Source organism: Temnothorax nylanderi, unplaced genomic scaffold (genome assembly GCF_030848795.1).
Source record: "Temnothorax nylanderi isolate EJ_2023f unplaced genomic scaffold, tnyl_v1.0 TNYL_tig0499_pilon, whole genome shotgun sequence".
Classification (NCBI taxonomy): Eukaryota; Metazoa; Arthropoda; class Insecta; order Hymenoptera; family Formicidae; genus Temnothorax; species Temnothorax nylanderi.
The window spans coordinates 14482-84741 of NW_027249561.1; the positions used below are offsets into that span (position 1 = coordinate 14482).

The 70260-nt window shown below is 36.4% G+C and overlaps 7 protein-coding genes and 3 long non-coding RNA genes across 20 annotated transcripts in view; 4 read left to right on the plus strand and 6 right to left on the minus strand.

The window, feature by feature from the left end:
• LOC139783420 (uncharacterized) overlaps nucleotides 1-1045 on the minus strand; it is a 6949-nt gene extending 5904 nt beyond the window's left edge. Inside the window, exon 1 of the long non-coding RNA XR_011721261.1 lies at nucleotides 520-1045. This is a non-coding gene — a long non-coding RNA (uncharacterized lncRNA). The remainder of the gene's footprint in view (nucleotides 1-519) is intronic.
• Nucleotides 1046-2432: 1387 nt separating this feature from the next.
• LOC139783422 (uncharacterized) lies at nucleotides 2433-9149 on the minus strand. Of its 5 annotated transcripts, none has more exons than XM_071722576.1 (7): nucleotides 8829-9149; nucleotides 8263-8426; nucleotides 7837-7972; nucleotides 6126-6350; nucleotides 5882-5986; nucleotides 5612-5743; nucleotides 2433-5129 (listed from the first exon to the last, which is right to left on the minus strand). In XM_071722576.1, exons 2-7 carry the CDS (start codon nucleotides 8405-8407, stop codon nucleotides 2600-2602), a joined length of 3273 nt encoding a protein of 1090 aa, XP_071578677.1. In that variant the 5' UTR covers nucleotides 8408-8426; nucleotides 8829-9149; the 3' UTR covers nucleotides 2433-2599. The 5 variants fall into 5 exon arrangements, with proteins under 5 accessions (XP_071578677.1, XP_071578678.1, XP_071578676.1 ...); XM_071722577.1 differs by having other exon boundaries at nucleotides 8766-9149; XM_071722575.1 differs by having other exon boundaries at nucleotides 8761-9149.
• Nucleotides 9150-9426: 277 nt separating this feature from the next.
• Nucleotides 9427-9976, plus strand: LOC139783414 (uncharacterized). Its single transcript, XR_011721258.1, has 3 exons — nucleotides 9427-9574; nucleotides 9659-9758; nucleotides 9848-9976. It is a non-coding gene; the product is annotated as an uncharacterized lncRNA (long non-coding RNA).
• Nucleotides 9977-17998: 8022 nt separating this feature from the next.
• LOC139783419 (uncharacterized protein F21D5.5-like) lies at nucleotides 17999-22152 on the plus strand. Of its 4 annotated transcripts, none has more exons than XM_071722571.1 (6): nucleotides 17999-18824; nucleotides 18944-19102; nucleotides 19949-20244; nucleotides 20338-20399; nucleotides 20488-20621; nucleotides 20702-22152. In XM_071722571.1, exons 3-5 carry the CDS (start codon nucleotides 19972-19974, stop codon nucleotides 20489-20491), a joined length of 339 nt encoding a protein of 112 aa, XP_071578672.1. In that variant the 5' UTR covers nucleotides 17999-18824; nucleotides 18944-19102; nucleotides 19949-19971; the 3' UTR covers nucleotides 20492-20621; nucleotides 20702-22152. The 4 variants fall into 4 exon arrangements, with proteins under 4 accessions (XP_071578672.1, XP_071578671.1, XP_071578669.1 ...); XM_071722570.1 differs by having other exon boundaries at nucleotides 19963-20244; XM_071722568.1 differs by having other exon boundaries at nucleotides 19960-20244; nucleotides 20488-22152.
• Nucleotides 22153-25945: 3793 nt separating this feature from the next.
• Nucleotides 25946-26873, plus strand: LOC139783417 (uncharacterized). The gene is made up of 3 exons (XR_011721260.1): nucleotides 25946-26368; nucleotides 26448-26532; nucleotides 26631-26873. It is a non-coding gene; the product is annotated as an uncharacterized lncRNA (long non-coding RNA).
• Nucleotides 26874-26938: 65 nt separating this feature from the next.
• On the minus strand, nucleotides 26939-32776 carry LOC139783415 (uncharacterized). 3 transcript variants are annotated; one of them, XR_011721259.1, is made up of 9 exons: nucleotides 31126-32776; nucleotides 30676-30897; nucleotides 30469-30558; nucleotides 29949-30173; nucleotides 29735-29824; nucleotides 29408-29628; nucleotides 29097-29274; nucleotides 28382-28837; nucleotides 26939-28257 (listed from the first exon to the last, which is right to left on the minus strand). XR_011721259.1 is itself a non-coding variant. In XM_071722566.1 (9 exons), exons 3-9 carry the CDS (start codon nucleotides 30830-30832, stop codon nucleotides 28650-28652), a joined length of 1149 nt encoding a protein of 382 aa, XP_071578667.1. In that variant the 5' UTR covers nucleotides 30833-30897; nucleotides 31126-31215; nucleotides 32663-32776; the 3' UTR covers nucleotides 28355-28649. The 3 variants fall into 3 exon arrangements, 2 of the variants coding, with proteins under 2 accessions (XP_071578667.1, XP_071578666.1); XM_071722566.1 differs by lacking the exon at nucleotides 26939-28257 and having other exon boundaries at nucleotides 28355-28837; nucleotides 31126-31215; nucleotides 32663-32776; XM_071722565.1 differs by lacking the exon at nucleotides 26939-28257 and having other exon boundaries at nucleotides 28355-28837.
• A 2824-nt stretch (nucleotides 32777-35600) lies between these two features.
• Nucleotides 35601-37803, minus strand: LOC139783416 (uncharacterized). Its single transcript, XM_071722567.1, has 3 exons — nucleotides 36916-37803; nucleotides 36583-36850; nucleotides 35601-36051 (listed from the first exon to the last, which is right to left on the minus strand). Exons 1-3 carry the CDS (start codon nucleotides 36955-36957, stop codon nucleotides 35795-35797), a joined length of 567 nt encoding a protein of 188 aa, XP_071578668.1. The 5' UTR covers nucleotides 36958-37803; the 3' UTR covers nucleotides 35601-35794.
• Nucleotides 37804-38010: 207 nt separating this feature from the next.
• On the minus strand, nucleotides 38011-43749 carry LOC139783425 (uncharacterized). Its single transcript, XM_071722580.1, has 3 exons — nucleotides 40920-43749; nucleotides 40425-40730; nucleotides 38011-39578 (listed from the first exon to the last, which is right to left on the minus strand). The coding sequence occupies exons 1-3, from the start codon at nucleotides 40972-40974 to the stop codon at nucleotides 39394-39396; spliced, it is 546 nt and encodes a 181-aa protein (XP_071578681.1). The 5' UTR covers nucleotides 40975-43749; the 3' UTR covers nucleotides 38011-39393.
• A 1291-nt stretch (nucleotides 43750-45040) lies between these two features.
• Nucleotides 45041-48898, plus strand: LOC139783423 (uncharacterized). Of its 2 annotated transcripts, none has more exons than XM_071722578.1 (5): nucleotides 45041-45107; nucleotides 45254-45370; nucleotides 45762-45978; nucleotides 46298-47189; nucleotides 47620-48898. In XM_071722578.1, exons 2-5 carry the CDS (start codon nucleotides 45356-45358, stop codon nucleotides 48824-48826), a joined length of 2331 nt encoding a protein of 776 aa, XP_071578679.1. In that variant the 5' UTR covers nucleotides 45041-45107; nucleotides 45254-45355; the 3' UTR covers nucleotides 48827-48898. The 2 variants fall into 2 exon arrangements, with proteins under 2 accessions (XP_071578679.1, XP_071578680.1); XM_071722579.1 differs by having other exon boundaries at nucleotides 45090-45180.
• A 364-nt stretch (nucleotides 48899-49262) lies between these two features.
• LOC139783426 (uncharacterized) lies at nucleotides 49263-50238 on the minus strand. Its single transcript, XM_071722581.1, has 2 exons — nucleotides 49962-50238; nucleotides 49263-49878 (listed from the first exon to the last, which is right to left on the minus strand). The coding sequence occupies exons 1-2, from the start codon at nucleotides 50179-50181 to the stop codon at nucleotides 49268-49270; spliced, it is 831 nt and encodes a 276-aa protein (XP_071578682.1). The 5' UTR covers nucleotides 50182-50238; the 3' UTR covers nucleotides 49263-49267.
• Between the last annotated feature and the right edge of the window lie 20022 nt (nucleotides 50239-70260).

A 70260-nucleotide genomic window follows, 5' to 3' on the forward strand; every position in this document is an offset into this window, starting at 1 on the left:
TATAAGTGGCATATGTACTATTTTCGTCATTAAGCTGTATACACGAGTTGATTTCGATTCCGTATTTAGTTTTTAGTTCGTTAGAGACCGTTAGGTTCTGAATGTTTGGAAGGCCTTTCAAGGTTACGGTAAGAGTCTTCTCTTCTGGGAGAGAATAAGTGTGAAACGCGTATTTTTTGTCGATTGCATATTTCTTAAACCCAATAAAATCGCTCAGCTTAAAAAACTGTATTTTAATTTGATTGCCAAGGTATTTCAAATGAAAATTTTCACCAACACTTTGCTTCAGTAAATTCGCGAATTCAGCATAGTCATGAATTCTAGTTGCAAGATATATCGGGGGGGGGGGGGGGTTAGTTACTTTATGTTCATCCGAATTTTCAGATAATTCTTCGTCACGATTAGCTATTCTACTCACATGCTCACTTTTTGCCTGATCTACACATTCCTCATCGTCTCTCTCAAGCAAATCTATCGTCTCTGCCAGGCATTGGAAGCGATTAGTTGTGTTGAATTTACCTTGTAATGTAGAGTCGGTTTCTATGCGGGGTAATTTTTCCAAGCCAGAATGGCTGGAAGAGTCGCCTTCAGCCTGTCGCTTAAGCGGCAGCCCTGTAGTCTTCTTACCCTCCGATTTGGAGGGGTGTCCAGACGCCCTCTTCTCCGGAGACACTGTGCCGGCTCCGCCGTCCAGCTTTCAGCCTCTCCAGCCGCACTAAGGTAGCCCTCGTCGGCTCAGCTCTCACAAGACTCAGAACACGCAGAGTCGAAGACAAACTTGGGTAATGCGATAACCGAGTATGCTCCACCCATGGTGGAAGTATTACATGGTGTGTGCAGTTCGCGTAGTGTCTCTTTCTAAATCAGTGGTTCTCTCTGTCTCCTGCGTACAATAATTCCTCAAGTTGACCAACTACGAAAAGTAAAATATTTAAGCATAAAGTTGGCAACCCTTGTGGCCCGAGTGCACTGATACTCCGCGCTGATTGGTCAGCCAAATCGCCGCGACGCTACTGCATTTCGAACGGCACGTCGATACACATTTCACGAAATACATTTCTAACAATATAAAATAATATAATGTAATGAAATATTTACAAATAAGTAATCCACTTATAAGATATAATCATTCGTATACTAATAATACTAATTTCGACAATAACATTGATGCTACTATATAAATATTAATTTTGACATTACTACTTAAAATGTATATGTACACTAAAAATTGTATTCAAAACAATTTTTAAGCTACCTATATGTAGTAATCGAAAGTTTCAGACCTTTAAAGTAGAAACCGTACTTTGCACTGTTATTAAAATTGTTGTCATTGAACGTTTTAGACTATGAATGAAGTATGCGTAATGTAAATTCTAAGTAAATTGTGAATTTGTTGAAAATCTTATTATGAATAACACATTTAAAGCCTGAACTTTCAACGACATGAGAATCTACTCACCACATTAAATCACAATAATGAAACTATCATCGAAACAGTATTTATTATCGAACCCACTACTCGATCATGGTAAGTGTTGTTGAAACTGGAGAACAGTACAGTAATAATTTTTTTTTTTTTTGAAATATTTACAACTCATAGTTGCAAAGCTTTTAAGCCATACAAAAGTCCTATTAAACGAACATTCATTTGCGACTTCATTTTCAATTAAAATTCAATTAAATTTATTCAAATTTATTTGGTTTATATGTAAGTTCTGAATCGGTTTTCTGTAATGAATTTCAATCAAACAATAAAATTCCGAGGAATTTCCCTTTTTTGGGGATATATAGCTATCTTTTTATAAGTAATAAACACAATAAGAAAGAACTTTGTTCTAAAACAGAGATATTCTTGAAATTCTGAGACATTAAATGATCAAAATGTCGATTCATTTTCATTTTACTGTAACACAAATTCAATCATTAGCAATTTCAATCTATCTAAAGAGCAATCCATTTAAGAATCAAAGTAAATTTTCATTTAATTACAGTTAATCTCTATTTTAATCCTATTTACATTTTAATGTACTGAAGATTCAATTATTAATGCAAAAATGTAATAAATCCAAATTTGAGTGGGTACAAATTCATTGTTTTGCAATTTGTTATGTAAATTTGTTTATCATCTCTTGTCCTTTTTTTTTAAAGTGTACTTTTGTAAGGTACAAGCAAGTTGCCTTCAATGCTTTGGCGACATTTGAATTTGTTGTGATTAATTATTTCTTTGTTTTGCTGCTTTTTTAGTCCTGTAATTTTTCTCCAGCAGAAGTTTTGATTTTTTTCTATTCAGAAGTTTCTTTTATAATGATAATTTTTCGTTTGCATGTCCATGATGACAATTGCACTCCCCCCCCCCCTCCCCGTAAAAAATTGTCCACGTGGTTTATGGACGACCCCAGTAGTATTTAAGAAAAGAATTAAACGTATACATATATGGACATACAGGAAAACAAGTTTATTAACTAATTCCATTTCAGTTCGTAGTTGCACTTTACAAAAATTATAATTTCGCAATAATTATTATATACAAATTAATTTACATATCTTACAATTTACGAAATGTACATCGTGGCATGCAGTCACTTTCGCTCGTTGACGTTTAATTTTTCGAAGCTGCAATCAGTTTCTTCATCTTTTTCTTTCTTTTGCGCTGCTCATTGTTTTCATACGCTCGCCTATTTTTTTCTCTTACTCTGATGTATGTGCGAGTGTGAACAGCGTACTTCAACACTTCATCTGGTAATTTGTGTACGTACTCCGTACTACTATTTACCAGAGCAATAACTTTCGTCACAACTTTAGACTCCTTCGAGAAACTGTTACTTTCAGCACCATGAAAGTGTTTGAAATATTTTTCTATTACTTTGCAAGTGCTTAACAGTTCATTAGAAGGATATGTCAAACCGCCTCTCGAAATTTCCGTTATCCAGTCTGAAGTGTCTTTTGCAGTCGAGATTAAAAATGGATATTTATTATGAAATTTGTTATGAGCGACAAATCCAGCAACGTACTGTAAACCTGCCTCTTCAACTGCAGTCATTTGAAGGGAATGGTCCACGACTTGGCAAGAATAGTTGTTGAAACCATCTTGTACGGCCTGAAATAACTCGTCTTCGTCCATATGAAGCGAATTGTCTTGTTCGATTCCGTCTTCCTCAGCATTGTTTGGAACGTCATTCTCAGGGGACATATTGATTATGTCACGAAATATGTCTTCCGTCAATACTATTACATCGTCTCGACCTCCGTGATTTTCTGATGCGAAACTCTTATCACATCCGTCCTGCTCTCTAGCAGGGTGCAGCGTTACTCCCGGGAAAGGAGTTGATGACAATGGCATTGGAAAATTTGTTGGCGTCGAAGGCTGAGGGTCCTGTGATACACCACGAGACAAATTTAGATCGCTGTTTGCAATAGTACTGGCAAAAGCAGACATGCAGCTGGTGTTCAAATCTTCCTCGGTGTTCCGATGTAAAGTGAACACTGCTTGTGAGTGTTTGCCGAGGATATACCAACGCAGCCTGTACCTGAAATCATACGCTGAAGGGTTGTCTTTTGTCGCACCCATTCCTCTAACGTACGAAAAAAAGTTCTCCAAAATGTCTTGCTGAAGTCGGCGTGTTAGGAGGTACTTAACATTTGCTGGGTATTGAGTTGTCAAGTCCTGAAAGAGGTCAAGCAGTGATGCATTACTTATGAGAATGCCTTTCTGGAAAGGCATTAAATCTTTTCTATTTCCAACTCTGATATTCTCGATGTATAAATTCATGAATTGTAATGCATCTTCTTGTTTTGTCAGATCTACTCCGAAACCATTCACTCCAGGATGCGATCCATACTGACATGAGGAATTTTGCACGTCAAACCAATTATTAACACGATAAACAAAATCAGAATATTTTCTGTATTCTTCGTGTTTCAGTAAACCTTTATCTCCCGCCCATTTTATAGCCTTGGCAACTGAATTTGACCAAATTCTAGCTGCCGGTTTTACATTTTGCCTTGCAGATGAGCGGACGTCTAATATTTGTTGTGTCAGAAGATGTGCAACGGGAAGGTCGCCCGTTTTGCTAAAGTTTACAATGTCCTGGAGAACGGAAGTAGTGAACAGTTCAGAGCAGCCTCCTAATCTCAGTCCGTTGTCGAAGTACCAATTCCGTAGGAGCTTCAGCAGGTGAGGAACGTCAGCAAATACGTATATATTTAATTTTGTGACAGGGTGTTTGAAGAAATAATTCGTTGGAGAGATATTTAATTCTCCCCATAAGCCTTTATTACCCATGTCAGAAACCACTACGACGACTCGATAACCAGCATTATGCATAAGCTTTATGCCTTCTAGCAGAATGCTTTTTGTCATCGGTTGGTCAAATTTGTAAAAAATCGGTTGCTTCCAGTTACCAAACAAACCGCGAACCATTATTACTTGCACTTTACTGTGGGGACCAATCAATTGTTCCAACGTAGGATCAAAATTGCATTCCGAGGATAAAGCCATTTCATCGAAACACATTACAGACAGCTTTTCTATTTCTGAAAGGTCTTTCCCTTTTTCTTGCATAACCGAAAATACATCGGTTAAGTATCCTTCAGAAATGTTGAATTTCTTAAAAGCCCACCTTCTTAATGATGCCAATGACGGTAACGGGAAGTTTAATACCATTCTGAGGTATCGATAGGCTCTGGGACTGACACTCCTCAGAGAAATAGCAGCTGCGTAGTCCTCTACAGACCATTGAACCCATTTCTTGTTTTCGAGTATACATCGAATCTGTCCGTGTGAGAATAAAGGTTTCAATGCGTTCTGCAGTCTGGTCTCCATTATCTTGTCACACTCACGTGCCATTGATTTGGCAGTTGCGAGCTCTGATTGAAGTTGCAGTACTATATCCTTTAAATTTGCCACTTCGCTGCATAGGTTTTTGATTATTTCGTCCTTTTCGGCAAGCTGTTGCTTCCAACAATCTTCCTGTCCATCAGAAACATTTGTTTCAGTAGCTGACTTGAACCGATGAATAGAACGGTGATGCTCCAGTTCTTCTTTCAGCAACATTAACTGCTTCTCCATACTAGGTGTCTGTTCCGAGTGCAGCACGGACCCAGAAATATTACAGTTTTCTGCAATGTACCTGTAAGGCATGAATATATTAGTATGTAGCAATTATTTACTGATGTTTGGCATATTTAATTTGTAATAGTATTTGTACTGAAATTTTCACACAGTCATTGAAAAAAATAATAAAACCAAACATTCCAAAACGCAATCATTTCTTCATAAACCTCTCAACACTTTTATATTTTTCGTTCAAACACGTACAGAATGATATTGAAATAAAGAAAGTATTTAACATAATTTCTGTGAAATAAAAAAATTGTACAGAAATAGGTCACATCATCTTCTCTTTCTGTGAGATTCAATCATATTGAAATTTCAAGAAGTACTTGTACCAAACGTAATTTGGAGATGGAATTATGCGAAATGTGTACCACAACGTACAATGAGGTTGTTCATATAAATATAATGTGAACGCATAATTAATAAAATATTAATATAATATTAACACAATATTAACACCATGGAAGCTTAAATGATTTAAACGATTAAACATACCTAGATGTACGTGACGACAGTGGAGTGCTTTGTGCACTGCAAGAGTGATGCCCACTCCGTAGACGCATCATCTTTGATGGCCTTCCGTGTACAGTTGCAGTTGTTTTTCTGTACCTGCTATTCGACTCCGATCTAAGAAAAATCGAATTTCACATTGTACTCTTAATCTACGAGTGTTAAGTACGAAACCCTTTAACAACCATCTGTTAAAAGAAGTTAGGCATAAAACAAAATTTTCTTTAAAAACACTATTGTTATAGTAGATATTACCTCGTCGGTAATGTACAACTCCGAACAGGTAACAATGGATTTGCTGATGATGGTGGGGTCCTTGTTACACGGAAACCTTCCGAGTCCCAAGGATTACTACAGGTACTATTGAAAAAACAAATACGATTAAATGACGCTTGAATATTAATATTAACATATCGACGATAATAGTAATTACGCAACATTTACAGTTAAACTATGAACATGTTTTATAAATTTCGTAATAAAGTTAGTTTCATTATACCTTTGAATAACATCAGTGTCATTATTTTCGTGCACTTTGGACACTGCATCTCCCAATTCCACCTGCGATTCCTGGTTACCCATATCGTCACTTGTACTGGCTCGATCGTCTTGCAGTGTTTCCAGAGTGTGTACGCTGGCGTCAGCACTGGCTCCACTGAATAGATTAAAACTCCGACGAATTATGTTCACTTCCATCGGAGGTGCCGTCACTCTTCGCGCTCGTCTGTGAAAAAAAAAAGAAATTGGTGTACTTATGTCAAATATCATAGTGTATTCATGATATTTTAAGGAATAGTAATGGGAAAATGAAAACATACTCCAATCGCAACCTTTAAATTCTTTTACACTCGGTAAAATTGTCAGTTTTTATGATTTAGCAATCCTGAATTAAGGGCCCTAGTGCGTGAAAATACAGGCTGAAAAGCGAGAAATTTTTGAGCTGATCTTTAGTAATTAGGAAACATTTTGCAGATCATTTTTTAGAACCAAAATATTTCTTATCTTATTGGCTACCGAATAAGTAATTTTGGATAAATTCTGCGGCTAGGAAGCAGTTAAAAATAGATTTAGAAGTTATGAATTGAATTGCAGGTTACAGACGACTTTAGAACCCCTTTAAGCGTTAAATCAAAACACAAAAAATTTTGAACAGAATAAAATTTATTCCGAGAAATTTTTCCTTTCATGAGAATTACAGTTAAACATATGTTATTTACTTCAAAGTACATAGTAGAATTATTTGAAAGTACAAAAGACCCGAAAATTCTAAAACTTTAATGAAAAATAACTCCATTGATGTAAGTTTCAATTTTAAAAGATCAAAAATATTGCTTTTATTAACGATTTTAAAATAGTAAAAACCGATACTTTTACATTCGTCTTTAAATGGCGTTTTCTTTAACATTTTCATTTTTCAAGCCAGTTTCATTTCATTAAGGATATAAAGTTTAAATAATGTTAAGTGATATAGGGTTCATTTAATGTAAATTAATCATACTCCAATTCATTTCAATCTGTAGTAAGAATTCTAAACCGCTATCTATATGCATTTTCAGCCCCATCAACTAAATTGAAATGTGGATTTAGAATTTTGAAAAGTTTTAAATATAGAGGAGTAGAAAAAATATCATTGAGTAAATAAGTAATGACTTTCATTATTCGCAGTACCTATTATACCAGAAATGAATTACAGTCGGTTCAAACAGACATTCATTTCTGGATTTAGATTAAGGATCGAATGAATATCCACTTTCATGAAATATTCTTCAATGATAACAAAAATTACATAAAAGCATTTTCAGCCCGTCAACTAAATCGAAATGTGGATTTAAAACTATGAAAAGTTTGAAATGTAGAAGAATAGGACAATCATCATCTAGTAAATAAGTAATGGTTTTTATTATTCGCTTCTACATATCGTACTAGAAATGACTTTGCAAATACACTTTCATTTCGGGATTTACATTTAAGTAATTCCTGTTGTCGTTGAAGAATATAATGAAAATGGGTATTCATTAGATTATAAATGTAAATTCGCAAATGAAATTCTATTCGCAAAGTCATTTCTGGTATGATATGCAGTAGCGAATAATGAAAACCATTACTTATTTACTCGATGGTACTTTTTCTATTCTTTTATAATTAAAACTTTGACTAAATTATATTGCAGACAAAGTTTTGTATTATTTTACAGTGAACAAACAGCATACCTCTGATCGGTACATTCAGGGAAGATGCTTGGAATAGCAGTGTGAAGGAGACGTCGCCTTTTCGATTCCTTTCCTGCATTTGTCCTATTCGGTTGCCTGAAGCACTTGTCGTCAAAATGAAGTGAACATACTTTTACTGAAAAAAATCTTAAAATCATTATAAACTTCTGAAACTTTTCCAAAATTCAGTTCTCATTGTTTTGCATTCAAACTATTCAAAATTATTTAAACATTTTTACAAATAGGTTGTTCATATAAACGATACATACATATATGTTTACTAAATACATGGAAAGAGACGTTATTATAGTACAATAATATGTGTAATATCGTTGAAAAACTGACAACATTTTAAAATTTAATTTAAAAATTTCTCGACAATGAAAATGGTATGTATACATATACATAATGTTTACAAACACTTACTCGACTTCATATTCTCAGGAATGCAAGTAGCTCCAATTTTCCTCATCCAAGCTTCTCTAATGACACCGTCTTCAGGAAATTTAAAAAAACTGATACCAGCGTCATCAGAATTTTTGTTGCATCCTGGTATTATGCATTTCACCATTCTGTTTTATTTTTGTTGACTTGAAACGTTAAATGCACAAAATATTCATAATATAGAATTGACAACTGATTTCTAACCTAAAATTAATGATAAAAATCATGCATTGCGAAAAATTATAATTTAATTTAATGCCAAACGTCATTAATTTAATGTAATTTACTTAGAAGTATGTTATAAAATTTCCAATTACTCATACCTTTCTGTTACATTTTAACTCTACGTTTCAAAATTTCACAAGTTATGTACTGTATATATATATACGCTACAAAGAGAAAACACGTTCGCTATGTACATGATGCAAACAAGGACACTGCATATAAGGGTTGCCAACTTATGACTGATAAATATTTTACGTTACACGGTTGGTATGCTTCGGAATTATCGACGATATTGGAGTGGGGGTAGGTTGAACTGCACACACCATGTAATACTTCCACCATGGCTCCACCGCAGCGTCTTTCTCGCATTTAGCGTTAAAAACGCTCGTCTTTTATACCCGTCGCGGCGATGTTACGCAGTGGCGGGGGTAGCAACGGCGATCGCGAGCGCCGGGATGGTGCGGCGGAACGGTCGGAAAATACGGCGTCCCGACACTCCCGACGCCGCGATCGCGTTCGGCGGTCTTCGGTCGCGGTCGGCACCGCTCGGCGCGTCGAGGCGGTTGCCGCGGCAAGTCCGTTCGCGGACTTCCTAATATTACATGCTAAGCGTTTAAAATACGGTGGGCACACCGTGCTCGTTCCTCGCCCGGCGGATGGTCGGCCGGGCGGCATCGGCAAGGTGTTAGGCCGGAACGATGCAGATTTGGGGGTGCATCGTTACACTTATATCAACCCTTCCTACAAGCACTCAAAGTGTGTCCCCATCTTTTTGTTAAACTCTGTATATAGTGTATTATAATACAATTTAATAATGTAGATATGTATTATTGTTTTTTTACTATTAATAATCTTTAAGATACAATTATTTACTGCAAGATACTTATTTAAATAATATATTTTTTACAGTTAGTAAATTACTTTCTGTCGATTGGGGGAAGAGACTTCAAAGAAATGGTCACAAATATACTTAAAGAAATTTTAGCAGACAGTGTGGCTGTTAAGTTCAGTTGGGATAGTCGAAAGAAGGAATGTTTTCGTAATCTACATATACTGAAAGAAATTACAAGTGAGTTTTTCTAAATGTTTGTAATGTGTTTATCCATACACATTCTACTTGTGAGTACTATGTAAAATGTCATATATATTTTAGAAGCAGTTAGGCGTCGTTGGCCCTGTCAAGATCTAAATGGAATAAAACCAATAATTTCAAGATGGTTAATAAATGCTAAGCTCAGAATATCGCGAGCTACGTAAGTGTTTATTATATATTGATGACTAGAAGGTATTTAATTTCAAATTAAATTTAAATAAATGCATTTAACAGCTTATTCTTTTCTAGGTCTAAGAAATCCGAGAAGGAATTTTTTACTGAACACATGGATGACAAGGATGACGAGGAAGAAAATACATCTGATGAGAACTAATTTAAAATTGTCATTTTGATACAGAGTTTCAAGAACGTTTTTGTCTTCTGTGCTTTAAGAAATATTTTATTTTTAACGTTCTTATTTGGTAATATTGTTTTATTTCTTAATATTTGTGTTTTTTTGTTTACTTATCATAATATTCCATGTGCAATGGTAATTATATTAAATATTTTTACATTAAAAAAATTGTTTTTTTTTTATTTAATTAATTATATAAAATTATATACTTAATTATATTATATAAAATTATATACTTAATAATGGTTTATACTTATGATCTTAAAATAAAATTACCCTTTTTGATAATATTTTGTCTTTGTTGCAATTATTTTATATACTTGATTATAAAATAAAGCGGTGCAAAGAAAAGAATTAATATTAAATATTTAATTGATATATTTTTCCATATCTTTTAAAAATAATCTTACAATCTTACTCAAATACAAAATTATAAGTATAATAAAACTATTTTTTGTTAACATGATCAGTGATTTTTCATTCGGGACTATAAATATCAATCGAAAATATACATAAAATAAAATTAATAAAATTGAAAGTTAATATAAAGCTATATGAGGCAGAACGTTAGAGAATAATTAAGATTGTAAATAAATATATAAAAACAAACTACGCGATCAAATACAATTTATTTTGTGGTTTGCCATAGCTTTTTCCTATTTATCCAGGGTATATTTAAGAGACCGGATATTCACAGTAGCCTGTGATTGGTCCTGCTTAGGCAATCCAATATGGTGGTTTTGCACGCTTAATTTTTTACAAATGACTATATTGTGCGGAAGTTTGTGTCTTATCGTAGGATTAAGAGCAAGGGAATGAGTCCAGAATAATCCTAGGATAAGACACAAAACTTCCGCACAATATAGCTATTTGTAAAAAAGCGTGCCAAAGCCACCACATTGGATTACCTAAGCAGGATCAATTACGTGACTGCGAATACCCGATCTCTTATAGATACCCTATATTTAGCTAACGGTTTTAATTATTTTATTTTGTTTATACTCTATACAACGTACTCAAAATGTTTTGCAAAACATCTCAGAGATGGTTGCAAAATCTCTAGGAGATGTATGTGCAACCTTTCATAAATGTCTTTGTGACAAAAGAGCGGACATTTTCACGTATCCGAGACGTATATGAGACATTTATGAAATCTTTTTTGTAACGCTTTGCGAAGGTCTCTGAAAGGTATTTGTTGAGTTTTGTGCTATGTGGGAAGTAGGTTATAATTTATAAAAACTCAAGAAATTTGATATTATATCACGTTATATTATTAAAATTCTTGTACATATCAATTTTATGTAAGTACAGTAAAAACATTAGTTCATGCTTCTTAAACTAACAGCTTAAATAATGAGATCACAGCAAATACAGGTGCACACAAGTTATCAGTTGAAGAAACTTCGTTATGAATGCCGTTTATAAAATATGCCAATATTCTTTGCTGAGGGAACTAAGGAATACCAAAGTATTAAGTTTGTCTCCCGTAAGTCGACTACGACATTAAGCCTTAATCGCGCCAGCTTTCCTCTCTGACGGAACGGATGTAGCAACAATCCTTAAATATTTTAGAGCGCATGAGTGTAGTGTCGGATACGCAACTTTCAACTTGTCCCAGTACTCGATAGGGTTTTCGGATTGCGAGACAACCGGCTGATTCAGATATTATCTGAGTTCGAGAGTGAGCTCGTGGCAATCGGAAGGTACCGTTTGATTCTCAGAAACGATGAGTTTATCGTGAAAACTCCATACACTATTGTTTGCTATCTGCGAATTTTCGTCCTCCATCACCCGCGTGATAGGACTTTCGTTTTGATGTAAAGCCGTTTCAATAATCGTATTGATCTTCGTGATCGCGGCGAAAAGAGGCTTTTGAAAGTGCAGCTTTTTAAATCGCGGGTCAAGAATAGTCGATATCGCGAGCAGCTCGCGAGACTCATAATCTTTAAATCGACGATGCGATTCCGTTAAAAGTTTTTCTTGGAACTGTTATCCTATTTTAGTGCACGGATTACGTGTCCTGATAGCGATCATCATGCAGCGGATAATCGGAATTATCAAACTCGATGTAACGTATATGTTTCCGCTGCACTCGGTTATTACATTTTCCACAGGTTTTAAAACTAATACTATATCCCGCAATAAATCGAATTCTTCGCGCGTAAGCATGTCTACAGGCCCTTTGCACTTAAGAGAAATCGGGTATACGTATTCATGGAGCTCCAGAAATGGCTCGATCATAATCAGAGTGAAATTCCACCTCGTGGGAACGTCTTGTTTAAACTTGAGAAGTGTTTCTTCCATTTTTGCAGGCGCCGCAATTTGTCCGAGACGACCACGCTGCGTTTCGTTAGCGTAACAATGACTTTTACTTTCGCGATTGATTGTTCGACCTCAGGCGTAGCACTTATTACATCGGGCACAATATGCGATACGGCGCACAGTAAAGCCGTTTGCGCGAATCGCGGAAAAAATTATGTTACTTGTAAAATATGCAATAAATGATCATAGAACCTTTCAATGTTGACTTATAAAAATTGCAAAAGTATATATTTATTAAAAATTAATGATAGGAACAAGTATTTGATAGAAATTAAATAAAAATTCAATTTACATTTGATTTACATATAAGAGCAAAGTAATTCTTGCGTCTCATCGCTTAACTCTAAATTTTGTTTATGTGGTTTACTTCTTAAACTAGTTATTAACGGATCGGATGACACGAGCATCATACCCTTATGGAAATGTGCCCTTCATTGCCATTAAAAAATGCCATTGAATTCCCATTGTTCCAGACGCAATGGAAATAAAGGCATTTTTGCCAAAGATAAAAAGTTCCACACAAAATCCCATTGGTATTGCCATTGGTATTGCCATTAGTATTGCCATTGGTATTAACACTGGTACCAGTGGGATTTTGTGTGGAAATTTTTATCTTTGGCAAAAATGCCTTCATTTCCATTGCGTCTGGAACAATGGGAATTCAATGGCATTTTAATAAATGGTACTATTTGTCTTTAATATTACCATTACCGCCATTACCGCCATTACCGCCTAACTGACTCGTCACCATAACCTCATTCTACCAAGTTCTCTAAACACTTCTATACTACTTTTCTCTACTTGCATCCTACTATCTCCCTTCATTCTCATCGCATCCTCTACTTACACATCTTTCCATTATCCCTACTTGCCACATACTAATCTTTAAACCCAGAAACAAAGCTAAAATCGCACAACGCACTTTCACCGCTACCATTCACACACGCGCCATCTAACCAAGTCCTATTTTGTCTTTAATATAAATGCCTTCATTTCCCATTGCCTTTGGTTCAACGGACAGTCTAACCTTTATAGACCACTAAGGGTCTTTTTGTAGGTTATGTGGCACTTAACTCAAAAAATACATGAAAGAGTTGTAGCTACGTTCTTATAGTTAGGTTAATGTTTATAGCATTCGATTACAAAAATACTTTTTCTAAAAGCTAATCGCAAATAAATGCAAAAGTCATAGAAATTCAACTCAAAAACTTACTTTTTGCCGTAATAATCTTTCACCTCTCACTACGGCAACGTTTTGACGATGAATGTCAAATGTCTATGGATTAAAATGTGAAAGTCAATAAATGCCATACAATATATTGTCTGACGCATATTATTTACCATTGACGAATTTCCATTACAATTCACACTGAACAACATTGGCTGAAGGTAGAAAAATGCCATACAAATTTTATCCTTCATGAGTCATTGGCAGTTTCCATTACGCCTGTATGGAAAAGGTTGTCATTCGAATCTTGCCATTGCGTTTCTATTCATCTTATTGCCACTCAATATTTTCCATTAACTTTTCCATTATCGCATTGCAAGTTCCATACACAAGTTTTAACCTTCATAAGCCGTTAGCAGTTTCCATTACGCCTGTATGGAAAAAGTTATCATTCGAATCTTGCCATTGCGTTTCCATTCATCTTATTGCCACTCAATATTTTCCATTGACTTTTCCACACAATTCGCATTGCAACTGTATGGTAACCATACATTCCCATTGACCGCCATTGAGTACTTAATGGCACATTTTGATAAGGGTATGCATAACATCTTCATTTGTAAACAGACGGCTACATTTTCTACTATGATTAAGTCGATATCGTTTATAGTCCTTATTTCTTGCCTCTTGAGCTTCTTCCATAATGTCCCAACAGGTAACGCTGCATTTTCTATAATTTCCTTACCGTGAAGAAGAATTTTATGAACGGTAATTGGCATAAAGTACCAAGAATATTTTTCAATAAATATTTCCGCTGTCTTGTACGCATAAGAACCGAATTTTTCTGAATTTACTTTTTCACCATAATTAATCGTTTGTAATATTGTGGAAAATCTTCTGATCAATTCCTCGTCACCTCCAGTTATTTCTGCTGTGATTTTTGGATCAGCAAAAAATTGTCGAGAAGTATTTCCGTCATTAGATGATCCGGTATCTTGTTTAACGATGTCTACCCTCAGTCCAAGTTTATTATAAAAAGCGTCTTGTATTCTTTTTTTTATTTCTTCTTTTTGAATGCGTGTTTCTGGCGTTATTGACCACTTCTTGAAAGACAAATTGTAGGCAATGTGTAACATACATTCCATGAATTTGATTCGTGCGTGCAAGGGTGACATTCCCAATTTGAGTGCTTCTTCTTTGTTAGACCTTTTACTAATTTCTGTTAAGTTATTCATTTGAGATGGTTTGGAACCGCAAATGAAGCACGAAGATGATGAAGGCGTGTGAGTTACAGCTTGAGCTACCTTACCGTCTATCATCGTAAATATCATTTGGTGATTTATTTTGAATGTGGTTCCGAACTTTTCTATTTCTGTTTCTCGTAATTGAGCAATTTCGTCATCCAAGATTGCTTTTCACTTTTTATTTTTTCAGCAGTTTCTTTTGTGTATTCAAATTGTATTGCTCTGCAATATCTCGTTGAAGAAGGTCGATCATTATTCCAAATAATAATATTTGTATCGTAAAATGAAGTAAGACGTAAGGGCACCAATGAAGTCATAAACATATATCCATCAGATATTTCTTTGTCTGTAAAACTTTGTTTGTATTCGCTCTGACCTGATGATCCATCACAACCCCATTTCGTGAGCAATGTTAATTCGTTGACATCAACCATATTTTCTTTATCTATTGTCTCAAATAGTCTTTTTGCAGTACAATCTTGTAATTTTTATAAATTATTTGACGCCGAACTCTCTGTAATATTAATGTCGTCTGGGTAGCAATCCTGTTTTGATTTTTGGATATTTTTATATGATAGAAATATATCGAATCCAATTTTCTTCGTCGCAGCTCTTATTGTTTCATACTGTCGATGTCGTCTTGATAACTGAGAATCCATTAATAATGCCAGAGCAGTATTAGCATCAAAACCATTTTTCTGATTTTGTACTTTACTTGAAGCGGCATCGATCATTTGTTATGGGTAAGCAGCGCGTAATTTGCTTAGTTTCTTCCGTTTTGCACGATCACAGCATTTGTCGAAACTCTTTTTCGGTCTGCCTACTGAATAGTTTGATGGTCCAGTTGGAGTACAACTTCAAAAATACCTTGTAACCAAGTACTGTACTTCTTATAGAATCTCGGCTTTGATCGTTGCACTGTATTCCATCTTGAATTTAGCTGTGGAAGAAATCGTTTTTTAATATCCTGCAAAATCTTGTCGAGATAATTGTCTGGAAGATTTGGGTAAGATGTACCAATACATAATTTTAGACGATTGAGATCTCGATCACAACGGAAAAATTCTGTGACTAATTCTTGATAGGAGATAGAAAAGCTTTTCATGTCTTGAAAGAAGAAAGGAACTTCTGAAGGATGTTTAATTGGGTAAATCTGCAAAATAACGTAAACATTTACGATAATGTTGACGTATATTGCCGAAATCATGATACTGACAAGGAGTAACCTTCATAAGCTTTTAGTTATCGCTTATTGTTCGAGAGCACGCGTTTGCGCGGGATAGCGCGAGGTAACGAGACGACCACAAGAGAATAGGTAGCAAGTACAGAAATTATGAAATAAAATTCTATATTTGCAATGTCTATATGTACAGAGTTCGTTTCTTTACAGCAAAGAACCGAAGCCGTGAGCGCGCACAGAATTTAGCACGGCAAAGCGGCAAGATGTAGCGGGTGCTAAAGCGAATTGCGGAAGCGAAAGCAAGTGCGGTTTGCAAAGCGAAAAGCGCGGTATAAAGCGGTGTGCGGTCGTATAAGATACTAGGCGGGTGATCTGCGAGCGAAATCGGTTCCGCGGCGCAGCGGCGGTCTTTTATCACCTCCGCGGTGATGCTCCCTCCAGGCAGATCACCGATGATTTCGGGCGGGTGATTGGCCCTCGGCGGCCTACGTCATGGCGTTGACGTCACCGTTTTCACGTGACGACTAGAAGTGCTCGGTGCTTGTTTTCGGCAGCGGTGTTTATGGCATGAACTTTCTCCCTTGTTGGCGCGGTAGCGTGACTTTGTTATTGCCGAGCGAATGTCAGCGAATATTCCAGAATGCGACCCTGGCGAAAATGAGAAATTTCATGAACGTTTGTTTGGCGTTTACGTGAGCGTTTGGGGAGAGTTCGTTGAGAATTTAAAAACGGTCAGTAGAGAGTTCGTAGAGAGGAAATTGCAACGCTGCAGCGTTTGGAAGGCGTTTGTATACAGCGTTTTTGAGAGTTTGTTCAGCGTTTACTTGACGTATGGCGTTTACTGAGAGTTCTTTAAAACGTTTATAGATCCTGTGTTAAGCGTTTAATAGACGTTTGCTCTCATCATTGGAAACTGCGTGCAGCCTCTGTTAAGCGTTTAACGGGCGTTTACTCTTGTTATTAGAAACGGCGTAAAGAGCAGCGTTTGCTGTGGGTTTGGGAGCGTTTAGTATAGCGTTTTCTACTGGGAAAACTAGTGCAACACTGGTGCACACTGAGTGCAATTTCATTGTTTCAATGTGAAAATCAAGTCACATATTTTCAGTGTTTAATGTTCTACTGTCAAAAATTTGTCAAATTAATCACAGTAGAACATTAAACACTGAAAATATGTGAACTGATTTTTATATTGGAACAACGAAATTGCACTCAGTGTGCACCAGTGGTTACACTAGTTTTCCCAGTAGAAAACACTATAATTGTTAGTGTATAAAAATACAATTATTATATGGATAAAAAATCATTTATTACATGAAAATACACCAACCAATAACCAACAAACAAAAATAGCAATGCTGGAAGACAAAAATTCAAACAGCATGTCATTATAATGTATATATCTATATATAGTCTATATCAAGAGACACGGTAGTGTCTCGCGCCAAGTACACGCGGAGCGAGACCGACCGTGACTCTTTTACGCGACGCGACGAGTTGCGAGTACTCGAGATGTTGAGATCTCGATAACGAGTGAACGGATCAAGTTCTAAGTAGGCTTAATCGATAGCTTGGGGTCGAATTAGGGGGGGGTTTCTCTTATAATATTTCCGCTACGTGCCCTACGAGCGGAGATATTGCGACGCAAAGTCCAAATGTGAAAATTTTTATTTAAGATACGTCGTTCAGATACGTCGACCGTCTCTCATGCCATGGCATCATTTCATTGGCTGGAATCGCGTCCTTTTCACTTTTTCGACACTGGCGGTGCCACTAGTATCGCCAGTTTCTCGATGTATACGTGTGTGTAAACTGCGCGCAGTGCAGCCCAGTGCAGACAGTGCGTTTAGCGCGCTGTCACCTGTCACAGTCAGTTATAACCTATAACACGGTATAGTGTCCCACGTCAAGTACGCGCGGAGCGAGACCGACCGTGACTCTTTACGCGACGCGACAATTAATATTTTTTCTGATTCAAGGTAATTGTTTTATTTACATGTAATTATCCTATTATTATACGACGCGAAGCGAAACCGCACCGTGACTCTTTTACGCGACTAAGTGCATGTGACAGGAATTATAATAGTTTACAACTCTTGATAAGTCAAAGAATAATAGTTTACGTTACGTGAGTATTACTTCTGTAGTAACTTATACGAACGATATCATCGTAGTTACTATAAAATCTCCCGTTTATGCGGAGGAATTATCGTATCGTTCGTAAGTTACTACAGAATTAAGTAACGTTCGCGTAAACGTAGTATAGGTTAGATTACCGATTTCGGCGATTTCTTACAAAATTTTACATAAAACGCGAGATTCACTTATGGGAGCTTTCCAGCAAGCGACACAAGTCGACACAGGTATCGTTTTGTCTTTGTTACTCATTGCCAAAAAGGAAAGATAGAACGACGTTTGTGTCGGCTTGTGTCACTTGCTGGAAAGCTCCCTATGTATGCAAGTTTAACGCCTATTGAGTTAATATGAAATAATTTTCCTAAATGTAATAAAAATAACACGATGTTATATATGCGGTTTGCCGTGATTATATATATATATATACACATGTGATTTCTGCCCAGTGCTCTGAATGTCATCTAGTCATACATATCATGCTTTGATACAAGGAACGTGAAAAAGAGCAGGAAAAGAAAAGAACAAACAGAAGAGACAGATTCAAGCTTTGTCTTTTAATCTGGATGAAGACAATGCCGAAAAATCCCCGCAGTCAGAAAATGAGCAATCTGATGGCCTCGCGATTAAGAAGATTAAGAAAAATCCAGATGTAGATACAAGTTTCTTGCCAGATAGGGAAAGGAAGGAGGAGGAAAATAAACTTAAGGAAGAATTGAGGCAAGAATGGGCTAGAAAGCAGAACGCGTTGAAGGAAGAAGAAATTGAGATCACATTCAGTTATTGGGATGGATCTGGCTATCGTCGGAGTGTTATAATGAAGAAAGGTGAATGTCGCAGTGATTTAGAGAATTTTTAAGTTATTAAAATACTCCAGTGTCACTTTTGGAGTAACATTGGCGTGATATATAATGTTCTACTGCATAAATTAAATTTTCACATACAGGTAATTCTATCTATCAGCTTCTTCAGAGATGTTTAGAAGTTCCGAAGCGTGAATTCAGCGAGCTTAAAACAGTAATGGTAGATCAGTTAATGTATGTCAAGGAGGATCTTTCTTATATTACCGCACCATTATACGTTTTACGATTTTATTGTAACTAAGGTAAAGATACTAAGTGATAAAACTTATGAAGCAATATCACAATGTTGGCATGTTATTTTAATGTATGTAATATTGCGATTAGGCACGAGGAAAAAGCGAACCTCTGTTCACATTTGACGTTCACGATGATATTCGTGTTATGCACGATGCTTCTGTCGAAACCGAGGAATCACATGCCGGAAAAATTTTACTTAGGTATATTTATCATTAAAAGAATACTTTGTATAATTCTCTTTTATGTTATTTCTCACTAGATCATGATACGAGGGGAACAAACACATTTTTCCAGCGAGTAGATGGGAACCTTTTGATCCAACGAAAAGTTATGACAAGTATACAGTGTCGGATAAAAATAGGAAGAAAGATAAAATCTGATAAACTTAGATTCAACGAATTGTCCAATTTCGTTTAAAAGATTCAGATTCAAATTCATTCAGTTATGTGATAATATTTAATTCATTTACTCGATTATGTAGCTCTACTAAATTACAGTCCTTTGAATCTGGATCCTTTAAACGAAATTGGACAATTCGTTGAATCTAAGTTTATCAGATTTTATCTTTCTTCCTATTTTTATCCGACACTGTATACTTGTCATAACTTTTCGTTGGATCAAAAGGTTTCCATCTACTCGCTGGAAAAATGTGTTTGTTTCTCTCGTACCATGGTCTAATGAGAAATAACATAAAAGAGAATTATACAAAGTTATTCTTTTAATGATAAATACCTAAGTAAAATTTTTCCGGCATGTGATTCCTCGGTTTCGACAGAAGCATCGTGCATAACACGAATATCATCGTGAACGTCAAATGTGAACAGAGGCCCGCTCTTTCCTCGTGCTTATAGATATCCATTAGCAGGTGGTACTTATGGTCGGCAGTCCAGACTCCGGAAAATCGCATTTTGCAAAGAATTATCTGAAGGAATACGGATACGTCAACAGAGACACTTTAGGCAGCTGGCAGAAGTGCATTGCTGCAGTCCAACAATACTTGAATCAAGGAAAAAGTATAGTTATAGACAATACCAATCCTGATCCAGCTTCGAGAAAGAGATATATTGAGATAGCCAAGAAGCGCAATGTCTCGGTCAGATGTTTCGTCATGACGACAAGTATAGAACACGCGAAACGTAATAATAAGGTAATCGAAAATTAACATTAACCGTCATCGTGTGAAAGAATCGTATGAAGTAATGTTTCCGAAAATTCTAATCGATTTATTATTATATTACAGTTTCGCGAGTTGACTGATCCAAGCCACATTTCAATCAACGAGATTAATATCAACTCCTACGTGTAAGTAGATTTTAGATATATACATCTCTACACTCAAAATTATTTATCTTTGGATATGTAATTATACTTTGATGTTACTCTTTTGCAGGTAAATGATCGACAGAAGCTTACAATGTGGTACAAAATTGTTCCTCAAAGGGAGTTGCTGCCCAAACTCAGATTGAAGGTCGCATTCAAACTAATATTTATGCAAATATTTATTTTATGATACAAAATTATAAGGTAAGTAGTTATTATTATCCAATCTTCGAGAATCTCTTTGCAGATGCGCAAATTAATTGAAATTAATTGATTTTTTAAAGCTAATTTCCCTTACTGAAGAACTGGTAATGAACGGACATGCTGAACAAGTAGGCATGGGACCAGATGAATGAAGCCAGAAACACTTGAATCCATCTGTACTTAAGAGTTGTCAAGAAACTCTACAATTTTCACGCATAATCCGCGATTATTAGTCAGTATGGACTAGAGTTTAATACAATCGCCATTGATGATTCCCTTTAATCGCGTCAAAATTGATTATTTCGCTTTTTTACTTCGTTCTTTACTCATGTTGTAAAATAGCTTTCCGATTGTGTAGAATATTTTTATTTAGAAAGAAATTTATAAAGATTGTTATATTGATCGTAGAGTAGAGAAAACAATAAAACTTAACATTTTACAAAGTAGTGTCACATTTAAACTAGAACATTGTATCGAATAACTCAGACGAATTAGGAAATTCGTTTCTACGTGACTCATGTCTATTTCTGATTGGGGACGATTCGAGAACTCATTGAAATAATTTAATTTCTTTTCACGTTTAAATTTAGGTCACCGTAGATTAAACTTGTTACCTTAGAAGTTATTGTTAAATGGCGCATTTTATTTAATATTCCGCACTTCACTGTTGTGGCATAAAATTATTTTATGTTTCAAAAGATGGAGACTAAGCTTTCGGATTAATCCAGATGTACGCATATATACTGTATATATTTGATTAATTGTTTACTTAGATATCGATGATTCTTGCGCGATATGCTAATACATTTTTATCTATGCAAGATTTCAATGCAGTAGAAACTAGTTAACTGAGAAAAAGAGTCTATAAATGATTCGTAACTCGTGCAATTGCGCTCAACTGGAAACGTTTGGCAGTTATGAAATGTTAATATTTAATATTGTTGTTAAACATAATATAGAAATATTTTTCTAGGAAATGTATACAAGTAAGGTTACAATCATTAAATCGCTCACAGTGCTCACGTACATAACTTTGTCGCGCGCTGCGATTAACTCAATTTATTATAATTTATTATAATTTTTTAACAAAGCGAAATTATAGCGCAACGAACATCGTTACGTAATAATCATTCGTAATTCATTTTCGTGTATATAATAGGTGCTTTCCATTTACATCAAAACTCAGATAATTCTCACTTGTGACGTCGTTCTATCCTTTTTGGGAATTAATGAATAATAAAGACAGAATGACATCACAAGTGAGAATTATCTGAGTTTTGATGTAAATGGAAAGCAACTAATATGTAGCTGACCGCAATCTTTGACTCTATTCAAATTTTGTACAACACTTCATTTAGCATTGTATTAATCATTAAGTAGCTTTGAGTACATTTAGTAGCTTTTGTATATTCGTCAGTTTAATCCTTGAAGTTATTAAGACTTGCATGAATTTTTACCGCAAGTCCTCTTACATCTTTTATACGTCTTCTGTAAAATATATAAAAATATATCATAACTGAATTAACTCGCATATCTTGGTCTGTCTTTTTTTTCTCCATTGCTTAACTTCTATTCGCCTCCCGACTTGACGTATACGCTACTATACTCGTCCAAGACGTTATTCGCGACATTTACAAGCTCTCTGTCTTTCTCTTCAATCACTCTAAAAAAAATGTGTCGTCTTGAAGTGATTGATCTCCCTAAAGGATTTAAAAGTTACGCTTTGCGAAGACATAAGATATACGTTAGCTGGAAAATCGATTCACAGCGGGATTAGAAAAAGACGGAATGTTATGCGGTCGGTTCTTCAACAGTATAACGGGTGAACGTTTCGCGACTAGGTTAATCCACTTGCATATCGGTCATTGCGATCTCGCTCTTGTACATACTTGACTCATCGTCATGAGACTAGCTCCATTGTTCGCGAAGATACTTTTCTCTTGTTCTCTCTTCTGCTACCCTAAGGCGCGCGCGCGCGCGCGTGTGTGTGTGTGTGTGTGTGTGTGTGTGTGTGTGTGTGTGTGTGTGTGTGTGTGTGTGTGTGTGTGTGTGTGTGTGTGTGTGTGTGTGTGTGTGTGTGTGTGTGTGTGTGTGTGTGTGTGTGTGTGTGTGTGTGTGTGTGTGTGTGTGTGGTGTGTGTGTGTGTGTGTGTGTGTGTGTGTGTGTGTGTGTGTGTGTGTGTGTGTGTGTGTGTGTGTGTGTGTGTGTGTGTGTGTCAAACGTTTTAACTATTATTAACAACTTCAGACACATTACATTTTTATTTTTAAGTAGTAATTTTTTTCTGTGGTATACATATGTATAGCATTAACAAGGTGTACAACTAAAAAGGTTACAGATTATTATTTTTAAAAAACTAAGCAAAATATTAAATTATTGTTTTCTTTAGAAATAATAGTCCGTAACACCTTTAGCTTCACACCTTGTACATACTGTTTATAAGATTATAAGATATATTGTTTATAAGATTAACGTAACACTACAAAAAGGCGTGATATCCGTACAAAATTACCTTTTTAAAAAAAAAGGTAAAAAAAGGCGCCAAGTACACGCATAGTAGTGTATATGTATTATGTTGTTACCTCGAAAAAAACAAAGTGGTAGTATAATACCTCCAAATAGCTTTACCCTGTACATACTGTTTATAAAATGCGTAATACTACAAAAAGGCGTGATATCCGTACAAAATTACCTTTCTTAAAAAAAAGGTAAAGAAAGGCGCCAAGTACACGTATAGTAGTGTATATGTTGTTACCTCGAAAAAAAAGAAAGTGGTAGTATTATACCTCGAAAAAACCTAAGTAACAAGTGGTAGACGTACTCTTTGTATCTCGAAAAATCTCGAAAAAATCTAAGCAGTAGTATCTTTATTTCCAAAAAATTATAACCCAAGTGATACACATCACAAAACTATGTTACCTTATCAAAGAAGAGTCGCGCTTCAAGTGATCTATTACAATTACAAAAAAGAAATGATATCTCTTTAAATTACAGCGCCAATTACAGAGAGAACATATATATTGCCTCAAAAAATAATTGTTGCACTACTTTGAAAAATCTTTACATGGTGTCAATTAGAAAAAGAATGTATGATAACAATTTTATAAGATTAAAAAATTTTATTTAAATTTAACAAGGGAATACAAGATATTTAAATACAAAGTTTACATGTGTATTTTTTAGTGGTCACAAAGAATTACAGAGGAACAGTACAAAATAAAAATATTTTATTAAAATATTTAATCCAACGAGGGAATACAAGGTATTTAAATACAAAGTTTATATATGTATTTTTCAATAGAATAAAAGATTTAATCACAAAGAATTACAGAGATAGTACAAAATAAAAATATTTTATTAAAATACATAAATTTTTCTTGTAAAAAAACTTGGCGCTGCTAGACCTCGAAATTTTAAATAAATAAGGATAACAATTCTTTTTTTTCGAGGTAACACATATACACTACTATACGTGTACTTGGCGCCTTTCTTTACCTTTTTTTAAGAAAGGTAATTTTGTACGTCATATCTACCCAGATAACATGCATGTTGCATAAGACGTCGTAAAGATATCTTTAAAGCAGTGCTCGGAATTAGATGCTCTTTTCGGGCCGATTCTCGAGGCGACGCCTCCTATCCCCCCACTACCGCTCGCGGCTCGCCGGCCGAGCTGCCGATCGCGCGCGTGACGCTGTGTCTCAGGAGCGTCCCTATGTAGAAATACTTTGGGATCGTACCTTCCGCCAAATCATCTCTAAAATTTATATACACAATATAGTTATAATATATTAGATATGTTAAAGTAATATACATTTTTGTGACAGTAATATGTAATAATTACAATTTGGCGATAGCTTTCCACATCACCCGTGAGATACTATTGTTGATGCGTTTTTTTTTAAGTGGTTTCCCCAGTAGGCCTATTCCACTAAAAGATAATGAGGATAATGAAATATGTGGCTTGGCAGGAAAGCAAAACTTTATATATTATATAAAAGATATTATATAAAGTGAAAAATAATCAGAAGACATTAAAACAACCAATTTGTAAGAAATTTTATTTTGATCTTCTGGGTCGTTTGCACGATTCTACTAGGGATGGTATATCCACACAGATTTTAGAAGAACTAGCTCGCATCAGCGACGACAATGATGCATCGCTCAAAGAGGAACGTTTTTCTGTTTTTATGAATTTCATTTTGGAGAAAGAGCATTCGCATAAATATGTGGACCCAAACATGGAGAAAATTTTAAGACCGAAAATTCTAAGACGTGGATAACACGATGCATCTAAAATTTTGAAGAATTCGACCCCTTTTTCTAATCGTGCCTTTAGAGAAAGATCACATCGCAAATCGCAAAGTTCTGCCTGAAATTCTAGGCTTTGTTCCTCGATTTGCACAGTGAGAGGATTCTCAAAAAGTAATAAATCTTTTCTTAGCGTCTCGAAATCACTGAAACGCGAATGAAATTGATTTATTAGCTCTAATAAATCATTTGCGTTTCAGTGATTTCGAGACGCTAAGAAAAGATTTATTACTTTTTGAGAATCCTCTCACTGTGCAAATCGAGGAACAAAGCCTAGAATTTCAGGCAGAACTTTGCGATTTGCGATGTGATCTTTCTCTAAAGGCACGATTAGAAAAAGGGGTCGAATTCTTCAAAATTTTAGATGCATCGTGTTATCCACGTCTTAGAATTTTCGGTCTTAAAATTTTCTCCATGTTTGGGTCCACATATTTATGCGAATGCTCTTTCTCCAAAATGAAATTCATAAAAACAGAAAAACGTTCCTCTTTGAGCGATGCATCATTGTCGTCGCTGATGCGAGCTAGTTCTTCTAAAATCTGTGTGGATATACCATCCCTAGTAGAATCGTGCAAACGACCCAGAAGATCAAAATAAAATTTCTTACAAATTGGTTGTTTTAATGTCTTCTGATTATTTTTCACTTTATATAATATCTTTTATATAATATATAAAGTTTTGCTTTCCTGCCAAGCCACATATTTCATTATCCTCATTATCTTTTAGTGGAATAGGCCTACTGGGGAAACCACTTAAAAAAAAACGCATCAACAATAGTATCTCACGGGTGATGTGGAAAGCTATCGCCAAATTGTAATTATTACATATTACTGTCACAAAAATGTATATTACTTTAACATATCTAATATATTATAACTATATTGTGTATATAAATTTTAGAGATGATTTGGCGGAAGGTACGATCCCAACGTATTTCTACATAGGGACGCTCCTGAGACACAGCGTCACGCGCGCGATCGGCAGCTCGGCCGGCGAGCCGCGAGCGGTAGTGGGGGGATAGGAGGCGTCGCCTCGAGAATCGGCCCGAAAAGAGCATCTAATTCCGAGCACTGCTTTAAAGCTACAACTACATCTATCGTAACGCTTTGATCGTGGTCGTAAGCAATGAAGCCGTCGTAAACCGTATATCTATAATGCCAATATATCTATAAACAAATTTTTCTTCGCACGTCGAGAAAGCTGACAGGTTAGGTTATGTTGTAACGCCAGACAAGCGTCGTAATCGTAAAAGTTCAGCTGAATTCAGCTGATTAATCAATTCATACGATGAGCTTACGATAGCTATTACGACGAGCGTTACGATCGCTTAAACGGTGAACATTGCGATAGATGTAGTTGTAGCTTTAGACAACTAAGATAATCTTAAGATATCTTTAAGATATCTTTACGACGTCTTATGCAATATGCATGTTATCTGGGTATCTCTCTGTATATATCTATATATATATATATATCTGTATATATTTCTGTATATATCTCTGTATAATCTATATATAGAGTCTTAAAGAGTGGTGAATGTGGCTGTATTCCTGAAAACAAAAGAAAAATATTAAGGACAATCGATAAAATATTTCACAAAATTGTACGTACTCAAATTTAACAGTACATACCTAAGATTTTCAAATGTCACTGGCGTCACTGCTACTGCTCCTAATGTTGATGGCTGAATGAAATCGGCAGGATAATCGGAAACTGGCGTCACTGATGCTACTGCTCCTGATGTTGCCCCGATAAAAACAGTACGTGAAATCCACGTTATTGCTACGTGGATCAGCATCGTGGAATCCACGTGGACATTCGAGTGGACAATCCGCTCAAGAACGGTACTGTAGTCCACGTGGATGAGATCATCGATTTGACGTGAAATCCACGTGAAAATTTCGAGACATATCTTCGTAGTATCCACGTGATTTCTTGTTTTATAATCGAGTAGATTTTTTTATTATATACAAGGTTTTAAATTAAAAATAAAGGAAAATGATGTAAAAACACTTTATAGTATCATTTTTATTAAACATAAATTGCTGTGAAATATTTAAATATATGAAAATAACCATGTTTGTTTAACTAAGACATCATAAAATATACACATATCGTATATACAAACATCGATATACTTATGCATAAACAGGCTAGACTGAAAGAGTACGCACTGTAGGTATAATATCCATTGCGTATTCTCCAGAAATTAAAAAAAATATATATATATAATATGTGGTACTTAAAAGACTTACAAGGTACTTAAAAGACTATGTTAATGAAACTTTAGAAATAATGCAGAAACATAAATTGCTGATGCACCGACTAGGGCTGAAATGTGTCAATCGACATAGCAATTGCTTGCAAAAAATAAATATTATTAAATAAACATCTTTTTGCTTAAAATGTATACGAATGCCTTAGTAGAATAGTTTGTTTTTAATTATTATTTTTATTTTTAGAAATTATTCTGTAATCAAATAATATGTTTATTGTTACTTTTTGAAATTCAGAAACCTTTTTAGCATTCTTTTTATTACTTAGTTAACTTTTTTTACTCATGTTTTTATTTTTTATTTTTTAGAAAGCCACACAGATAAACATAAAAAACTGAAAACTCAAACAGAAGTTGTACAAAAATTCAAGTTATAGATATACATACAGTCAACACTAGAAAAAAATAGTGCTCTTAAGAATTTTCTTCAGTCTCTAGCCCTGTATATAAAATATATTCTGTCATATATGCATAACAAAAAAAAAACATATTTGCAAAAAATATAGCCCATTTACAGCTCATGCTGTAGGGGAGACCGGGGCTAGACCGTTAGTTTTTTTTCGGTGCCGATTTTTAACAACAAAATAAATAATTGTAGTTAAATGTGGTATACCACTGTAAAGAGTGAATCTTTAGCTACAAAATTTATACAGGAAATTTTTATCTACGTCGCTTTGTTTAACCGGTATAGAGCAAAAACGACAACGGTGCAAAAATTGAAATCTCAAAAATGCCGGGGTTTAACCGTTACACTGCATTTTCAATACATATACGTACATCTAATCCTGAAAAATGATAGGATACATCTTAATAATTGTTTTTTAAGAGAAAAATATAAAAATTTATTTAAAATTTTTATGCGAAACGTTATTAAAAAATAGTTACGAGGGTTCCTCTTTCCGCAGAAGTCACTCGCCCGACTTGTTTCACTCCTCGACGTCCGATGACTCTATTCGGTGTCTGAACGGTTGTAATTCCCGTCTCATCCATATTCCATATGCAGTGAGCCTGGAAATGCCCGGAAATGCCTTGGAAATGCACCCGGACTGCTTACTAACGGATTAACCCCAAACACAAGTTTCAGGTTTGATCGCCCACGAAATATTAGACATCAACGATAATGAAAAAACTACACTGGATTCGTGTTCAGCATGCATTACTCTTTATAATCACGTACCTCGAGATTTGGAGAGCAAATATTATAGCAGATATTACAAAATTTCCACGCGCAGAAAATGTAACTTTCACCTTCCGAAAACACGTTTGCCCTCGTAAAAATCATAACACGGCAGGTAACCTGCCGAAACTCCGTTGGTCACATGGGTACCATAAGCAGCGTTTACAATGTTAATAGCGAGTTCGCACAATATACAGGTTCCGAGATATTTGATTTGGCGGATTTACCCCGTTAGCGGTCTAGCCCCGGTCTCCCCTATTCAATTTTTTTAATTATTTTCATTATTTTCCAATTGCTCGTCTTGTTGCTGGCTCTTCTTTAATCTAAGCTCGTCGTTCTCAAGACGCTTTTTTGCGTCCTTTAACCAATTCGCAATATGGGAGTCTGACATCTCTCTATTATACAATAAGGGAAAGTCCCTATTTATCCTTTCTTGTGCATGTCTCTTTAGAGCAGCTGTAAATAAAAAAGTATCATATACTAACTGAATATTTTAAATATATCAAATTGTGCAAATATCAAATTTATGCTGACTGTAGGAATTAATTATATTTATATAATATTAATATTAAAAAATTATAATATGTTAAATCTATTGTACTTATACAAAGATTATGCGTAAAACATACTAGTATATACCTATTATAATACTATATAGAATATAGGATAACAGAGTGTATTACGCGTATATTGTATAAATCTTACCACGACTTACCAATAACAAGACCATAAAACATTGTATTTTGAAATTTCTTTTTTTGAATTTTTGCTCCTTCTTTATTTGTTCCCTTCAAATTAAAATTTACTGCGACTTTGTTCGTCATCAGCTTGCGCATGATGCAATATACAGAGCCTTTCAAATTTTCTCTGCCATGCTCTACTAATAGTCGAATCTGTAACATATGAACATAATATATATATATATATATATATATATATATATATAATATATATGTATATATGATATGAAAAACCACTAGACAATGGGTATTTTCAAAATAAGGAAAAAGAAAAATATTTCCTTACCATTATCAATTTTTTTTCTTCATCTAAATGACAATCTTCCCATTTGTAGAATTCCTCCACAGAAGTAAACGGAAGAGTCGGAATCCCAAAGTCGAAATTTTTGAATGTTTCCTCAGGATGACACGTTGCAGTATAAATTTTTACTAAAGTGACATGAAGGTTATCAATACGTTTTCGCAAATCACTTATACCAGCCATTATAGTCCTTTCGTTAAAACCGGCTATTTTGTAAAAAAAAATAATTTGTCACAACATAGAGAAAAAAGCTCCTTGATAGCAAACAAAATTTAAAATACTGAATATCACAATATAAGGATTTGTTCTTACAGCTTTTTATTGAATTTGTGTAACTTCCATTCGTCTTAATAGGTGATTTCCTATGAGGATTTACATATGACTTGCGTATCTGATGTGTATCTGTAAAAGCAGTAGAATCACGATAACAATAAAATACTTTTCAACAATTACAATATAATATATAAACTCTGCAAAATAATTCTTTAAAAATTGAATGTATAAGAACAACTAAAAGCAATCTTACCTTGCGTCTGTCGATTTGCTGTGTAGGATGAATTTCGGTCGTCACTCTTCTCATATTCACTCACTACTTTGTCTCTTTCTAAATCTTTATTAACATTACAGTTTTTTTTCTTTATGCGATCTACAGGGCCGATACTCTCATTGACACTTTCATCAATAGGTGAATATCTCATATCCATAACGTCTGATATTTGGGACTCGTGTGATTTGGAAGAAGATGGCACATCTAGAAAAAATTTAAAAACATGTAGTATATACAAATAATTAAGCATGAAAAAATATTGACATAAATAAAATTGTTGTAAAAAGGAATTATGAAACCTAAACAATTATATCTGTCAGGAATGCAAACTATCACAAGTACGAATATTGTAAAGAAAATGATTAACATTTGAAGTCAGAATAATCATTGCTTTGATATATTCAAAAATAATTTATTGTCACAACATAGAGAAAAAAGCACCTTGATAGCAAACAAAATTTAAAATACTGAATATCACAATATAAGGATTTGTTCTTACAGCTTTTTATTGAATTTGTGTAACTTCCATTCGTCTTAATAGGTGATTTCCTATGAGGATTTACATATGACTTGCGTATCTGATGTGTATCTGTAAAAGCAGTAGAATCACGATAACAATAAAATATTTTTCAACAATTACAATATAGACTCTGCAAAATAATTCTTTAAAAATTGGATGTATAAGAACAACTAAAAGCAATCTTACCTTGCGTCTGTCGATTTACTGTGTAGGATGAATTTCGGTCGTCACTCTTCTCATATTCACTCACTACTTTGTCTCTTTCTAAATCTTTATTAACATTACAGTTTTTTTTCTTTATGCGATCTACAGGGCCGATACTCTCATTGACACTTTCATCCATAGATGAATATCTCAGATCTATAACGTTTGATATTTGAGACTCATGTGATTTGGAAGGTGGCGAATCTAGAAAAAATTTAAAAACATGTAGTATATACAAATAATTAATGGCAGCATGAAAAAATATTAACATAAACAAAATTAAGGAAAAGATGAAAATTGTTGTAAAAGGAATTATGAAACCTAAACAATTTATCACAAGTACGAATATTGAAAAGAAAATAAATAACATCTGGAGTCAGAAGAATTATATATATTGTTTTGATACGTTGAACAATCAAACAAGTGTCTTACCTTGTGTTTGTGTTGCATAACTATCATCACTGTCGGAATTATCATTTTCAAAATCAGAAGGTTGTGATGCCTTATTCTTTCTATCATTTGCTGAAATTCCAAAGAAAAGTAGGAAAACATAAAAAAGGTAAAAAATGAGATTTTTACATACTACATTTTATTAAATGTAAAAGTATATTTTAGTTCATGCGCATAAAATAAAACGAACGCAGCAATCCTGACAAACGACCACCGTCATAATTATTCTCAATTGAACACAGTAGAAAACTCATATAAAAACCCGTCTAATTACTACAGATAATGTAAACTTTTTTTTTAAGTGTAAGGAATAAAAGAAATCAAACATTACAAGATAATGCAAATTAGCGCAGAAAAATAATATAGGGGAGACCGGGGCTAAGCCGACAACGGGGCAAACTTGACACTAGGCTTTTTGCCAATTTAAATCTATCGTAGAAACTTGCCTTTCCTACTGTAAATGCGTCTTTATGTGCCAGTATTATCAACGGAATTTGGTAACATTCTGAGTTATAGTGTAATTTTTAACGCGACATAAGCGTTTTTGATAGTGAAAAGTAATTTTTCTGATCTCTCGAAAATGTCTACTCTTTCATCGAGCTTTACTCTTGCGAATCTACCGGTAAGTGATTTTGATGGGAAATTTGATGCTCTATATGAATCCGATAATCGTTTTTTGCATATTTTCAAAATTTTCATGTTTTTGAAGTGACAAAAGTGAAAAACGACGTCCGGGGCAAAGTCAACACCACGCCGTTTCGTCGGCTCCCAGTAACTAACAATGCTTGTCATGCAGCCGTATGGCTCATGACAAATGTATGCGCACGTCCGATCGCGAGTTTACCTGCATTAACTGTTTTTCAGACATGAGTTTAGATGAAGATAATTGAAAGTTCAACAATTTTTGTTCTCATTATTTCAAATGATTGTTCTAGCTACTTTATTCCAAATTTTTGTACTTTTTAAATACACAATAAACAATGTATTTTCATTTTCAGACAGTAAAAAATAAGTTCCAGATCAAATTGTGTCGATCAGACAAAGTGTTGAGTTTGCCCCGGCGGGGTGTCGAGTTTGCCCCGGCATTTTTCAATTCGAAAATTTGTCTTCGCGTCACTTTTCCTTTCCTGGCGGCAAAACAAAGCGACGTACAGCAAAACTTCCTGAATCAATTTTGTACCTGAAGAAACACTCTTTAAATATGTACCATTGAATTTGCCTAAAAATTTTAATTAAATATTAAAAATTGCCTTTGAAAAAATAGTGTCGGCTTAGCCCCGGTCTCCCCTACTGAGGAAAAGAATCAATGTTTTAAATATAACGTCAAATATAATATTACAGTCTTTACAAAAGCAATTTCATAAATACATCCACATATCGTACGTATTTCAATTAAGTAATACAGTATTTGAAATTTATATATATGTAGATAACAATACATAAGTAATAAAACAAAATAAAATAAAAATCAAATATATTAAAATATATAATGTATATGGAATATAATAAAGAAACCAACCATCAGTTATTTTCAAAACAAGAAGTTTGAGTCGCCAGTAGATAATTAAAAATTACTAAAGATGTTGTAATCGACCCAACTGGCCAAATTTATTAATCGAAAAACGCTACGTTTCGACCGAGGATCCGGTCCTTTTCAAGCGTGTATGCAAAACTCACAAATGTCGATTAGTCAAGCATAATGCCCTAACTACACCGAATCTAAAAGCTAAACGACAAAAAATTAATTCGCAATTAAGTGAAAATTATATCAATATTATACAAAACCGAAACTTACATATTTGTGCGTCGGAATCTAAGTAATAACAAATTCGTTGAACGGTATATTTCGTGAAATGTTTGTAACATGACATAGCAGAGCGGTGGTAAAATTTAGACTGATGAGCCTGACACTTATAAACAGACTGGTGCCGTAAACAATAAAAGGCAAGAACATAGAGAGGGAAGCAGCGGAGAGGAGAAACCAGCTATATTTCTTTTATGATATGTTCGTAGAGAACGTTAAGATTCTCCGTGTCCTTTTGCAAATTGATGGTGTCGTCAAATTTTTTAATAAAAAACATCTCCGCTATTTCTCTCTTTCTGGTCTGTCCTTCCTTACGTAATCCAAAACTTTTATACATTTAATACTTACACCATCGATCGACATGACGAGGAAACGAGATTTAGATTAATAAGTAAATTGAACATAATTATGACTAAGCAAAATACTTTTTATAACTCCTTTTTAAGCATTGATCGCAGTAAATGGATTATTAATGCGAGTAGTAAATCTTTACCATCTAACGTATTAAATTTTTTAAGTTTGGGTGGTAATTTCGCTTTGCCCACTAATCCGAGAGAGAGAAAAGATCGCTTGTGCTCTTCTTTAGGCATTATTAAAAATTTCGAATTTAACACATACAAAATTCCGAAAAACTTGGTAGAGAATACCCGCCGTTCGATTACCAACTCGCTGCACAAGTTTCTGAGTTTGAATAAACATGTTAACCATATTGACAGATTTTTCACGAAAGAATTTACTGCTTGTAAAAAATTCTTGCGTGATAATGATGATGTCCTTGTCACCTGACAAAGGCCAAGTAACTGTCATTTTGGATAAGAACGCATATGTAAACCAAATGACTGAATTGCTTGGAGACCAAGACACTTATAAAAAATTGAAAAAAGATCCGATAAATAAAATTACATCTAAAATTCATGAATTGGTCAAATCTTGGCTTGACAATGGCATCATCAGTGACTGTACATACAAAATACTCAATTGCACCAATGGAAATCTACCGAGAGCCTACGGACTGCCGAAAGTTCACAAGGCCGGCCTCCCTTTACGTATTATTGTCTCAGCGTTGGGTAGCCCGCTCTATAACGTGGCTAGTCTCCTCCAAAAGACCTTACACACGTCGATCCCGAAACCGAAATCGCACATAAAAGATAGTTGGTCCTTTGCGAAGTTTATAAACAACATGAATATTAATGATGACGAAACACTTATTTCACTTGACGTCACGGCACTATTTACGAACATCCCTAAAGATTTAGTATTAAAGGGAATTGAAAAAAGGTGGAACTATATTTCTAGCAAGACTGACCTCAATTTATCACAGTTTTTACACGCAATCGATCTTATTTTATCGTCCACTAGTTTTAGTTTTAACGGCGAAATTTACGAACAAATCTTCGGCAGCCCTATGGGATCTCCTTTATCGCCGGTCGTCGCTGATATTGTCATGGATGACTTAGAGACGCATTGCCTAAGCCTTTTGAATTTTAACATCCGGATATTCATTAGATATGTCGATGACATTTTTGCGGTGGTCCCCAAAACAAGTGTGGGCTTGATTTTAAAAGTTTTCAACGGATATCATCCTAGACTTAGGTTCACTTATGAAATTGAAACGAATGCGTCACTCAACTTCCTGGATACGACTGTAATTAGGAATGGCAACTTATTAATAACTAATTGGTATCGGAAACCGACGTTCTCTGGACGTTACATAAATTTTCATTCTAACCATCCTTTAAAATACAAATTGAACACTATTACCAGCTTGGTTGATCGCGCTGTTTTACTTTCTAATGAAAAATTCCACGATGGCAATATTAAAATAATTAAAGAAATTTTGAACAACAACAGTTTTCCTAAACCAATCGTTAATAAACACATTGCTAAACGTCTAAACACTCTCAAAACACGTAACAACACACTTAATACTCCCACTGACAATAACACAACTTTTGATTTTAAGAACTGCAGACCTTTACCCTATATAAAAACGTTGAGTGATAGCATTTGCCGTACTTTAAATGAACTCCACATCACTACCTTATTCACGGTTCCTAAAAAACTTGATTGCTTAATAAGACGGGGCAAAGACAGAATTAACGACCTAAAACAAACTGACATAGTGTACAAAATTAACTGCAGGGATTGTAGGGCCACATATATAGGGCAGACTAAAAGGCATCTGTGTACGCGTCTCAGGGAACACCAGAGCGATATTAGAAAACACGCTAGCAATCTTTCTGTAGTGAGTGAACACCGAATATCCTATGGGCATGATTTTGACTGGGGAAAACCTGAAATATTACATAAGGAAGGACAGACCAGAAAGAGAGAAATAGCGGAGATGTTTTTTATTAAAAAATTTGACGACACCATCAATTTGCAAAAGGACACGGAGAATCTTAACGTTCTCTACGAACATATCATAAAAGAAATATAGCTGGTTTCTCCTCTCCGCTGCTTCCCTCTCTATGTTCTTGCCTTTTATTGTTTACGGCACCAGTCTGTTTATAAGTGTCAGGCTCATCAGTCTAAATTTTACCACCGCTCTGCTATGTCATGTTACAAACATTTCACGAAATATACCGTTCAACGAATTTGTTATTACTTAGATTCCGACGCACAAATATGTAAGTTTCGGTTTTTTATAATATTGATATAATTTTCACTTAATTGCGAATTAATTTTTTGTCGTTTAGCTTTTAGATTCGGTGTAGTTAGGGCATTATGCTTGACTAATCGACATTTGTGAGTTTTGCATACACGCTTGAAAAGGACCGGATCCTCGGTCGAAACGTAGCGTTTTTCGATTAATAAATTTGGCCAGTTGGGTCGATTACAACATCTTTAGTAATTTTTAGTTATTTTCAAGTTTCTTACAGCTGGTGCATTGTACTCAAAATCACTACTGTCCGAATGTTTAACGTATACAATATTAGAATTTTTGCGTCGATTCGATGATGTTTTGTTTATAGCAGGACGAGCAGGACTATATCTTCGAGTAACAAATCGTTGGCGTTTTACACTGTTGTCCTTTTCTGACTGTGACAGATCTGAGACATCTAAGGCTTTTTCCGCTTCTTCTTTAGCTTGTCTTACAGACTCTATTATATACAATTAAGCAAGACAAAAAAAAACATAATAGTTAAAGATAGAAATAAATCAACATAAGTAGTTTGGCAAATAAATACTACATATTGAAAGACTGCATTTCCTTAAATATATTTAAAACAAAAGAAGCTTTACGTCTGAATTCATGCATTACATTGAATAAAAAGCATCATAAGTTTTTGTTAAGCTAGAATCAAAAAATCAAACGTATAAGGAACAATTTAATAATTTTCACAAATTCGGTATTAAAAAGGATCACAAAGATAAATTACAATGTATTATAAAAAAAGATAAGGAAAGGAAAAGAGTAAAATCAACTGATTATTTATAGATATAAATGATAACACATAACATCGAAATACACACAAAGGTTGCATTCGGTTTCTGTCGCTGATACTGAAAATGTATAGTGTACGTGGCGTAAACTATAGATTATGCTAAAAATCTACAGTGTATGCCACGTTAATTATAGATTTTTAGTTCCCAGCAGGAGAAACCAAACGCAGGGAAAATGTAATACTTACTACAAAACTTCAAAATCTTAACGTTTTCATATGTTACCCAAGTATCAGTCGGTTTCTTCTTTTTTTCTAAATAATCACTTAGTTTTGATTCGTCAAGAGGCCATCTGCATATAGCTGCATATGTAACTCGTGTAACTCTACCTTGTTTATCATCTTTTGCTACTTTTATGGTTATATTCTGTAACCATGCAGTACAAGCTGGCACTGCATAATTAACAGTAGACTTGAGCTCATCGTCATCACGTGAAGGTAACTCAATTACAGCATACTGCAATAAAATTATTCCTGTGTCTTTCTTTCTTTCTTTCACATTATCTTTCCTTGTCGACTTACCGGCTTGTCGGCAATTATTTCCACATTCATTTTCGCACTCATGGATATTATAAATGGATATAATGGATAATGTAAATAATAGAATCAAGATATGAATACTAATAATAGCACTAAGTTAAATGAGAGACAACACAAATACACATATTATGCTTAATTAAACTGAAATTGCACCGATTTGCTATGCAGCAGTAACCGCGTCGATCAGTGTAAAGATATGATTCGAGAAGGTGCAGACGTGCAAGTTCCCGCGTTCCTGCCCGATCTCGGCTGCGTTCGGAAACATCACCCGAGTGCAGTGATGCCGCTGTGCAGACCGACCAGCATGCTACAGCGTGTGGAGGGGATGCGCCGGCAAGGCTGCGCAAGGGATAGCCACGCACACTAATGCCACGCTCCTCTGTCCGTGTACGCTCGGCGCAAAGAAGGACAGAACACGATCGTTGTCTCCTTCTCTCTTGTGCTATGACGTCGCTATGCCAGTGCCGGCTATGCCGGCACATATTTCAGATCTCGCGATTCTCCGAATCTCGAGTTGGCAAATCGATGGGCGACGTTATTTATTGTAAACTTAATCTTTTCTTATAAAATATCGAGATATATGTCAATCATTCTGTCGTTATTCACTGATATATGTATAATCAATTTCAATTGTGAATAATATGTAAATAAAATGTCTAAAAATATAAAAATTACCAAATGCAATGACATAAATCTTTATAAACATAAAAAGTTAAAAGAATTCTCCGTTTTTTTTTAATTTGCAGACCTTGAAATATTTTTTTTGATTAAAGTTGAACTTTGCAAATGTAACAATGTATAAAAATCCACTCTTGGCCAATATGCACGCTGTTTTTTTTTTAATTTCTTACATAACAAACCAACATTAACTTTAACATGATAATATTATCTAAATGTAAATAATAAAATTAAATATTAATTCTGAATAAAAAATTATAGCTTGTAGCTTGTATTTTTACTTATTTAATTTAATTTGGATTTATATACAACGTGCATACTGTTGCTCAACGGAAACCGCGAGAAGGTGGTGGTCTTAATTTTCCGTCAGGAAGGAAATGCAAGGAATTGTTAATTTATTATTTGTTATTAATATTTTGTTAGTAATCATATACAACCATTAGGTAACAAATAGTACAAAATAATTTCAATATTGAAATCATTGTAATAATAAAAAATCAATTTTTTACATTTCCTTGTGTATGTGTGTGTTTTATTGCACATAAATTCTTAGCACTATTTCTTTGGCAGATTTCTTGTATGTTTTTATAAGCGTGCAAGATTTTCATAATATAACATTGAACATTTTCAATCTGCAAACGAGAGATGATATCATCCGCAGCATGTAGCTTTAAAATACTGTCTTTTGTAGCAGTCCAGCCTACGAATGGTCCACAATCATATAAAATGTTAAACAGTTTTCTCGAACGGTTAAAAAAACGATATGCCCGTGCATCATTAATTTGTTAAGGTATTTCTCACATCCTAAATCTCATCCAAAAATAAATATATTTAAAATTTTGAAATCTTTTTTTAAAAAAAATGCTGTATCAAAAAATTTTTAATGTTCCTAAAAAAATGTATAACATACTTGGAAGTAAAATTTTGTATATACAGACAAAGGCTATGGGGCACAGATTTGGAGATGGAGAGAGAGAGAAGAATGTGAAAGAATACAAAAGAAGTATATAAAGTGGACCCTAAACCTCGACTCCTGTACACCGGACTATTTAGTTTATAGGGAAACGGGGATAGTAAAGCTAAGTTCAATTGCGGGAAATAGAGCAGTGAGATTTGAGGAAAAGGCTATGAGGGAGGGAGAGAGATAATTGGTAATAGAATGTGTGAAGGAAAAAGAGAAGGAGGGACAAAAAGACATGGTGAGGGAGGAGAGAGAATATTGGTAATAGAATGTGTGAAGGAAAAAGAGAAGGAGGGACAAAAAGACATGGTGAGGGAGGAGAGAGAATAATAGGGCAGAGAGAGAGAAAGAGAGAGAGACTAGGACAGTGGATGAATAGTAAGATAAGAAGCACGAGATACAACAGTAGATATAAGGACAAAATGGCACAGGAGAGACCGAAGTATTTGAGAGAAAAAGGACACAAAGGGGGCCAAAAGTTGATTGCGAGATGGAGGTGTGGAAATAAAGAGGAAAGAAACAGATTCTGGACGGCGGTGGAAAGGAGAAACTGTCAGATGTGTGAAGAAGAAGAAGGAACAATTGAGCATATACTGACACATGCGTAGATAGAGAGAATAGAATTAGAGTGAGGGATTTTTTAGGAGAGGAAGGAAAGTTAACGAATGTAAAATGTATGAAAGAAATAGGAAAAATGAGAGAGAATGTGAAAAAGGAAAAAAGAATGAATAAAGGAGTGAATGATAAGAAGTAATTGTAAACCAAGTCCCGGTTTTAGGCTGAATGGCTGAACTGAATATATTTTTATTATTAATTACATTTTAATTAAAATAATAATTTTTAATATTTGTTCCCCCCCTTCCTCCACTTCCACCTCTTCCACGCCCACCTCTACCACCATTTCTTGGGCCTCTCCAGGGGAACTTGGTGAGGCCCCCCCGCTGCCTGTACCAGCGGGCACGCGACCGCCCACCTCCACTGACACGGCCTCGTCCTCGGAAAAGATCTGAAATTAAAATGTACAAATAAATGACAAATGGCGGAAAAGCAACATATATATATAATGTATGTGAGGTACAAGAGGGTGGCAGTGTCGTCTTGTGGTAAAGCGCCAGACTCGTAATCCCGAGGACCCGGGTTCGAGTCCACCTGACCACAGGAATTGTTATATTCCAAACTGCACCCCCCGCACGAGTGGGGCTCGTGCGGAGAAACTGGGCTATCTTTCGGAGGAGAAATGGAGAAATTAAATTAAATTAAATTAAATTAAATTAAATTTGAATGTACTTGTGTTGGTCTTGTTCAGATGCTCGTTCTCGTTCTCCAGTGCCAATGCTCGCTCTTGACATTTTTGATACAGTTCTAACGACTGCTTTAATCAAAAAATCAAATTTTCGAAAATTTGATTTTTTGATTAAAGCAGTCGTTAGAACTTTATCAAGAACACAAAGCTGATCGCGGATGTAGAAGAGATGATAAATAAAAAGACCACTAGACCTTTATATGAAATTTCTTTTACTTCTAAATACAAAGAGGTACATTCAAATTTAATTTCTCCATTTCTCCTCCGAAAGATAGCCCAGTTTCTCCGCACGAGCCCCACTCGTGCGGGGGGTGCAGTTTGGAATATAACAATTCCTGTGGTCAGGTAGACTCAAACCCGGGTCCTCGGGATTACGAGTCTGGCGCTTTAGTCTGGTGCATGTGTGTATATTATACACACATGCACACACATATATATTTCTTTATACATACATATATATGTAATATTGGTATGTAATATTACATTGCACGTATGTATACATGTATGTATGTATGTATGTATGTATGTACCTATGTATATATAATATACCTTGCTGCTGTTGTTGCTGCTGCTGCGGAAGGTGTTGTCCCTCCCTTTCCTGCTGGCCCTGCTGGCCCTGCTGGCCCTGCTGGCCCTGCTGGCCCTGCTGGCCCTGCTGGCCCTGCTGGCCCTGCTGGCCCTGCTGGCCCTGCTGGCTCTGCTGGCCCTGCTGGCCCTGCTGGCCCTGCTGGCCCTGGTTTCCTGCCAGTGTTTGCACTTGCTGGGCCAGCTGTTGCAATTGCATTTGCTGTTGCTCATGCAACTGCAACAACTGGTCCAATTTCTCACTGGCCTTCATTTCCGGCTTTTTTTTACCTGTAAAATACATAAGTAAAATACATATCAGTATCATATCACTATCATTTTCATGTATAATATCAGTCTTACTAAACGATATATATATATATACTTGCTCTATTACCAATACATTAATAACATTGATATACATTATAAATATATCGATACAGATTCTAAATAAATTATAATGAATTGTTTCTGACTAACCCGTCGTATCCTGCTGATCCTGCATCGTAGCGTGCACGCTGTCCTCTTTCGCCATATCTTTTGTTTTTCGTCCGCTAGTTCCGCGAGTCAGCAATGTCAACAAGCGTTTTTCATTTGGCTTCTAGTGATTCTAGTTTATGCGTGTCTGCCTGTTTGTTAAAAAATGTCGTGTCGTTGACCGCTTCGTTGAGTGTACATTTTAACGAACGCAACTCATATTCACGAGTTTTAAAGGTAACACACGCACGCACACACACACGTACACATACACATACGCTCCACTCGTATTCAGTCACATTCACACACTCAAATTTACACTCACAACATTTTTAATTCCTATTTATATTTTAACATTTATATTTTTCGTTTTCTGTCATTATCTTATAATAAATGGAAATGTGTGATAAATTAACGAAAAGATCTAAGCGAAGCTTTGTCGAAGCTTGGCTTAATGATGATCGATATAAATCTTGGATACGCAAAGTATCATCTAATAATAGTCTTTATTACTGTAATATATGCGATAAAAATTTTTCATGCAATTCAACACATATTTCTAAACATGTGGATTCTGCATATCACAAAGAAAAAGAAAAATCATTGTTAAATAGTAATGACGATGATCATTTGCCAGAGAAAAAAGTTCGTAAATCAATATTTCAACGACAATGGTTAGATATAGAGCAATTTCAATGTTGGTTACGTGAAGTGCCAAATGATCCAAGTTCATTCTTTTGCTTAACTTGCGATAAATCTAGTGTTGGTGGTTTATCGCAAATCCATCGTCATGCAAAATCTACAACTCATATAGAAAATTCACAAAAAAATTGTAATACAGAAAACGAATCAAATGAAAATTCAAATACGCAAAGTAATAAACCGCGTTTGTCATTTGATGAGCGTAAAAAAAGATTGGAGATTAAATTTTCCGCATTAATTGCTGAGAACAATATTCCTCATAAAAATGCTAGAGTTCTTCTTAACTTTTTTCAAGTTAATATAGATGATTCAGAAGATGTTATTGCGTTGAAAAGCATGAGCATGGGCCGAACAAAATGTAAAAATATTATTACAAACGTTTTGTGTCCAGTCGAAACGGAACGTGTCGTTAACAAAATTCAAAAAACAAAATTTACAGTCTTTATTGACGAAACATCCGATATTTGCAATACTAAATGGATGACTTTTCTTGTTCGCTATGTTGACCCGGAGACGTTAGATATTCAATCTCAATTAGTTAAATTAATTGATATTGATGCCAAAGATTCCAGTGCAGAAAAGTTGTTTCAGGCATTTAAATTTGAAATGTGCAAATTACAGATACCATTTTCAAATATTGTTGCCTTGTCATCCGACAATGCGTCCGTCATGATAGGGAAACATTTATCATTCAAAAGAAAATTAGAAGAAGTATGTCCACGTTTATTTACTTTTTCATGCCCTTGCCATTCCGCTGCATTAGCAGCGCGTGCTGCATGTGATAAATTACCCTCATTTTGCGATGATTTCATTAAAAAAGTTGCTAATTACATTAACAGCAGTCCGAAACGTTCGGCTATTTTTAAGGAATTTTGTGAATGTTTCCAAGAAAAATATCGCAAAATATTAAAATTATGTGAAACACGCTGGCTTTCTCACTACATGTGTGTAGAAAGACTTCTGGAATCTTGGGATACTATTAAGCATTTTCTTACTGAAATGGTTGTTAGTGAGAAAACAAAATCTGGAGAATATCTATTATCTCAGATGGGCAACGTAGAAATAAAAGCGTATTTTCTATTTTTAAAATATGTTTTAAATTTTTTTAATGCATTTAATGCATTTTTTCAAGCATTAGAAACGAGAATCTATTTATTGCACTCAAAATCTGTAAACTTTCTTTTCCAAGTCTGTCGAAACTTTTTAAAAGAGGAGCATTTAAAACCTTTCTCCATAAACACAGTATTCTCTTTAACAGAAAATCAAAAAAGTCTTAACGAAATTACTTTAGGATCAGACTGTGATAAATATCTTAACGAATTAATGCTGCAGGGGCATACAGACATTGTTACAACAGTTCGACAAAACTGTTTAACATTTTATGTGACTGCTGCAGAAGAAATTCGCAAAAGATTACCTCTAAATGATGTGTTTTTGTCAAAATTAAAAGTTTTTGAAGCTGAAACAAGTTTGTTAAATACTGAGAGAGAAATATCATTCAGTGATGTTTTATTCGTAGCTAAAACTATCGGTAGTTGTGATGAAGATGACTTAAAGAAAGAATGGATTGCATTACCATTAGATTTTATAATGGAGGAGAAACAAAATCTCTCTACATTAAATTTCGACAATATGTGGAAAAAAATTTTGCAATGTCAATACCCAAATAATACTGTAAAATATCCTAATTTAACAAATGTTCTGAATGCTGTTCGATCACTTCCAAATTCAAATGCCGATCCGGAGAGAATGTTTTCCCTCTTAAGTGATGTAAAAACGAAAAAACGTAACAAACTCTCGTCAGCTTCTGTTAATGCCACTTGCGTTTTTAAGTCGGCGTTGAAGACGAGAGGAGAAACATCTATAAATATGACGATTGAGGAAAAACATTTGTCTCTTATGTCGCCAGACAAATTATACGCTAGAGATGCGAGAAAAAACCGTAGTACTTTAAGGCTACATGCTGTGGATGATATTGCTGGTCCTTCATTTGCAGACTGAAAGTGTTAAATCTTAGATTATAAAAATCTTGCATTTGACATCAAGCTTAACAACTATAAGCGTGTAAAAAATCTTGTCAGCATTTGACATCACGCTTACAAAGATAAGCGTGTAAAAAATCTTGTCAACATTTGACATCACGCTTACAAACGATAAGCGTGTAAAAAATCTTGTCAGCATTTGACATCACGCTTACAAATGATAAGCGTGTAAAAAATCTTGTCAACATTTGACATCACGCTTACAAACGATAAGCGTGTAAAAAATCTTGTCAACATTTGACATCACGCTTACAAATGATAAGCGTGTAAAAAATCTTGTCAGCATTTGACATCACGCTTACAAACGATAAGCGTGTAAAAAATTTGTCAACATTTGACATCACGCTTACAAACGATAAGCGTGTAAAAAATCTTGTCAACATTTGACATCACGCTTACAAACGATAAGCGTGTAAAAAATCTTGTCAGCACTTGACACGCTTATAAAAACATATAAGAAATCTGCCAAAGAAATATAAAAATGCTAAGAATTTATGTGCAATAATACACACACACACACACACACACACACACACACACACACACACACACACACACACACACAAAAGGAAATGTAAGGAATTAACAATTCCTTGCATTTCCTTCCTGACGGAAAATTAAGACCACCACCTTCTCGCGGTTTCCGTTGAGCAACAGTATGCACGTTGTATATAAATACAAAATAAATTAAATAAGTAAAAATACAAGCTACAAGCTATAATTTTTTATTCAGAATTATTATTTAATTTTATTATTTACATTTAGATAATATTATCATGTTAAAGTTAATGTTGGTTTGTTATGTAAGAAATTAAAAAAAAAACAGCGTGCATATTGGCCAAGAGTGGATTTTTATACATTGTTACATTTGCAAAGTTCAACTTTAATCAAAAAAAATATTTCAAGGTCTGCAAATTAAAAAAAAACGGAGAATTCTTTTAACTTTTTATGTTTATAAAGATTTATGTCATTGCATTTGGTAATTTTTATATTTTTAGACATTTTATTTACATATTATTCACAATTGAAATTGATTATACATATATCAGTGAATAACGACAGAATGATTGACATATATCTCGATATTTTATAAGAAAAGATTAAGTTTACAATAAATAACGTCGCCCATCGATTTGCCAACTCGAGATTCGGAGAATCGCGAGATCTGAAATATGTGCCGGCATAGCCGGCACTGGCATAGCGACGTCATAGCACAAGAGAGAAGGAGACAACGATCGTGTTCTGTCCTTCTTTGCGCCGAGCGTACACGGACAGAGGAGCGTGGCATTAGTGTGCGTGGCTATCCCTTGCGCAGCCTTGCCGGCGCATCCCCTCCACACGCTGTAGCATGCTGGTCGGTCTGCACAGCGGCATCACTGCCCGAGTGTTCCCGAGTATCATTTTATCCTTGCTTAACATTCGGCAGCCTCATCAGTTCACGTTTCACGTATGTGTGAAGGTTATACGTCACGACATCACGTGATAAACCTCGACAGAAAACGCCTTAACGCCCATATATTGTAGATCAGTTCGCTCACAGTAAATTATTTGCTTATTTCTTTATAAAATAACAAAGTACCTATATTATTTTAGGTTCACAACAGAGGTTAAAACGAAACGGTGAAATTAACATCCGGAATTTGTGTGTGATTTAAATTGAGTGTGTACATTAACTTTGTAAGTTTGTCCACTGCAATGTCTAACAAACAGGTTTGTTTACAAAGTTTATTTCACTATCCCGATAAGAAAATTGCAGAAATATATATATTGCTGTAATTAAGATTTGTCACAACGTCAGCAATTTTGTCAGAATAAACTTTCTAAAAATGATATTTGTCAAAAATTAATTTTGGAATAATTATGCATTATTTTTGCAAGCATGTATATATGGATTAATTTGATAATTCTTTCATGCGTAATTATATTTCTAAATGCTTTAAACATAATGCAATTAAAATATATATTTCTTAAATATTTTTCTCAATTATAATTTATACGATTTCATAAAACTTTTCCTTTCGGGGTATATGTTATTTATAACATCCTTTGAAAATATATATTTAGTACACAATGTTAATATTGTATTTGTTACAATTTGTAGAAATCATGGAATACAGAATGGAAGAGGCTGAAAAGAAAATCTGATCAAAATCTCAGTCTCTTAGCTGCAGAAGAATATTTCGAAGATATTGCTAACAGGAGTGCTTATAATGAATCCAACAAAAATTGTAATAAATATCGTAACAAGGAACAACAATACGTACCTGAAGACCATATAGATCTTACTTTTTATAATGAACTAAGAAATAATGAATATTGTAATGATTTTTGCTTTTTAATATATATATTACGGTTGATACTGTAAAATGGAGTGAATAAGATTAGCGGTAAATAGGATCAAAACTTGTAGTAATAGTAATATGCTGTCTGTGGGTGGCCAAAATGTTAATTTTATTAGAATAAAATTTTGAATAGTATTATTAAAAAATTTTCAATAGTATATACTATTCAAATTTACCACACTCTTATTATTACTAGAAGTTTTGATCCTATTTACCCCACTAATCCTGTATTCACCCCATTTTACGGTAATTATCTTATTTATTTATGTAATAAATATTACCCTTATTTTTGCAGATCATGATCGCGAAAGCAATTATGGCGATCAATTTATCACACAGGAAGACATGAAAGAAACACAATCTCCTGTGGAAAGCACAGATACATTAGATATATGTTTTGCATTTAGGGGTAAAAAAGAAAACACACATGAAGTAAATGATGCTTCGATTATTATTACAATTAATAATGAGGAAAGCAGCTTAGGGTGTCAAGAGTCACAAAATGATAATAACTATTTCTCCAATAACATAACTGTTTCTACTGGTAATACATTATACGAGGAAATAACAAATTTTAAAAAAGTTGGTTATTGTGAACCTACAAATCTTGATTTGAAATTAGTTAAAGAGCTAAAAATGTGGGCTGTTAAAAGCAATATAACACTTAATGCACTGTCCCATCTTTTGAAAATTTTAAGAAGATATAACCACAACCTCCTTCCTATGTGTGCACAGACGCTCTTGAAAACCCCAAGAAATACAATATCATTAATTAGAGAATTGGAAAGCGGTGGAAATTTTTGGTACTATGGCATTCTCTCTGGTCTTAAAAGTGTACTATCCGAAAAGATTTTGGAAACAATGTCTGATGTAATTGAAATAGATGTGTTTTTTGATGGTTTTTCACCCTATAATAGTATACGGCGAGTTTTGTGGCCAATTGCTGGCTGCATAGCTGGTAGGAATGAAGTTTTCGTTATAGCAATATGGTGCGGAGAAACAAAATGTCCACCAGATCTTGATATTTACTTAGAAGACTTCATCAATGAAAGTTTAGAAATAATGAACGGTTTCAACATTGAAGATAGACATTACAAACTAAAAATTAGAAACGTAATTGCTGATGCACCGGCTAGAGCATGGCTGAAATGTGTCAATCAACATGGCAGTAAATTTGCTTGTGAAAGGTAAATACTATTAAATGAGCATTTTTTCGATAAAATATATGTATAAGATTGTCTTGGTAAAATAGTTAGTTTTTAATAATTATTTTTATTTTTATAACTTATTCTGTAATCAAATAATATCTACGTTTATTATGTTATTTTTGGAATTTAGAGAAACTTTTTTTGCATTCTTTCTATTACTCAATGTATAAATAAAACTTATTATATAGCATAACTTCGAAAAAATTTATATATAAAAAATTAAAAGTAACATCTTATGTTTTTATATTTTTATGTTTGTTTTATTTTCTCAAATTATTATTTTACAAATATAAAATGTAGATATGAGAAAAGAATTATTAATAATTATTTTGAAACTAATTTGTCACTACTACAATGAATACTTTGAACACTTGAATACTTTGTCTAATATTAATATTTTGTCTTGCAGGTGCACTGTTAAAGGTGTGTGGTTCGGCAACCGAATGACGTATCCTTCTTATGAAGAAGCACCTTTACGAACAGATGAATCTGTTTGTCAACATACTCACAAGGAATATCATAAAGGAATTAGTCCTCTGATTACGAGACTTAAGCTTAAACCTATAACACAATTTCCTTTGGAATCTTTTCACCTGTTATACCTAGGAGTTACGAAACGAATTGTTTCAATGCTGTACTGTACTAAAGCTAGTAAATTTAAACTGCCTGGTGATGTTGTTCTTGAAATAGATAGTTTTTGTAACTTTCTAAAATCTTTCTTTCCGTCTGATTTTGCTAGAAAGCCACGCAGATTGAGTGAATGGAAATATTATAAAGGTACAGAATTTAGAAGGCTCTTGTTATATGATGGATTCCTCATTTTTAGATTTATGCACCGAGAAGTGTATGAAAATTTTCTATTATTTGCTTGTGCTATTCGAATTTTAGTCGATCCTGTGTTGGTCAAAGATTATGCCGTTGATGCAGACAAATTACTTAGGTTGTTTGTAGAATACAGTTCTAAAATTTATGAACAAACCTTTGTGGTATATAATGTTCATCATTTAAAACATATTGTTGAGGATTGTCTGTTACATGGACATCTTGAAGAATTTAGCGCATTTAAGTTCGAGAGTTTTTTAGGACACATGAAGGACTTTTTGCATGCACCAGGAAGGACACTTCCTCAAATAGTTTGCCGTGTGATAGAAAAGGCAGCCATCCTCCGCCTTTCTTATTCTACAGAGAACGAATTATTATTTGAGCAACGTCATAATACAGGACCAACTCTAAACTGTCAAGGAGAGCAGTATAAAAAAATTCGAATGTCAGATAAAAAATTTATTTTATCATCTCCTGATGCATATTGTCTTACAAAAACCAATGAAGTTCTTAAAATCGAAAATATTATAAAATGTGCTGAAGGAAACCATTTTATAATTGGTAGAAAATTTACAGAAAAATCAGATCTCTTTTCTTATCCATTTTCTTCCAGCTGTATAAACATATACATTGTTAACACTCTTGGATCACTACAGAGGTGGTGTTTAGAAGATATTAGAAAAAAAGTTGTACTATTACCCCTCCCTGAAAAAAATGCGGAAGATAATTGGATTGTTTCAAAGTATGTCTGTTTTCCAATGTCCCATTCTAAACAAGATTCTGAAACATTGTAATCTATCTATATACAAGTTTTCAATTATTGTTTCTGACATTGTCGATCACAATAAAATTATTTTAATGCCTCACTCTGTAATTGTTATATAAATCCTTATCACTGTTTCCTTTTTTTGTACAGTAATATTATTCAATACAAAATCTTATTCAATACAAGTTCATTCCACCTGCAGTACACAAAGTATAATTGCAGCATCAATGTATAATTTACTATTGATTATCCATTAAAAGCTATGACATTGCCATATAAACGCAGTATAATAATACTTTTATTGATTAATTATAATCTTTAATAGAAATTACGTGAATGCAGATTTATCCACAAACTATCCACATGGATGCAACGTTCTTTTTTCATCACTACATCGAAGTCTTTTATCCTCGAAATGTCGATAAAAATTCCCTGTACATATTTCTTAATAGATATATCCACAGAGAATCTACATTGATATTTCGGAGATAATAGACTTCGATGTAGTGATGAGAAAAGAACGTTGCATCCATGTGGATAGTTTGTGGATAAATCTGCATCCACGTAGTCCACGTAAATTACGTGGATTCGACGTGGATGTGACGTGACTGTTTTTATCGGGTGATGGCTGAATGAAATCGGCAGGATAATCGGAAACTTGTTCCTGTAATAACAGCTGTGATGGTTGTTGCTGGTATGGCGGTTCTTGATGTGGTGATTGTTGCGGTGGCTGTTGTTGGGGTAGTGGTTGCTGATGAGGTGGGAGTAGCTGTTGACTGATGCGTTGCTGCACTATATGTGATACTTGTTGTTGAAGTTGCTGTATTTCAACCAGCGGCTGACCTCTTCTGGTATATTTGCGTTTTGGCTTGGGGAATCCACTTCGCCTGCACTCAGGGGCATTGAGGTCTCCACCTCTTTTTCTCGCGCCCCGGGGGCCCAGCATATCATATGCCCGATCCGCGAGGTAACCAGGGAGCGTATTCACGTACTTCTCCACTTCTGTGGCTGAGTATTTTGAATGCAGCTGCCCACTCTCATCCTGAATCTTCTGTTTTATTAGCCAATCACGGTGCAGAGCTGTAAAAAGAGAGAATCTAAGCTTCAAGTACAATCTACAATTATCGCATGATTTAAAAAATCCATGTGGAACAGTTACTCACACTTGGCCACCATGAGGAAGTTCGAAGGAAACTTCTCATTCTCAGTATGTTTTTTGTTAATTTGCATCCTCATAAGGTGTGCTTTTCTACCGAAGACTCCTTTGAGAAGAGCATATCCCCAGTCAGCGTGACTCTCTTCCACATTTACTAATTCATTATACGCTGCTTTGGAGCAGAAAATTCCATCTCCAAGGGGTACCTGATATAGGGGAGAACACATGCGGTTAATGATAGAAATTAGATTACAATAGAAAGCAAACTTGTACTTTGTACTTCACCAACGCATACCACCCAGAATTGTCCACTACACTCATGGCGAAGATTTAACTAAAAAATAAGATATTTCTTTAGTTCAGACATAACATCACCACATACAACGTAGAATCCGTGAACTGCGCGACTCACGGAAACGCCGCAATGGACGACGAATGCAGCTTCGCGTGCGGTCGCGCGACCTTTCGCCCTTGAAACCGGTGGATTTGGCGGACGTTCACGCACCCTTGTCCGATAGATTGGCGTCGTACCACCCGCAGAAGAAGTTCAACTTATTCCACGCGTCAACGACGATACGCCACACAGCACGCGACGGTACGTCACTTACAAGGGAACGGTCGGGGGTGTCCGAGACCGATTTGGATGCGCTTTGGATATGTTGTTGAGCATCAAAAAATATTAGACTCGTATTTTTTTTTTGCGGCTTATCTCGACGTTTAGGGGTTGAAACAACCCCTCGAAAATAACGGATTTTATAGTTTTTAGCGAATATCTTCGAAAATATAAGGCGTATGAAAAAAGTTTGGTACAAAAGGTTTATGGCTTTTTGTGCTCTTTACAATGGCGTAATCAGATTTTTCAAATTTGTCACATTTTTTAATTTAACCCCACCCCCACCTCTTATTTTTGCCAAATATAACAATTTTTCCAACGCAAATTTAAGAGCGTCAAATGCCAAATACATCCATGTGTATTTTTAATATGATACCATTATTAGATTTTTGACAAGACGAGATGATATGTGGTATAGGCGTCGCGCTGTAGGTAGGTGTTGCGTTATTTCTGTTCAAGTTGCGCCGTACGCTTAAAAATTTCCATTTCAACTCCGGGATGACCGAAAGCGCTGATGCGAAGGCCAGCGCAAGGCTATTTCGAGAGTCCTGGACTAGCAACGGAATGTAGACTCCGATATTATAAATACCACCGCCGAATTGTAAGATCGAGCGGGCAGTCGCAAATTTGAACGTGCGTCACATTAACCGCTACAATAATACACTATCCCAATTATAACTCCGGGACAACCGAAAGCGCTGATGCGAAGGTCAGCACTAGGCGCTGACAGCGAGGAGTTTACGCTATTTCGATAGCGTTAGCACGAAAATAAATAAGCAGGAAGTCCGGAAGGTTATATGGAGTAGGGGAAAGCCTTCGCGCGTTCTGAAGGAAGGCACGGACGGACGGCAGATAGATTTGAGTCGCTGAGCGAGAAGTACATAACATAATTTGGAGAGAGAGAGAATCATAGGTGCGTGCGAGATATATAGATATAGAGAGATAGATCGGTCGAAAAGCCTTGCGGTAAAGTAACGAGGGAATGTTTTCGGACTATATGTATATTTATTAAAATAAAGGACTGTCGTTATATTGAATCACAAGATCGTACACATCTATATATCGAGTGCCATTTCTTATGGAATATCAAGGTGTCATGGAGTTCCTCGATGATCGATTGCAACTGTGAATATCGGAGTGCCGCGTCCGCGTTGCTTTTCTTTACCTGAAACACACAAATGCAATAAGATGATTAATATAAAGATTCAATATTTTTTTATTGGAAAAACGAATAACTTACCAATATTCTTCTTCTTCTTCTTCAAAATCGTCCTCCATTTCAAATAGTCGACGTAAGCCGAAGATATCTACGTCGCCGGAAGTTTCCCAAATTTCGTCATTATTCTCTTGTCCATAGTCCGGAACCAGCGGACCCAACGCTGCTGCGCCAAATTTATAAACCCACGGATTTCTATTTCGTGCATATATATATAGCGCTGAAAACAGATTAGACAAAAATTAAAAAAATGTTAAATCTATGAAAATATTCATACATACCTTATTGTGAGGGATCCGGTGAGGGAACCCTCACCATATTTCTGATTCGTATCTCGTGCACGGGTATTGTCCACCCATATCCACTGTTACAATAAAAGAATGGTTAATTTAAAAATATTTTTAATATACAATTATGTGTATTATACGTACTTGTATATTAACACCTACCTACAGCGCGACGCCTATACCACATATCATCTCGTCTTGCCAAAAATCTAATAATGGTATCATAATCAAGAGACACGGTAGTGTCTCGTGCCAAGTATACGCGGAGCGAGACCGACCGTGACTCTTTTACGCGACGCGACGGGTTGCGAGTATACGAGATGTTGAGATAAAAATATACATGGATGTATTTGGCATTTGACGCTATTAAATTTGCGTTGGAAAAACTGTTATATTTGGCAAAAATAATAGGTGGGGGTGGAGTTAAATTAAAAAATGTGACAAATTTGAAAAATCTGATTACGCCATTGTAAAGAGCACAAAAAGCCATAAACCTTTTGTACCAAACTTTTTTTCATACGCCTTATATTTTCGAAGATATTCGCTAAAAACTATAAAATCCGTTATTTTCGAGGGGTTGTTTCAACCCCTAAACGTCGAGATACGCCGCAAAAAAAAAACACGTGTCTAATGTTTTTTGATGCTCAACAACATATTCAAAGCGCATCCAAATCGGGTAGGTTCTAAATCGGGTTTTTTCGACCAATAAACGTCGAGATAAGCCGCAAAAAAAAATACGAGTCTAATATTTTTTGATGCTCAACAACATATCCAAAGCGCATCCAAATCGGTCTCGGACACCCCCGACCGTTCCCTTGTTAGAGGGTAACGCGACTTACGAACTAACGCGACTTATATTATTTACGACGCGGGACTCAGGACCGCCGACACGACACGACATGAACATATAACCGGCGATCGACGACGTCTGACACCTCACACTACCGGCGCGGCGGGCGAACAACTGACAACGACCGCGGTGCAAGAACGACGCGCGCAACCTCTCGACCAATGGGCGCGTTCAACAGACCAGGCCGCTCAGTAGCAGTCGAACGTGATTGGCTCTTACTTTTAAAGTTTTTGATCATGTGTTTTAACGTTCATAAACTTCTTTCATGAGAGTGTTTCTTGGGCGTTCCTAAGCCATTTGCGTAAACGCCCTCCAATTTGCCGCATTAGAAGAACGTTTGCTGAACGGAGAGAAAACGCTTGTGTTACGGAGTCGGGAAAAGCGTTTCTTGGGCGTCTCCAAGCCGTTTGCGTTAACGCCTTACAAAACGTTCACTGCGCCTCTACAATTCGCCACATCGGAAAAGCGTTTGCTGAACGGAGTGAAAACGCTTGTCTTACGGCGTTGGGAAAAGCGTTTGCTAAACGTTTGAAAAGTCTGACAACAAACTCTCTGCACGCAGCGTTTACTGAGCGTTCTCTGAAAAGCGTTGCTTCAGCATTCCAGACCTTTCATGAAACGTTATATACAGCGTTTTATAAGCGTTCTGGAAGCGTTCAAAACCCAACGGCGTTGTGTAAGCGTTCTTATAAAGTTTGAAAGCGTATAAACTCTCAAAAAACTCTCATTGAACGGTTGTCAACGCTTTATAAAGCTTCTTAATTTTCGCCAGGGGACTGAGAAAAAATCCATGCCATAATTTGCCAATAATGCGACTTCTACATAGCGATTTCTTTAAATTTGCTGAAGGCGAGCGAACCCCGACATGCAATCAAACGCGATTTCCGGCAAGAGTTGCGCAATCTCAAACACTTATTTATTATTAAAAACTAATGATTATTTTTATTTGTCATTATTTTCTGAATAAATAATGAGTAATGAATAAAACTATTTCATTGTTATTTATCTCTACTATTATATAAAGGAGAAAAGTTTGTACTGTTGTTCGGAGTAATCTTAGAAACTATTGGACCGATTTTGAAAGTATTGTATATGAAGATTATGAAGTAGGGGTAGAATTTCCCGGGGAGTGCTATAGGGTGTATAGTTTTTCGTTACCGATCTTCTGGAAACCGGTTTTTCTAATTTCTTCAATTTTTCGGGAAATAATTGACGGAATCTCAAAGAATTATATATGAAACAGGGGTAGAATTTTCCGGGGAGTGATATGAAGTGTATAATTTTTTGTTACCGATCTTTTTTGGAACCGGTATCCAAAATTTTTCAAGTTTTTTGGGAAATAATTGACCGAATCTTAAAGAATTGTATATAAAACAGGGGTAGAATTTCCCGGGGAGTGCTATAAACTGTATAGTTTTTCGTTACTGATTTTTATTGGAACCGGTATCCGAAATTTTTCCAATTTTTAATTTACACAGAACCTCGATTTTTCAATTAAAAAACCAAGGAATAAAATCGGTAATCGGTAAGTGAAATATCGAGGTTCTGTGTACATTGCGAGCGAGCAATCTCAAAATTCCCGAAAAAACGTTTGGGTAAACCAAGGGATGATGTCGCTGATCGGTAAGTGAAATATCGGAAAAGCGGAAATGACTCAATAGTGTGAAACTCGAGTAGAAAAAGACCGGTTACGACATGTTTAATCCATGAAAACATTTATGCGGTCCGATTTGAAATTAGAGGCATTTAGTTATGATTCAAATTACGAATATTAATTTCATCCGAGTGTAATAATTGGAAAAATGGATGCAATATGTGATCATTGTCAAGTAAAAAAGTTTAAAACTTAAGCACCTAGAATGTGTTATTCATGCAGAAAAGTTAAACTACCCGTCTTTAAATCAACCACCCGACACACTCCTTATGTTTGTCCACAATAAGAATATTGAAACACAAATGAAGTCGTTTCAAGAAAAACGACTCCCGGGCGAAGCCCGGGTAACCAGCTAGTGATTATATATTTGACAATGGTTAATATATAATTATTAACAATGGTCAAAGCGTATATAATGGTCAAAATAATATATCTTGCCCACCTTATTATGCAGAGTGATCTAAAATTGTTTAACAATTGCAAAATTACAAATATGTGAAGTAATAAGTTAGTGCCAATTGTTATTGTTCGGGAGGCGATCTCGACGAGATCGTCCCGCTTTGAATCGCCGGAATTCGCTCAGAGATGAGCGCGAAAACGGTTGAGCTTTGAGCCTCGCTGAAGGATATGGAGCGGGAAGAAACTTGAAGCCTCGTGATTCACACACAACAGCGTTTATTTCGTGCACGCAATGGAGCAGAGCGACGCCCGACGCGCCTCACGTATATCAGGTCGGAGTAGGCTGAGTATCGGAGATCTTGCTGTCGGAATCTCGCGCGTCGTAAGTGCTCGCGTCGGAAATCTTGATCGCGGCGGAGCTCCGGGCGTCGGCGTCCAAGTTACAGTCAGCACACGATTTGCACGCTCACACAAGATATGTCGCACGCACACAAAAGTTCAATAGCGAAAAATATCGTCGAGACAAGCGGTTTAGGCTCTGATCCGAACGAGTCGACGAGTCGAGAGATTCTGCCCGTTCCGCGCTCGATTTCGGCAGCCGCGACGCGCGAAAACGGGGATGAGCAGTCAGTCACTCACGGAGCGGGTGATTCTGTTTTCATATTTTATTTGTACTTTCATATACTGCTAACGCGTAGAACACGCGTTCCTGTCGCTAGGCACGGTGCGTCGACGAATAAGCGTGCGAAACGTTCGTCGAGGCACGTGATGAAAGTTCGCGACGTTCGTGACTGGGCTGCGCATTTCGAGCGCTCAATAATAAGCAATTTCGGTTTGACTTTCAAACAGTTATAAAAGACTTTTGCAGCAACAATGCACTCGAAACGACAATCATCCGTTGCGTGCAGAGTAATTGTGTCTGAAGTTAGTCGCTGAAGCGATTATCATAGCGAAATTTGCCGCGGTCAGAAGACCAACTGTTGAGTCGTCGTCTTATCGACACTCTGTGTTGGTTCTAAAAGAAAGACCCAATCACATTCGATTGTTGTTTTAGTAGTATGTACAGATATATATGGAGAGGTAAAAACCACAGTGGTGTAAGTCAATTTTTTAAAAATATTTTCTCGTATGTATAGATGCAATTTATATATTGTACAGATTGCATCTATGCACGCGAGAAAATATTTTTAGAAATTTGACTTACACCACTGTGGTTTTTACCCCTCCACACATATACATACGCACACATACTATTTTGACCACTATATATATATATTGTCAGATATATAATCATGAATAACAATGAAATAGTTTTATTCAATACTCATTATTTATTAAGAACATAATGACAAATAATATTTTGCAGATTAACCCAATCTAATTTAAACATCCTTCAGACGTTTCTTTCTCCTTTCAAGACGTGAAAAGTTTTTCCATCTCCTATCAAGAATTAGTCACAGAATTTTTTCATTGTGATCGAGATCTCAATCGTCTAAAATTATGCATTGGTACATCTTTCCCAAATCTTCCAGACAATTATCTCGACAAGATTTTACAGGAGATTAGAAAACGATTTCTTCCACAGCTGAATTCAAGATGGAATACAGTACAACGATCAAAGCCGAGATTCTATAAGAAGTACAGTACTTGGTTACAAGGTATTTTTGAAGTAGAATTCGAAGTTGCAAGTTCTATTCCAACTGGGTCATCAAACTATTCAGTAGGCAGACCGAAAAAGAGTTTCGACGAATGCTGTAATCGTACAAAACGGAAGAAACTAAGTGAATTACGCGCTGCTTACCCACAACAAATGATCGATGCCGCTTCAAGTAAAGTACAAAATCAGAAAAATGGTTTTGATGCTAACACTGCTCTGGCATTAATAATGGATGCTCAGTTATCAAGACGACAGTATGAAACAATAAGAGCTGCGACGAAGAAAATTGGATTCGATATATTTCCATCATACAAAAATATCCAAAAATCAAAACAGGATTGCCCAGAGGACATTAATATTACAGAGAATTCGGTGTCAAATAATTCACAAAAATTACCAGATCATACTGCAAAAAGACTATTTAAAACGATAGATAAGGAAAATATGGTTGATGTCAACGAATTAATATTGCTCATGAAATGGGGGTTGTGATGGATCATCGATGGATCAAACCATTTCAAATGGACAACTTAGCAAAAATTAGTAAAAGTCTAACAAAGAAGAAGCATTCAAATTGGGGATGTCACCTTTGCATGCACTAATCAATTCATGGAATATTACGCCTATAATTTATCTTTCAAGAAATGGCCAACAACGCCAGAAACACGCATTCAAAAAGAAGAAACAAAAATAAGAATTCAAGACGCTTTTTATAATAAACTTAGACAGTGAGTAAATAATTGTACATTCTTATGGATATATGCTTTTATTGTCATCGTAATCGCAGCTAATCGCACTTGGAATAGATTGAGTACGGCAAGCAATAATGTAATCTTCAAATATAAATCAATTTTAGATTGTAAGAAAGTGTAGATAAATAATTAGGTTTACACAAAGATGAAACCTTATGTAGCTTTCTTGATTTTACGACATTATTCTTTTTGGCGTATAAATATTCTAATTAGAAACGGAACAAATAAGTTTTTATGAAGTTATTGTATGAAACTTTGAATTCTACAAAAGAACTTACAGTATAGTATCTACAAAACTTGTGAGAACATATTGAATGAGAACGTAAGAATTTCATGTGTTATAAGAGGTAATTTTTATTTGAGTGATGTACAAGACATATACTTTTATTTAGATAGATAAAAGTAACAAATTACACTCGATTACATGACTTCAGACATCTCTCTTCAAATATATATGTTTATTATCCTTCTCTACATACTTTTATAAAATCGAATTTTTTCCGCCTTGGCTCCACTGTGCGGCGTGAGCAAAACACTCAATGTGTTTGGAAACAGTCTATTACTGCTTTTGTAATGTTCGCGCCGTTATCAGTCACGATCGCTGTCACGTTTTCTTGATTAATCCCTATGGCCGTGGCCGTGATTAATGCCAACCGGTGATGTTCGTTGTAGATATGTGGGGCCCTGAGAAGGGCCGTTTGTGTTCTAATGTGGCCCTGAAAAGGGCCGTTTGGTTGCGCTTTAGTGTGGCAGACGTTCGCTCCAGATAATGCACCGTTCGCGTACGGTAGAGCGGCTGCTGCGGTCCCCACGGCCCGGGTCTCCTCCAAGCCGGAGGAGTACCGGGCGGCGTGTAGGAGGCTCGGTGACCGAGATCTGTATCCTCGGTCTGATGTCCTGAGGCTGCTGTTTCGGCGGCGGCGACGTGCGTGAAGTAGATGGCCGCGTATTCCGGCGGCGCAGTATCACGGGTTATCCAAAAGCAGAGCTCTTGTTCGGTGGCTTCCATACAGGAAGATCACTGAGGTGGAATTGCTCGGTGATGCCTTTGCTGCTGGCTTTTATATACAGTGCCTGCCGAACTTTAAACGCGAGAAAGCTCAGCCGCCTGGTGGTGAAAATCCTTGTTAGGCATTTTCTTCTCGGTGTTTTGATCGTGCGGATGGCACGTGCTCGTCGCGCGTTCGGCGTGCGTACGGCCGGTTGCCGTTCCGCCGGCTCGGCTTGACGTGTATAACCGGTTGCCGTTCTGCAAGCGCGATAGATTGTGTGTGTGGTCTGTTGACCGCCACAATCCCAAAGGACTGAATTCCCTCCATAAGAATCTCCAAAATGTAATGTGCTGTGTGGCTTTCTTCTAATGGCAATACGCCTAAGCACCCACTTTCCATTTTATTATTACGTAAGTAGTGCACCGTTATCCCTGAATACCCACGATTTGAAATATCAGACCAGATATCACATGTGAGGGTTAGTGCCAGTAGCTTGAGAAACCTCGCGTTTGAACATGCCATGCAGGTGTTCGTACTTATAGTACGGGAGCCAGCTGCCATTTTTTATGACCAAAATTAAGAAACCTAAGATTTTGCTGTATGGTTCATTTAGTATTGCTACTAAACGAAGTGACCGTCAGCTTGCGCATTTGCGGTGGGTGTTGCCGCGGCAGCCACCCACACACGTATAATTATAATAAAAATAAACCGACATAAAGAAAGCTGAGACTTTGTTTGTACGTTTATTATGATCTAAATAAACGGAAAATAATAGTCAGCTGACTTCATGGTGTGGGGTTGTACGTCAGCTTCTCGCCCAAACATGCGAAAAATATGCGCTGAGTAAACTTATACTAAGAAAGCTGAAATTTGGGGAAGTTATAGTCAACTTTAACAGTTTCACGAAAATAATTGTCCGCTGAGTTTTTCGCGGTGGAAAAGTGCTCAGCTGACGACTGAAAGATACGGCGCATCGCTATGCGCGCGGGCGCGTGGCATCCTTCACTGCATCAGCTGAGCACTTTTCCACTGCGAAAACCTCAGCGGACAATTATTTTCGTGTAACTGTTACAGATAACTATAAGTTTACAAAGTTTTAGCTTTCTTGGTTTCAGATAACTTGATTTTTATTAATAAAACGGTGCGTATATGCGCGCGGGCGCGTTGCGCCAATCTCACGGCATCAGCTGCTTCTCTCTCACGCTAAATTATGCTATTGATTATATTCAAATATGTAATTATATTTAACGCATTTATTGACAAAAATAATTTTTAATTTACGTTTTTTTTTTTTTAAATACGTATGAGGTATGAGACATTTACTCTTCAGTCTTCCTCATCATCGCCCTCAAACTCTTGCTCGCTTTCGTGGTCGCTGTAATCCATATCGATCATCGGCGTCCGATCCTCATCATCTGTAAGCAAATATAATAAATAATATATTATTACATAAAAAATAATCGCATAAAAAAGTTTTTTAATTTAGTTTTATAATTTTAATACATATATAATATAATAATATAATAACGCAAGAGCAAAATTTTGAAATTAATTAGAATATTATTTATAAAAAGTGTTCACGTTATAATAAAAAATTGTTTTAATTGTTTCTAAACTGTATTTTTAAATTAAAAACAAAATTAATCTAAAAATTACACTTGAATAAAGAAATAGTGAAGTATAATTCTGACCTGCAGTACTTTCTTTTTCTTCCTCGCTGGTAATATCGCCAAGAGAAGGGGGTAGCTGATCGCCGTCGAACCATTTGAACAAAAATTTGTTGTCCTCTTCTCTCCAGCCGTAATCAGTCGGGTGTAATTCAGTTAAAACAGCAAGATGTGCATGGGCCCAAATATTAGCGATGTACGTCGTCCGAAGCAAATGTTGGTGCAGTTCGATTTTGCAAGGCGGTAGAGCTGACCCGTCTATATTTTTTGCTGGCAGACGGAATATGTCATCGTTGTCCAAGATGTTGTACGTTTTGAAAAACATAGCAGCTCTTGCTTCGTTTACACTGTTAATTTTTTTAAAATTGTATATTTGGCAAACATATTCTTCAATTGTTGTAAACGTGCTCTCCAAGTTTCCGTCAGGTGCGTTACTTAGTTTAATGAAACTATCAATGTATACTGCAGAGTTATGTAATAATTTGTAGGGACGGCTTTTCCCTTTCTTGAAAAAGGAAGGATTATAATCGCAGCCAGTGAAGGCATGGAAAGCCGGCAGTATCTTTCAGTCGTCAGCTGAGCACTTTTTCACCGCGAAAAGCTCAGCGGACAATTATTTTCGTGAAACTGTTAAAGTCGACTATCACTTCCCCAAATTTCAGCTTTCTTAGTATAAGTTTACTCAGCGCATATTTTTCGCATGTTTGGGCGGGAAGCTGACGTACAACCCCCCACCATGAAGTCAGCTGACTATTATTTTCCGTTTATTTAGATCATAATAAACGTACAAACAAAGTCTCAGCTTTCTTTATGTCGGTTTATTTTTATTATAATTATACGTGTGTGGGTGGCTGCCGCGGCAACACCCACCGCTACCATGGAAGCTGACGTTCACTTCGTTTATTAGCAGACAGAATTGAACACTAGCCGAAAATGTCAGATTTCTTAAAATAATTCACTTAAAATGGCAGCTGGCTCCCGGACTATTATCGTCTATGTAGCGAGTGATAGTGCGTCTTGACGGGACTTTTTACTGCGGAGCTGTTTGTTAAACAAAGTTAACGTGTACATTCAAATTTATACTTATCTCAGGTTTATTACAGTTATAATATGATTTCAGACAAAGTTACTAGGGTAAAGGTTTATTTCTATTGGTAGATTATCGACTCTGTTATTTTACTATGTTTCCGCTCTAGTTATTATATATTCTGTCACGACTTTTTCACTCCCGGAGCGGTCCGGGACGTGTGCCGGATCAAAAGGGGAAAGGAGAGCAGGATGGTAGGCCTCTCCGGTGATTCTCTCGCACCTCCGACACCCCACGAAACGATTCTAATGTTGGGCGCCAGACGCGTAACTTCGCGTCCGCGAAATCGCGAGAAACCAAAAACGAGACGCGAAACGGAATAAGTCGGTGTGCGAGGGAATGGCTAGCTCGACCTAATAGCAGGGCGGGGTTGATGAAGGGCAGCGCGGTATTCGACGGGGTGACGTCTAATAAATAATGTCGTAAACTCAAACAATTAACAAATAAAGGATAACATTTATTCTTTAGTAATCTTCGGATGAACAATAAATGCCAATTCGGCGTCTCTTAATCGAACCGAAACAAATAGGTGATTGATAACGCGGGCGTCAGATTTTAAATAACAAAACGATAGTAACGCGGACGCCAGAATAAACGGAAATTTACGTTAACTCAATAAACGCGCGGAATGCGCCGTTAGTAAGTGAAATAACGCGAGAAGAGAACTAAATTTCTGAATCACCGAGATTATAGAAGTTCACAGATAATAATAGCCGAAGATTACGCAGACAAATCATATGGAGTAGCGGTCAAATTACGACCGAATACGGCGTAACTGGAATAAACGAAATAATACATGAAATGCCGCGAAATGATAGTGCGCCACGCTCAGAACGCGTGAACGCCAGGTCCAAACCCGTGCAGGGATTCTGTCGCCAAATAATCTTATTCTAACGCAAGTAGTAATCTTAGTCCAACGCAGGTAATAGTCTTAGTCTAACGCAGAGAATAAACGTGACGCGAGTAACGTCCCAACGCAAGAAGGAACGAACGCAACATGTGATATCGCCAAGGACATCCTAGCGCGAAGAACAAGGCGCCGGGGCGCTCGACGTAACGCGAAATACTAAACTAACGCGAGAAAATATGCGGAATTACCGCGAGCCGTACTATAACTAACGCGAAATGACCGATTTATCCTAACGCAAGAAACTGAGATTACGCAAGCGATTCGGATCGAACGCAACACCCGCGATCGTCAGTAATCGTCCAACGCGAAAAATGAGGCGCCGAGTCACTCGGCATAACGCGAAATACTCGAATTAACGCGAGAAGGATTACGGGATTACCGCGAGTAATAACGAGACGCAACATTAGGTCGACGCGAATGGTATCTTAAGGCGAACCACATCCTACCGTGAATAATATCTCAACGCAGCCGATATCGCGAGGATAGGCTAAACGTCCGAACGCGAATCGTAAGTAACGCAATTAAACCAACGCGAATATCCCTCTGACGCCATTAATATCGCGTGCAGAATCTAAGATTCGACCGGGCGAAATACTACGCATAACGAGACACGCGGTCGTGAACGCGAAGGGCGCGAGAAATGGCGTATTCGCGAGATTGAACGTCGCCATCGACACGCCTACCGCGATCTCCAGAGGTTCGTAGACTTCGATCGCGATCCCACGGCCACGAGACCATTCCGGTGCCCCTCGCTCTCGCTATCGATCGCTAAATACGCCTTGTCGGCGAATACGCTAGTTATCGCGAATTTTTCCGAGCGAGAGCGCGGCCCGGGGAGCGGTGTCGTGGCTTTACATAAAACGTTACCGAGGCAACCTCACCGTAGGCAGATTCTCTCCCGAGGGTCCTCGCCGTCGTCCCAAGGGTCGCGAAGATAGCAGCCGGACGTCGTACTCAGCTCCGAAATGCGACTTAATGTGAAGACAATACCGCGACTTGACTTTCGACGCGCGTCGATTATCGAGGACGATCCACGAATGCTCCCGAAATTTTGCTCGATGGCGGAATCGATAGCGCACCCCACCCCGGGCGTACGCGGCCCCGCGACGTTGGAGCGCGGACCAATGAGGGGTGAGCTCGCAGGCTCGCGACGGATTCGTGCGTAGGGCCGTGAATTACGGCTTTCCGCAGGGCGCTAAACGGCCCTTCGCTCGCGCGGCAATTTTTCCGGGATTCTTCCCGGCAGCGGACGGGACGTTTTTGCCTCCGCGTTCCTTCCTGTCGGTTCGGGAATGGTGGCCAACCATCCAGGGATCCGGTCAGTAATGTGAGGAGGGCAGGTGAGCTGATTTCGCCCCGGCGTCCCGGGGCCCTGCCATTATGGGCTCGCCCGCCGCTGTGTCACGCGCCGCGCGCGTGTTTTCCTGCGCTCCGTCGCTCTCGGCGGCCCGCGAGTTGTCGCTTCGATCCGCTTTCCGTCGTCCGATTTCTCGCCTTGTCCTTCTCGTCGACTCCGCTTTCGCGCCCTCTGCATCCTCTCAGGAAACTCCGGTCTTCGGCTCGGTGAGGCGCCACGCAAATGATACAAAATAAAAATAAAAGGGATCAGTAAATGCAACGCGATTACAATATGCCCCTGGAGATCTCGCATCGATTCGTTGAACCGTCCTCGGGCGTGAAAAAGGTCGCGAAACCCGCGCCTTGTGACGGCGGCGGGGCGCTGCAACGATGCAGCGAAACTGCAACGTCACAATTCATAGATCCCTTCCTTACCGCGCCACACTTTTCGCTTATCGCTTCTAGAGAGACTTGTGTACTAGCGATCACAGTTGTAATAAATAAAGATTCAGTTTCATTTAATCTCATCGAGTTTATCTTTGACGCATTGTATCAATCCAGCACATTCTGACAGGTTATGGGCCCAGACCCATCGGTAATATTGTTTCGAAGACTGAAGGAGTTTAAGTGAAAATAACATAAACTGTCTTTGCAGCCGCACACTTTGGAGTTGCTGCCGGGAGCGGGTGACAACCCGCGGGAAACGCGCCAACGCGTTGGGGTACTGACCAAGCGAGCGGAGATAACGACCGAGCCGCCATTCGACGGCCGTGAGAGCCCAGGCAGCGGCATGGGCCCGAATATGCGCAAATCATAATGCATAGGGTCTAAGAAAAAGATAGCCGATAGCGTCAAACATAGCCGACAGCGCCAGGAGTTGGCGGCATCAAAGTCCTCTCCTGAAATAAAAGGCGGAAACACCACCAGAGCAACCTGGGGAACACCGCAAGGAGGTCGGCGTCATCGGCAGTCTCTCGAGTACGACAACAGCGTGCGGACGTATCTGTTAGTCGTGCGATACAATCGGGAACTCCCGCGAATAGCGTAATACTCATTTAACAAGAGCGAGCGGTACCGTGTTACCAATTAACGTAGATTGTTTGCCGTTAGGCGTAGGGCACTCGCGTGCGGAAATTGAAACTGTGTAATACTTACCTGATTCGACGATCTGAAATAAAAGAATCGTATATTGAAGATACTTGTCTCGAATTACTGATACATACTTACCTTCTATGTACCTTGTCCTTCGAGATCGATCCATCGTTGTCCAGCATAGATCCGGTCTTCGTCGCGGCGGTGATCCAGGGGAGCTGAAGCAGCATCATCGATGATTCATCCGGGGCAGGAACTGAAACAAAGAAGAGTTACTGTAGTCTAGTTAATATCGAAGACAGAGAATTCACAAGACCTTCTCGGTAGATATAGGTCAAACCGAGTGGCGACCGAGTGATAGGCAGAAAATTAGCGTGAATCGCGCTCTCAAGTAGCATCGTTCGGTTACATCTTAACCTCTGAAACGTACGCGATTGCATAAAGACAATGAGTTCGGAATCGAAGTACATCATAACGAAACTGAACAACGGAAATTACTTCAACTGGCGATATAAGATGAAAATGTTATTGATTGAAAGGGCGTTTGGACAGCAGTTACGACGGATCCGCCAAATCCGATTACAGATGACTGGACACAGAAGGATGAAAGGCACACACTGCAATTGCATTAAATATAGAAGACGACCAGATTCAACACATTAGGCATTGTGAGACAGCGAAAAGTGCATGGAATAATTTGAAAAATTTCCATGAAAAGGACACGCCAAACAACAAAGTGAGCATTTTGCGACAGCTCATTACAACACGATTAGAAGAAGGCGGTAATGTCGGAGCGCACGTAACCAAAATGACGGAATTATTTCAACGTTTTATAGCCCATGGAGATGATTTAAAGCCGGAATTTATTTTGTGTGTCACAATTCTTAGTTCACTACCGGAAAGCTATGACGTATTAGTTACAACGTTGGAGAATCGCAAAGATGAATTAACATCGAGTGTTGTTTGCTCGGCTGTGATTGCGGAATATCGAAAACGTCTCGAACAAAGTCGCGATAATACTGAAGCCGTATTAAGAATTAGCTCGTCAGCCAAAAGTGGGGCATTAAATGCAAAAGGAGAAGCAGTTGACATGAGTAAATCAAATGTCTTTTCTGTAAGCGTAAAGGGCATTGGAAAAAGGATTGTCGTAAGTTACTTGCGCATAAAGAGAAAAAGAATCAAGATCAACAAGGTAAGACTCAGCAGCAGATAAATTCGGCTGAAGCTAGCGGTGCTGTTCAACATTTATTCGCAGCAATGATGCTAAATAACGACGATTGGTTAGTCGATAGTGGAGCAACTAATCACATGGTGAGTAAGCGTGAGATTTTCACCGACATGAAGAAGCATGTTGAAAGTATCTACGTAGCAAACGGTCATAAAGTAACTGCAATCGGCAAAGGAACAGTCAATGCGAAATTCATAAATAAATTAGGTGACATTACAGCAGTTTCGATTGCAAATGTTCTGTACGTGCCACAAATACAAGGAAATTTTATTTCTGTACGACGTTTGACCAAAATGGGATATACTGTGACTTTCGACAATGAAGAGTGCAATATCGTTCGTGCACATGATGGAATGCAAGTTGCATTGGACGAACCCTGTGGAAATCTGTACAAAATGAAGACACCAAATATGATATATGCAATAGGAAATCCAGATCCTGAACCAATAAAGAATTGCGTTCATAAATGGCATAGTATTCTCGGCCATAGAGACATCCAGGTAGTGAAGACATTGCCATCAAGCGATCTCGTCGATGGTGTTCATTTTGACGAATGCAGCAAGGATTACAACAACATCTTAAACTGCGAAATATGTCTTCAAGGTAAGATGAGCAGGATGAAGTTTCCGAATTCGAATAATCGAGCGAAAGAAAAACTGGACTTGATCCATTCGGATGTCTGCGGTCCGATGCAGACAGCGACACCATCTGGTAAAAGAGAATTCGTAAAGATGTGCAAGACGATGTTCAATCGTAAACCGAAGATGATCCGCACAGATAGAGGAGGAGAGTACATGAGTGTCGAATTCATCAAGTTCTTGGATCGAGAAGGCATTCGATATCAACGGACGGCGTCATATAGCCCACAACGAAATGGCGTTGCCGAGCGTAAAAATCGGACACTCATCGAGATGGCAAGGTGCATGATATCGGAAGCTAAGCTTGAGAACAAGTTTTGGGGCGAAGCGGTCGTAATGGCGAACTATATACCAAACCGTTTGCCAGCTAAAGATATTGTACGAACACCGTTTGAAACATGGTATGGTACCAAACCTAATTTAGATTTTTTCAAACCATTTGGATCGAAGTGTTACGTACACGTACCTGACGAAAAGCGGAAGAAACTTGATTCGAAGGCAACTGAGGCAATTTTTGTTGGCTACGATGCAATCTCAAAAGCGTATAGGTGCTATGTTCCATCGAATGGAAAGGTAATCATAAGTCGAGACGCTAAATTTGTCTACAATGACAGCAATTGGAAGATTCATCAAGATGAGTTTAAGGAGGAGAGCGAAGTCACAATTACGCATCTACCTGAAGATAAATTCTACAGCGCTGATGAAGAAAAAGGGGGTAGAAGAAGACGATCCTGCAATGGGTGAAGCATCAAGAAATAATCAGCAGTTACCCATAGCTCAACGTGAAATAAATGAAGATGCTCCGGTTAACGATGAAGGTAACATTCGTCGATCCGCAAGATCGAATTTTGGCGTACCATCACTTTGTTACACTGAAGAAATCAACGTCATCAAGGAAGAATTAGTCGAGCCAAAGACATACAATCAAGCAATCCATTCCGAACATAAAAACGAATGGATTCAGGCAATGAAGAACGAAATTAAGTCACTTCAAGAAAACGAGACGTGGAAGCTCGTGGAGTTGCCGAAAGCAGATGATCTAAAAGTCTATCGTCAAATCGTAAATATTTTAGATGCGATTCTGTTACAATTAGACCTAGATCGCTTAACCTCCTGGTGTAACAGAAACAAATTATATTTCAATTTGTCTAAATGCCATGTGATCCACTTCAGCAAGAAGAAAAGTGTGTATAAACATGATTATAGCTTATTCGATACTCCTCTGTCTGCGTGCGACACTATACGTGATCTAGGTGTGTGGTTCTCTGCGGACGTATCATTTGACAAACATATTCATCTTATTACAAATAGTGCGTATAAAAAACTAGGCTTTGTCCTGCGATCCTGTAAATATTTCACAAACATTCATACATTAAAAATGCTGTACTGCGCTTTGGTCAGGCCGAGCTTGGAGTATGCCGCCATTGTGTGGGCTCCATATCAGCTTAATCACTCTAGGGAAATCGAAAAGATCCAACATCGTTTTCTTCGAAGAATTAGCTTCCTTACAGATAACCCTATACAACTATGCGATCATAACTATGACCCCGTATTAGCCAAAACTAACCTATTAACACTGAGTGATAGGAGAACTTATTTTGACTTGTTATTTCTCTTCAAATTGATTGGTGGTCATATTAACTGCTCGGACCTGCTACAGCGTGTACACTTACATGTCCCAACCAGACCTCTCAGATGCAACCTGACGTTCTATGAGGAGTTACACCGCACTGCCTACGGAAAATTTAAGCCCTTAAATAGAATCAACCTATTAGCTAATAAATTTTCCAACCGTCTAGATTTTTTTCATAAAACCATCGACTCATTTAAGCGATCGTTATTTCATTGTCTTCATTAACAATTTCCTTGCATTTGCATTCTATTATTTGTTATGGATTTAATTGTACTAAAGGGTTTACATCCCGTTAAAATAAATAAATAAATAAATAAATAAATAAATAAATAAATAAATAAATAAATAAATAAATAAATAAATAAATAAATAAATAAATAAATAAATAAATAAATAAATAAATAAATAAATAAATAAATAAATAAATAAATAAATAAATAAATAAATAAATAAATAAATAAATAAATAAATAAATAAATAAATAAATAAATAAATAAATAAATAAATAAATAAATAAATAAATAAATAAATAAATAATAAATAAATAAATAAATAAATAATAAATAATAAATAAATAAATAAATAAATAAATAAATAAATAAATAAATAAATAAATAAATAAATAAATAATAAATAAATAAATAAATAAATAAATAATAAATAAATAAATAAATAAATAAATAATAAATAAATAAATAATAAATAAATAAATAAATAAATAAATAAATAAATAAATAAATAAATAAATAAATAAATAAATAAATAAATAAATAAATAAATAAATAAATAAATAAATAAATAAATAAATAAATAAATAAATAAATAAATAAATAAATAAGTAAAATACAATAAATTAGACTCATACGGATGTAACGTCGTCGAAAGTCCAGATAAGCCGGTATGCACCTGCTCCATATCCATCGCATCTTAGAAATAAACTAGCCAGGTTGGAAGACCAGGTAGGTAGGGAAGATTCGATTGCCCTCCCTGTACCATCAAACGGAGTCGCAATGTTGTAAGGACGCTATTAAACCGTGATATAATCAAATGACTAATGAATTTACTTACGGAGCAATTGCAGACCAGGATATCGCATTGTAACAACGAGCCTGTCACTCTGACACGTCGCGAGTGAGTGAGGCATTAGGTGGAAAGGTTAACATAATAAAGGCCAGTGTGTACACCGGAGGTGGGGATAACGATTCGCAAACAGATGTTCTAAATTTTAGACAACCTATCGATAACATTTAAATAAGTATCCGGTAAACCTTCCGTGTCCGTCTGCAAATTCAAACCATTTGCCTGCCTCTTTATGCATATCATCTCCGAAATCAAACGCTTATAATAATAAGATTCACTATCTAATATTTCTACGTTGTTCCAATCGAAAATATGATTTAATTCTACTCTATGCTCAGTTATGACAGACTGATTCGGTGTATTCCAGTTAATATGGTTCTGATGTTCCTTGATTCTTGTTTGCAATTGCCTACTAGTTTGGCCCACATAAGAAGCGTCGCAATCATTGCAATTAATTTTGTATACTACGTTGCATTTTTTGGATCGCGGGAGGCTATCCTTGTGAGCTTTGATGAATCCGCGCATTTTATTTAAGCTGTTATACGAAAGTCTCACTTTCAAGTCCCTTGTGACGTTCTTAAATTTGTCAGTAATCGTAGGGACGTACGGTATGGTGAAAAAAGGAACAGCCTCCTCTTTATCCTGTCTCACAATCGCATTCGAGCCTCTAATAAACAATACCCAGATAGCCAAGCGTGATATAGCATATTGAGCAAACTAATGCATTGCATGTGTTTTCACATATTTGCTGTAAATTTGCTGACATCGAAGTAGAACACGTTACAAATACAGCTACATGACTGCTATATATGCAATCAGTTGACGCAATTTCAAGAGCAAACGGTCCGCAATATTGGTACGTTATGTTGTCTGCAACATGTCAGCAACATGACAGCAATGAATGATTCATCGTTCCATCTTGAGCATCATGATGCAAACGTGACGGCAACAACACATATATAATGATTTCCATCCGTTATTGTGTATATGTCGTCAAGCTATGAAGTTTTTTAATTGTATATCGTTGCTAACGAAGTGTTGACAATATGAAATTGTCACAAATCCCTCACAAATTGATGCTGTCACGTTGCAATCAATTTGCTGTTAATAGAAATATTATTCATATGAGTTCAACCCGACAAGCATAATGCTGTCTCACCTTGTTTCGAGTTTGTCAAAATTAGTTGCATTAACGACAAGCTGCTTGTTGGCA

Coding starts and splice junctions, on each gene's coding strand:
- LOC139783425 (XM_071722580.1), bottom strand. CDS start 40,974: ATGGCGAAAGAGGACAGCGTGCACGCTACGATGCAGGATCAGCAGGAT. Junction 40,731..40,919: donor GGATCAGCAGGATACGACGG/GTTAGTCAGAAA, acceptor TGTATTTTACAG/GTAAAAAAAAGCCGGAAATG. Junction 39,579..40,424: donor GCAGCAACAACAGCAGCAAG/GTATATTATATA, acceptor TTTTAATTTCAG/ATCTTTTCCGAGGACGAGGC.
- LOC139783422 (XM_071722576.1), bottom strand. CDS start 8,407: ATGGTGAAATGCATAATACCAGGATGCAACAAAAATTCTGATGACGCT. Junction 5,987..6,125: donor GACACTGATGTTATTCAAAG/GTATAATGAAAC, acceptor TTTTTTCAATAG/TACCTGTAGTAATCCTTGGG. Junction 5,130..5,611: donor CTGTCGTCACGTACATCTAG/GTATGTTTAATC, acceptor CATGCCTTACAG/GTACATTGCAGAAAACTGTA.
- LOC139783423 (XM_071722578.1), top strand. Junction 45,979..46,297: donor ACTAAGAAATAATGAATATT/GTAATGATTTTT, acceptor TTATTTTTGCAG/ATCATGATCGCGAAAGCAAT. Junction 47,190..47,619: donor AGTAAATTTGCTTGTGAAAG/GTAAATACTATT, acceptor TTTGTCTTGCAG/GTGCACTGTTAAAGGTGTGT.
- LOC139783416 (XM_071722567.1), bottom strand. CDS start 36,957: ATGAGTGCGAAAATGAATGTGGAAATAATTGCCGACAAGCCG. Junction 36,851..36,915: donor AAATAATTGCCGACAAGCCG/GTAAGTCGACAA, acceptor ATTTTATTGCAG/TATGCTGTAATTGAGTTACC. Junction 36,052..36,582: donor TAAGATTTTGAAGTTTTGTA/GTAAGTATTACA, acceptor TGTATATAATAG/AGTCTGTAAGACAAGCTAAA.
- LOC139783419 (XM_071722568.1), top strand. CDS start 19,037: ATGTCAAGGAGGATCTTTCTTATATTACCGCACCATTATACGTTTTAC. Junction 19,103..19,959: donor ACGATTTTATTGTAACTAAG/GTAAAGATACTA, acceptor GATATCCATTAG/CAGGTGGTACTTATGGTCGG. Junction 20,245..20,337: donor ACGCGAAACGTAATAATAAG/GTAATCGAAAAT, acceptor ATTATATTACAG/TTTCGCGAGTTGACTGATCC.
- LOC139783426 (XM_071722581.1), bottom strand. CDS start 50,181: ATGTGTTCTCCCCTATATCAGGTACCCCTTGGAGATGGAATTTTCTGC. Junction 49,879..49,961: donor CTTCCTCATGGTGGCCAAGT/GTGAGTAACTGT, acceptor CTCTTTTTACAG/CTCTGCACCGTGATTGGCTA.
- LOC139783415 (XM_071722566.1), bottom strand. CDS start 30,832: ATGGATGAAAGTGTCAATGAGAGTATCGGCCCTGTAGATCGCATAAAG. Junction 30,559..30,675: donor AGTAAATCGACAGACGCAAG/GTAAGATTGCTT, acceptor CTGCTTTTACAG/ATACACATCAGATACGCAAG. Junction 30,174..30,468: donor CACAAATTCAATAAAAAGCT/GTAAGAACAAAT, acceptor AATTTTTTCTAG/ATGTGCCATCTTCTTCCAAA.